At 36.0% G+C, this 72089-nt stretch overlaps 2 protein-coding genes across 2 annotated transcripts in view; one reads left to right on the forward strand and one right to left on the reverse strand.

Moving 5' to 3' along the window:
- Positions 1-11521: 11521 nt before the first annotated feature.
- Positions 11522-35695, reverse strand: LOC129253919 (eukaryotic translation initiation factor 2-alpha kinase 1-like). The gene is made up of 13 exons (XM_054892352.2): positions 35574-35695; positions 34414-34592; positions 32845-32940; positions 32071-32220; positions 29894-29968; positions 27751-27887; positions 24176-25173; positions 22049-22155; positions 21434-21569; positions 19917-20020; positions 18944-19081; positions 18027-18122; positions 11522-16718 (listed from the first exon to the last, which is right to left on the reverse strand). The coding sequence occupies exons 1-13, from the start codon at positions 35656-35658 to the stop codon at positions 16623-16625; spliced, it is 2397 nt and encodes a 798-aa protein (XP_054748327.2). The 5' UTR covers positions 35659-35695; the 3' UTR covers positions 11522-16622.
- Positions 35696-70985: 35290 nt separating this feature from the next.
- Positions 70986-72089, forward strand: part of LOC129270379 (N-acetyllactosaminide beta-1,3-N-acetylglucosaminyltransferase 4-like) — a 2972-nt gene continuing 1868 nt past the window's right edge. The window contains exon 1 of the mRNA XM_054907775.2: positions 70986-72089. This exon is cut by the window's right edge and continues 1868 nt beyond it. Coding sequence (XP_054763750.2) covers positions 71344-72089 — 746 coding nt within the window. The 5' untranslated portion in view covers positions 70986-71343.

The raw sequence follows: 72089 nt of genomic DNA on the forward strand, positions 1-72089 counted from the left end.
AGGTTCTATGTGGTTTTGTAGGGCTCACTTCGTGGGCATTTTTTCGCGACTTGTTAAGAAACATTATTTCAAGATAATCCCCCCCCCAAAAAAAAAAAAAAAAAAAAAAAAATATTAATCACTTCAATTTGATCCGGTTTGCTCATAGCATGTTGTAGTAGGTCCTTGCTCATAGTTATGAGAATGAGTAGGGAAACTCGTAAACTATTCTGTTTATACGTGTACATAAGTGTATATACATGATATAGGCTAGGGTATGGGAAATTCGGGGTCAATGATTAGACCATGTACCTCTAGTAGGTCCATAATTATACAAAATTGAAACTTTCGAACAGAATAGTCTAATCAATGTCATCTGACAAGATTAACATTGGTCATTCCCGTTTCCTGTTATGCAATAGATTTGACATCTTCAAATAAGTGTCATTGGCCGGAAAGGATCGAATGTGTGTAGGCCGACTTTCATTAATGTTGTTCTGTTTGAGTTGGGCAAAGAAACAAGTGTTTTAATTTAACAAAAAGATAAGGTCATTATACAGGGACTTCCTGCTTGAGTTCCGTTAGTTTGATGGGGGTAAATAAGGATTCAATTTGTATGAAACTGGTCATGCATACCATAAAAATGTATAGGATTCTCTTGGCTAACATGTATCACACTAATAGGTCTACAATCTACATGAGAATTTCACAAGATTTTGCATGAATTTTCTTCTAACTTTAATTGTGTCAGGAGATGTACGAAGTTTATTTCATCATAATGTCTATATTGGCCCAGAAATTATAAATTACAAAGGATAGATATATAGTAGTATATATAAAACATCAGGACAGTAAACTTTTATATTGCTTTTACATGCTTTATCCAAAATACATTGGTAACTCCATGCTCCAATGATGTATTAAAAAGAAAAGAAAATAAACCCACTAATATATATATACAAAGACAAACACTACAAGTAGAGCATATTGTTATAGTTATGAACTGTAAGTTAAACATCGCTCGATGCTTTGTTTGCCTCTGTAATCGGTAGGTGGTTGTAGGCTGATTGAAGTAAATTCAAACAAATTACAGTTAATTCCCTTTTAGCCTCTGTGCGCTCGTATAATATTAACTTTGCCTAGACCCCGCCAAAATTGGCCATCACAATGAAAGAGCTTAAACATTCTAAAGACTCCAATTGGGGGCATAATTCATTTCACAGTATGAATAATGGGTAAGTAAAAGTGAGAGAGAGTTGGCATTCTTTTATCCCGGCTTGGCCACAACTTGTTTTGTTCTATCTCAAAACTCAGCGACATGACCTTTCGAAATTAGACGGTATTTTGGTAAATTGGGTTTCGACTCGGGCTAGTTTTCCTTTGACGAGGGCATAGCACCAACTCGAGTAATGTTACCGAGGAATTTAATCACTGGTTTTACTTCATTGAAATAAATACCTGTAAACATGTTACTGCAGACTTTATGAAAAGAAACTATTAAATGAAAGCTGAATGCTATTTCACGTCTTCGAAAAATACATTTAATTAAAGGGGAAGTCCTCCCACCAAACTTGAATAAATAGAGGAAAACATATTAGTAAAAATGATGAACATTTCATCAAAATAAGATGAAAATAAGAAAGATTTAGTGTTTTAAGTTTTCACTTATTTTCACAAAATAAGTATATGTACAACAAGGTGATATATAAATGAGAGACCCGATGACGTCACCCACTATTAATTTTGTATTTCACATGAAATACAGAATATTTCAAGTTTTATAGCGTTGACAATATAAGGAAGCTTTTTATCGCACTTTCCAGAATCACATATCATGTTGCAATAATGACAATTTGGAGGAATCAACCTTGTTTGACACTATATGAGGATTTTTTCATATTTCATTTAAAAAATGTGAGTACGTGTGTTGGCTGTGACAAGTTGTTTGCGTAATCTTATTTCTTGATATTGCCTTTTTATTAACCATATAAAATGATTTCTTCCATTCAAATGATGCGCATTCTTTTGCGTTGTTAACAGATTGCAAGAAAGAATTTCTTTTGAAAGAATCATGAAACGGGATAAAACAAAGGAGAACATCCAGGTGGGACAAAACGACCAAAAAGCAAAGATGTGATGAGCCGGGCTTTATATTCTAACGGAGCGCAGATTAATCAAAACATTAACACTTTCCAAATAATCTGTCACAATGACACTGTTGACACACCTTGCAGCATTTTTCCCCCATCACGTGCAAAACCAAAATGCACGATTATAATTAGGACACACAACGTGGAGTGATTAATCTTATCATCTTATCTAAACATCATTTCTGGAACACTTTCTTAATGGAATGCGCTGGACTTGATCTTGTCCCATCTTATCTCTACAAGCTGCACACCTAAATCGCGATACCCGAATAACTTTGCAGGTGAACCAACAAAAACTCCTGCACGAAATTATTTGACTCTGTCGGTGCTTTTGAGCACCAAAGGATTGGCTTGAGAATGAACGAGTGGTGGGGTTTATTGGACCTACATCGCATTATGGCTCGATAATGGGGATACATTATTATGTATGGTTGTATGCTGGGGGGGGGGGGGGGGGGGACCAACCCCCGAATTTTTCAAAACGTACTTTTTCATTGCAAAGCTTTTCGAAGTGAAGTCCTAAGTGTCTTTGGTGTCAATTTAGAAATACTCAATTCGACTTGGTAGCTTCGTATCTTTGCTTGTATAATTATATTTTTTAAAATACTTTTTTAGACCCTTTAGTAAAAAAAAGAAGGTCCCATGGACGGTCAGGAACATAATTATGTCAATCGAGAAAGAACATTCGAAACTCTATAAAGCTTTATAAGAAATTACATTAAAAAAAACTGGAGATTAACTCACTGTTGCGACGTTTCTTGTATTGATCACTACTGGGTGAATGAGAAGAATCTATAAAGCTTTACTGCATTACTGGGGTTTTCGCATGCTAGACGCTAGCGAGATTTAATTTTAACTATAATATGCCTAATGTGGACATTTTTTAATGAAAGTTTTTCTGCGATAATGTGTAACTGAGAGGGGGGTGGTATAAACAAAAGTATGAGAGGAGGAGAACCGGGGAGAGAGTGGGGGTAAATAGAGAAAGATAGTACGAGGAAAAAAAATGAGAAAGAAGGAGAGAGAGAGAGGGGGGGGGGTAAAGGAAGTGTGAATATTGTTTCAAAATCATAGCTGTTTCGATAATTCGTCAAATCGTAGCACGGCACCCGTTTTACAGATTCATTCGATCGTGATAACAGGGGTTGGTGTCCGAGGGGGGGGGGGGGGGGCAAGGGCCAAACATTTTCCGGTCACATCATGAATTGAACCAGATTTTTCATGATTTTACGCGAGCGTTGGTGCAAAGCTCTCATGCAAGAGTAGCGTGATATATAGGTGGAAAAAAGAGGGGGCACGGCGCGTGGCGCGTGTGACAAAAGTTTCTCAATAAAAGTCCCGAGCGAGCGACTTTTTCCCCAACTTTTCATGACATGATATTCAGAGAAAAGGGGGAAAAAGATATCTTGCACTTTGCTGCCCTTTTCTTTATTTTCTCCTTTTCTTTTTTGTTCTTGGTCGTAGACATATTGGCCCAAACCTTTTGTACACCAGTGCCATGTGGGTGGGATCCCGGGAGGGGGTTCCCGGAACCTCTAGAGAATCAGCCATTTTAAAACGTAAAGTTTGCCGCTATTTTAATCAAATCACGGGAGGTTTTACACAACATATTACTCCAACGCAGTAGCATAATAAACCAAACATTTTGAAGGGGGCTCAACATATGGCGAATTTGGGAATATTTCTAAAACGTCATGAGCGAGCGAGAAACATTTTGGCCTTTTGGAAATGAAATTCTAATTATGTAATTAAAGGGGATGTTTAGCTCTTAGCTAGGGACATAGGCTGTGCGGTACCTCTGGAACCTCTCGAAATTCAGTAATTTTTCTTTGTCCTGATTGCGACCGTTATGGTATGAAATTTAGCAACCCTAGATAGACTTCATACATACGCCATCCCATTGTCTCTTTATTTTCATTCCTCGACAGCCTGGCCGTATTCTTAAATTCTTTTTTTCCTCTTTCCTCTGTTCTTTTCCTTTCCCTTTCTTTCTTCCACCCTTTCCCGTTCCCGTTTTTTTTTTTTTTTTCCAAGTGAGCCCCGACAGGGGGCGCCTGTTACGCCACTGGATTTTCCAAAAGCTCTTGAGATTCATCTATCGCTGATGATCAATAAATGCCCCAGGTAATTCCTCCAAACTAAATGTGCCTGAAAGGACATTCACACAAACCACACACAGGTGTGCTTAACGGGATGGATTAATAGGATAAAAAGTCTGTCGGCATGATTGCCAGAGATCTAGAGAACGGCAATAAATTGCCTCATCAAATCAATTTACATATCCACTAAAATAATAATGTTGGTCGCTGTTTAGTATCACATGATCGGTGTCAGGTGACAATAAAATCTACCCGGTTTTTCTTTAGTTATTCGCAGCATTATCATAAAAAAAGTGAGATTGAATGAATATCTCTTTCACTTGGTTAGAATGCAAGTCATGTAATCATATATTTAATTATTTATTCATTAGTCTATATTTACTTATTCGTTTATTTACTTACCCATATATTTATTTATTCAACTATTATTAATGAGTGCAAAGGACGGTCCAATCATATTATATAAAAATTTGTATTTATATGTTTCAAGACTACTACTACTACTATTTCTAGTAGGTGCCTGAAACATAGGCTAAAGAAGAGGAAGGGTTCTCGCGGAGCTCTTCATTTCCTTCCAATTTTTGGTGTTCATTATCAGAATTGCTATTTTTTCATCGAACCGCATCTTTTACGGATCTTTTCGGACCAATATTTGGATTTCTTCTGCAAAGAGAAAGCAAAGGTAAGCAGGATTTGTTGGCCCTCAACTAATTCCCATTCCGCACACACTAACGCATAGGCTAACACGTATTCTTTTGAATACCCCGCCCTGTAGCGGCGGACCAATCATGGCAGAGGGTCACGCGAAAACGGGACCGCCATTGCAAGATACCACTGACGATGAATTCCGGACTGTCACGTACGCACGATCACCTAAAATCAAATTTCGCGGCAAACGAAGACGTGAAGGAAGCTTGGACGTGGAAAATATCACGCCCAGGGCGGAATCTTCGTCAGATAGTACAAGCAACACAACTTTTACGATACACAGTACCCCATCCACAAACAGAAGGGTCAATTTTACTCTGTATATTAGCCCAATAGAAAAAAACAAGAATTTCAACAACGTTAATCCCATAGAAATAGCAAGAGCAATTAAATGCACTTGTCCCAATCCAATTGACAATATTATCTCTCTCCCTCATTGCATTATTGTCAAGTGCAAAAACCAAAAGCAAATGACCGCTCTTCAACAAATAACCCAAATTGGCAACATCCCAGTAAAAATAGAAGAAAAGCGAGCCGGAGTGAAGGGCGTTATTCATGGGGTCTCTACAGCTATCTCAGAAGAGGAAATCAAGCAAGAGCTAAAGACCCAAGGAGTTTCTTTTGCAAAGAGAATTACTAAGAAAACAAAACAAAATGAAAATGGCCCCATCGAAGAGGTACCCCTCAAAAGTGTGATTCTAACATTCAATAAAACAAATCTACCCCAACAAGTAAACTTATGTTTTCAAATTTTCCCAGTTAAGATCTTTGTACCCCGTGCTTCAAGATGCTTCAAATGTCAACGGTTTGGCCACGGCATAGCTCAATGCAGAGCAAAGATACGTTGTGTAAGGTGCGGAGAAGCACATACTTTTGAGGAATGTCAAAAGAAAGAAGATAGGAAATGTATCAATTGCGGGGGCAGACATTCTGCAGCATACAATGGCTGCGCTGTGGCTAAAAAGGCACAGAAAATACAACACATAAAAGTAACTAAGAACATAACTTATGCTAACGCCGCAAAAATGCTCGCTAATGAAGAAAAAACAGCAGAAAATAACTTGACCACGCCTCATAATGTAGACTCTACTAACAAGCACCAAATTGATCCCCTTGTAGCTCAAACTAAATCCGCCCCTCCGATGGTCCGTCCAAAAGAACCCCTCCCCCAAAAGGCTGCACCACAAACAGAAGTACCAATGGATCTTAATTATGAACATACAAAAGAAGAACATAGATACGAGCCTAAAACGGAAGGTAATTTTTTAACAACAGCAGACAATGAACAGATTATAAATTTTATTACCTATCTTATATTCATTTTTGTGGAAGGAAAAACAAAGAATGAAGTTTTAGCTCTGGTGGAATCGGTAACTGGACGATTGCTAAGAAGTGGATCTACCCCTACCCCACAGGCAGAAGGAGGTAGCTAGTTCTTTTCTTATCATGGCGTCCCTAGCAATATTGCAGTGGAACGCACAGGGCCTACACTGCCATGGCAGTGAACTTATTAGATACCTAAGCAATCCTCACAATTTATTCTATCACATTATTTGCATACAAGAAACTTGGTTCGGGGAAGATCATATTTTTAACATTCCCAATTATACATGTATACCCAGGAACCGTATGAATCAAAATAGAGGAGGGTGTGCATTTTACATCCACAACACGGTCGACTACCTAACCCCTCATTTTGATAAGGAACATGAAATCCAACATATTAAAGTGTATTTTGGCGAGTCCCATATTGGCATAGTCAATTTTTACAATCCATGTCAAAAATTAAATGAAAATATTTTAAATAAATTACTAACTGTAGCCTGTGGTACTGATAGGTTTCTCATACTAGGAGATTTTAATTCCCATAACAGCCTTTGGGGCAGTGTGAAAAATGATCATAACGGACTTATCATAGAAGATTTCATTAATAAACACCATTTAGTTATATTAAACGATCTTTCAGGAACAAGACTTGATCCTCTCTCTGGAAAAATGTCCAATTTGGATCTTAGTTTAACTTCCCCAGCTTTATCGAACCGATGCTCCTGGGAGGTCCTCAACAATTCTTTTGGCAGTGATCATTTCCCTATATCGATAGAGCTTTTTATGGATATCTCTAAAGACACCGCACCTCGAAAAGATAATTCTACTCATAGGAAATTTTGGTCTTTCAAAAATACAAAATGGGCTGATTTCGCAAAGAAGTGTGAAGAATTGATGGATGAATTCATAAATTTTGAAAGTCCTCAAGAATTTTATACTTTTTTCATAAAAAGTCTTACAGATGTTATTCTTAAGACAGTTCCTTCTAACACAAAAACACAGCATAACCCTATTCCTTGGTGGACTCCCGAATGTACCAAAAGCATAAAAGCGAGGAATAGAGCTAAAAATAAACTAACAAGACATATATCTGTACAAAATCTTGCCTCTTTCAAGGAAAAAAAGGCAGAAGCACAAAAAATTCTACGTAAAACGAAAAAGGAATATTGGGATTTATTCTGCAAAAAACTCAACCGTTTCGTTCCCGAAGGCAAAATATGGGCAACAATCAAACGGATGAACGGCATAACTAGCAAGAAATCTAACAGAATGTCGGCACTTATTGAAAATAACAAGGTAATAACAAAAGATCCAGACAAATCAGAATTATTAGGTAATCATTTTCAGGAAATAGGATCATCTACCTTTCCAACAAAAAAACAATTACCCAACCTTGAATTTGAGATTTTTCAGGCACAATCTGAAGGTTTAGATCATGTAATAAATGAATCTTTCACAATTTTGGAACTAGAAAAGGTTCTCAAAACCTGCAAAAATTCAGCCCCAGGTAAAGACAACATCCCTTATATCGTTTATCAAAATCTTCCTCTTAAATTTAAAAAAGTAATGTTGAAAATAATGAACAAAATTTGGGACTCAGGAGATATACCACATGAAATGAAACATTCTACTCTCGTTCCGATTCTTAAGGAAAAGAAAGATCCTAAACTTGTCTCTTCATATAGACCTATAGCTCTTTCTTCGTGCTTCTCCAAAATATTTGAACGCATGGTTAAAGGAAGACTTGAATGGTACATTGAAAAACATCATATTTTGCCTCCCATAATCAGCGGCTTCCGAAAAAACCACAACACCACTGATAGTATTGTTGATTTGGAAAACACTATTCAAAAAACTATTAACAATGGAGAACATACTTTGGCTCTATTTTTAGACGTCGAAAAGGCGTACGATAGATTGTGGATAAAAGGTCTAATTTACAAATTATTGCAGTGTGGTATAAAGGGTAAAATGCTAACTTTTCTCTACAACTACCTTTCAAATAGAACATTTCAAGTTACAATTGGAAAGAGTGAATCAAAAATATATGTAATGCAAAACGGACTCCCACAAGGAAGTACTCTTAGTCCCATATTATATAATATCATGATGAGGGACATCCCTATCATCAATCCAGTCACCACATCTATATATGCAGATGATATAGCAGTCTGGATGTCCGGGAATCAATTAGATGTAACCTCAAACAAAATTCAAGAATATCTTAATAAATTACACGAATGGTTTAATAAATGGGGTTTCCGTCTCTCCTCTCATAAAACCGCTCTGGTTTTATTTACAAAAGCTCCCCAAAATAATTGCCCTGAGATAAAACTAGGAGAGAATCGTCTAACTTTCAACTCTGTTAAAAAGTTTTTAGGTGTCACTTTTGATCACCGACTTACATGGCATGCCCATATCGAGGATATAGTGACAAGGTGTAAAAGGAAACTGAACATTCTCAGAAGCCTTACTGGAACATTATTTGGAAGCTCCTCCAAATCCCTCCTCATTGTTTATAGGGCAATAATAAGATCGCTAATGGATTATGGGTGCGAGGCTTATAATAGTGCATCCCAAACAATGAAAGCAAAATTAGATGCAATTCAATATCAAGCATTAAGGATTTGTGTTGGAGGGCTCCCTCTTACTTCACTAGAAGCCCTACAGGCTGAACTCGGGGAAATGCCCCTCGACCTGAGAAGAAGAGCACTCACAGATAAGTTCAGGACAAAGATTGAAACACATGAAGACCATCCAATTTTGCTTAATATAAAACCATGCTGGCAATTCGATTTATCCAAAACTCAAAAAAATAATAAACCTTTTGGAATCAGAGCAGAAAAAATAAACTATTCTGTAGAATCATATATATACGCTTTTCCTCCATGGCTTTTTCAACGCCCGAAGGTTTCAGTAGAACTGAACAAGGAATTAAATAAACATGACCATCCATTATACCAAAAACAAAAAAGCCTCAATCTTATTAACTCAAAATGGTCAAATCAACTCCATATTTACACAGATGGATCCAAAGAACCCGTTACGGGAGCCTGTGCTGCCTCCTTTTACGCTCCAGCTTTCCATTACTCCCAGTCTAAACGCCTCACTGATTATACTTCATCATATAGAGCTGAATTAGCAGCAATTATCTTAGCCCTCCACTGGTTAGAAAATCTTGATATATACGTAGGAGTAGTAATATTTAGTGACTCATTAAGCTCCCTCGTAGCAATATCAGAACAAAAAGAAGTACCTTTTGTCTCAGAAATTCTTACCCTACTAACAAATCTAACATATTTAGGCATAGATATAAACTTTGAATGGATCCCCAGCCACTGCGGTATTAGTGGGAACGAGATGGCGGACATGAAAGCAAAAAATGCATTGAAGAAAAAAATCGAAATCAACAACAAATTATCTTTAACAGAAATAAAACATCTCATTTTCAAAAGATACAATCTAGAATGGCAAAAAAGATGGAATGAATCCCACCGCCTACTCAAATTATACCATCCCACTGTTAATTCTCCATTTTTTTGTTCCCTAATTAGATTCCACGAAACCATTATCCACAGACTCCGTTTTGGCGTAATAGGATTGAACTACGATTTAAAAAGACTTAATATACACCCCACGGGACTTTGTGATACATGTCAGCCTAAAAAAATTGAAACAGTTGAGCATTTCTTAATCGAATGTTCCAAATATATAATAGAGAGAGCCATGCTACTTACAGAAACAAATCTATCAACCCCCCAAAAAATAATGGATCTCTTAAAGAGTACTAAGGTAGAATCCCAATCTGCACTAGTCCGTTTCGTGCTCAGAACGAAACGACTATATAAATCTGAATGAGGGGAAAAAAAAAAAAAGAAGAAAAAAAAAAAATATCCTCCTTTCTTTCCTTTTGCTAATTATCCGAGTTTTTTTTTTTTAAATTTGGCGTTTTGTCAGGGGGACAGAAGGGAGATAAGGATGAAGAGAGAAGTTTCGTTGTTTATTTGTTGGTTTGTTTAGTTCTTTTTTCAAATTTTTGGTTTTGTCTTCGTTTTGTTTTTGTTTGTTTTTTGCACTTTCATCTCATACTTTAGTTTCGGTTTCCCGAAACCTGAAGTTTTATCAGGCCACAAATCCAGTTTTCTTTTGTTTTCTCTGTTGCAGCTTACTGTAGCAGAAGAATATCAAACGTGCTGCAAGAATAAGAACGCATACAAAAGAAAAATAAATAAAGAAAGAAAAGGAAGGGAAAGAAAAAGAAATAAAAAGAAAAAAGAGAAAAGAAAAGAAAAGAAAAGAAAAAAAGAAAAAGAAATAAAAAGAAAAAAGAGAAAAGAAAAGAAAAGAAAAAAAAGAAAAAGAATACAAAAAAGAGACAAAAGAAGAAAAATAAGAAGAAAAGAAAAAGAAAAAAATAGAAAAAAAAAGAAAAGAAAAGAAAAGAAAAAAAGAAAAGAGAAGACAAAAAAGAAAAAAAACAAAAAAAAAAACATGAAAAGGAAAAAGAAGAAAAAAAAGAAGAAAATGACAGAAAAGAAAATGAAGGAAAAAGAAAAAAAAAATATTAAAAGAGAGAAGGAAAAAAAATTATAATAAGCTACTGAAAATGAACAAAAGCTGTGGCAAAAATAGTCAATCCTGACTGGTTGCCAACCAAGGAAAGAAGAAGAAGAAGAAGTCTACTAGTACCACTGCTTCTACTACTACTACTAATACTACTACTACTACTATTTCTACTAGTACCACTGCTTCTACTACTACTATTACTTCCACCACAACTACCACCACCACCACCACTACTTCTACTACTACTACTACTACTACTACTACTAATCCTACTACTACTGCTGCTGATACTACTACTACTACTACTACTACTACTACTACTACTTCTACAACAACTACTACTACCTCTTATTCACCCAGGGTTGCCACTTATACAATTTGCTGATTTTCTAGCTGGCCATGCTCAACATAGTATGCTATTATTATCATTCTCTTTACTGAAAAGCCAAGTACCTGACAAGCAGGCAGCAGGTCCTATGTTTCAGGTCTTTGAGATAACTCAGCCAGGGATTGAACCGTGGGCCTCCCGTTCATGAGGCAGGTACCCTACCATGTGCAACAATTCTAGTTCATTCCACTCTCTCATATGATCACCAATCATACAAGTACAGGTAAGCACAGTTCAAAGTGTCACCCTAATAAAAATAATTTTTGTCACCATCCTAAACAAAATGATAACTCAAAGAAAGTAATGAATACTGATATATTCTTGTTTATTTCAGTTATTTTCCATAAACCTCCAACAAGAGCTAGACCATTCTGGCAAGCCTTCCACATTTATATCAAACTTAACAAGATTTGCTCTATCTAATATGAGTAATGGCAGATGTGAATATAATCATACATTCTTGTGTATTTCAACTGATCATTTATAAACCTCATTATAAATATATTGCCACACAATTTCATCTTCAATAAATTATATTTAGGGAAAAATACAGGTTTCACATGAACTTGCATCGTAGAACCTTTGGTAAACCTGATGATTGCATTACTTGAAAATCAAAGTATGAATACTTTCTCAAATTAATGATATCTCAAATAAATAACACACAGATTAGATCAAAAACATGTCAAATAATGACAGAAATCTTAAAATAAAATATAAACTATAAATACATAGCATTTAAAGAGTCTTGGTTGCTAGAATGAAATAAACAAGTTAAAATTAATTAGTGCAGAATGAAACTCAAAACAGCAATGTTTCAAAGCTAAAATAAAAGGCTGGTCGTCAAACTAACAAGATTGCTCGAAATAAACAATAGGGCAGTTTGAATGGTGGGGTATTTACAAATGCTCGACACCTAATAAAAAAACAAACAGATTTTATCATAAGCACACATGTACAAGTGGCATATCTAGGATGGTGAGGGGGGGGGGGCATCATGTTCAGGTGCACAAAAGGGGTACAATATGGGGGGGGGCAAGAAGAAAGCAGAAAAAAAAACAATCAAGGAAAAGAAATGGTGCCTGAATCTAATGAAAGACCAAATAAAGAAAGTAGCATAATACATAGGAGGCCTCTTATCTCAAAAAGTCTCTGACGTTATACATTGGCAAAGGTACAAGGGTACTAGCCTAGCGCACTCTTTTTTTATCTGGATATGCCATTGACATACAGTTATTGCACCCAAAGTGATCTAGACAAAGATAATTTTGTGCCCCATAACACAAAGAAATGCAATTAATAACAAAGTTCACACAACGTTTATAATTGGTGGAAAGTGGGTATTTTGAACACTATTCCATAAAACATTCAACCCCCATTATTCTCAGGTTTTACTTCACTTCATAAACTGACCAATTCATAGTCATTTGACAGCATTACAGACTGTCATAAGAACCAGAAATCATAGACAGAAAATGTCACGAAGGTCCCACATACATGGGGTTGGACATACTAGTACATATTTTATGGAATTGCCCCACTACATCCATACAAAAAGATCATAATTGGTCACTGCCATTTTACAATATTTGCAAATATTTGTATCACAGGACTATGAATATTTACACTTCATGGTCTTGACAAATCAATAATGAATAAGTCACCTGCTAGCACCATATAACACAGTAGGACTATAGTCTGTATAATTTCAGTTTGTCCATCATTAAAGTCAGCATCTTCACCTGAACGATATACTACAACATTAAGAAGTTCTCAAAATATGACTAAATTACCACATGATTTTTGCAGTAGGTTGGAATGATTCCCGTTTCATCATGAAAAGCAGAGGTTAACATTGATTTGACTTTGAATAATCTGAGCTGCAAGGTCCTGTTTGTCACCCGTGTTATAAAAATAAATTGCCCTTCCCCCCAACAACAAAAAAAGAGCCAGAAAATACGTATCAAGTTTCTCAAAAGAGTGAAATCTAAAGTGACCTGAAACACCTTCTGTATTTCATCCCATACACTAACACGTGTTACATTCATTTCCCCAGTAGATTTAGGAAATAATGATTTATCTGTCACATATATCTTTTAAGTGTCTGCAAAAAAAAATTTCTGGGTGTTTTTCATCCATGTGAACAATATAAACTACAACATGATTCAAAGTTCAGTATTTTTGAAATAATTACAAATAACCTAGTTTATAATGTTATGAAGACAAAACATGATACTGTACATGAGAAAGAATTGTAATTACCCATTAAACAATTCATCTGAATTTTTTTAAATTACTAATCACAAACTCATTTTGATAAAAGAAATGGAGGCCAGAAAAAAAAAGAGGAAACCAACAACACAGAAATGCTGAGTTTATTTCTAAGCCCTACAGTGTAATAGGTGCACTCAACTATTTCTGGCCTCATTTTTTCTACCTCTTTTCTCATTAAAAAAAAATTGTGTTTGCAAAATGCCATGCTTGTTCTGCTTTTTAACCAGGATAAGAGCCCTTATAACATGTCTTGGCACTTCTCACCTTACATTTCTTACCAGAGCCATAATAGTAGCTATTTTGACCAAAGTTGCACATGACAGCAGCTCAGTGTAGATTACATCTTGCTTATCAATTTAAAAAGGAGGTTATGCTCGTTTTATATGAGTATTACTTTTCTATTTCTGCTCAGCATTCCACGGATGTATACCAGTAGTTGATTTGGTTTCAGATTATTTCTTTTTTATATTGTAGAATAACCTCCTGAAGACATCAATAATGGTATCTTCTTTCGAGTCTTCAAGATCTTTTCAAAAGCTTTATATTTAATTATAGCCCTTTATTCAGCTTGAGCACTCTACAAAGTGGAATGGCCCTTTATGAGTCACATGTATTATCATTATTACCATTTACACAAGTCATCGTTTGTTATTTCAATAAAACCACATGAAGTACAATCAAGGTGAAAAAATATTAAACCTCTAGCACCAAATATCTCGTACTACTTTACTGTTAAAATCAGTCTCAAGCTGCACCAGCACAATGGAATTCTCTCCCATCGATTTTACGAAATATTACCCAGCTTAAGAAATTCAAGGTACAATTAAAAACCCACCTCTTTCAGAATGTTTAACTAAGTTAGGTTCAACTATGTTTTAATATTATTTGATGTTCTTAATGCATATATGATGTCTAATCTTTAAATCCACAATTCTAACCATATTTCCTGCTTTCCTCATGCATAGTAGCCTCTTGTCGAGGCCCTGGCAACTGCTTCCCGAGCGAAGCGAGGGATTCCCTAATTCGCGAAGCGAATTAGGCCTGGCGCGAGCCAGGGCCTCTTGACATCTGAACTGAATTATATATTCATGAGGAACGTCTTCCTACATGATTCATGATATTACCGGTCACCGAGTAAACCAATGAAATGTCAGAGCTGTTTCGTTTTGGGTTCGGAATACTATATAGTATAGACTAGTAGTCCATTATTCTGCAGGGGATTCATTTAATTGCGGGACACTAAAGGGGAAATAACCAGCAAAATGCTACAAGTAGTGGTACTACTACTACTACTACTACTGGCCGTAACAGACCCATCACCGCCCCGAAACTTCCTGGGAGATACTGCTCAGCCGCTGGTCAGACTCGAGTCAACTCCCAGCAACTCCACCCCAGCTTCCCTCACTGCACTGCAAAGCAGAGATCGATAATTGACGCCCCGGTTCGACCGGTGGAATCGCATGAAATATTACATTTTTTCCATATCCTGTGGGTAGATTTAAAAAGACATCTCGTCCTTTCAGTGCAGAGTTGATTTCATCGACTTGCAAATCCTTAAATCGGTCAATATTCAGCATTTTAGAGTCATATTCAGCGCTCTTTGATATTTCGTCGTCACTCTTCGCCAAGAATCCAAGGGTCGCCATTCCAGATGAGCTCATGAATATTTAATATGACGTCATAGCAGCTCGCGCTCTCATTGGATGATTTTCACCGACCAGTTTTTGGTCGGTGAATTGGTAAAAACAATAAAAAACAAAAGAAAGTCGGTGAAATTCGGGTCAGATGTCAAGAGGCCCTGTCTCGCGGCGCTCTGCTTCACTCTCTCCCTTGCTTTGCCATGTTCGCTCGGAAAGCAGCCAACAGGGCCTCGCCAAGAGGCTACATGCATAGAGACCTGGGGGCCGTTTCATAAAGATGTTCGTAAGTTAAGAGCAACTTTAAGAACGACTGGTGATCCTTTCTTACGCGCTTAACCATCGCCAATGAATATTAACTTACAAACAGCTTTATGAAACACCCAACTGTAGGTGTTATGCAACTCTACTATCATTATTATTATGTGATATCAATTGTTTTCATTGAATGTAAGATGAAGCCCGACTTATACCAAGAGCAGCAATTAAATTATTAAATTGCAATTAATGTTGGGTTTGGAATAAGCGTTGGCGAAGGCAAATGATTCAAGGAAAATGTGGCGGCTAGAAAAGAGATGAAAGAAGCCAGTGGTAGAGGTGAGGAGGCTTGGTATGAGGATGGAGGATGCGCTGAAAAGTGTCAAGTGGAGAGCGGAGGCCAGGGCGGTCCCCACAAACGTGAGGTGAATCTGACCACCCTTGTTCCACAGGAAACAATATACAAATAATGCACGTAAGCGAGTGCAGGCAGGGCCAAATAATGAACGATATGCGAGAAGAGCCAATGGATATACCGCTAAGAGGTCCGCATGACCGAGTGCGGTATATCCATTTGGCGAGTCGAGCAGATTTCATTATTTATGTCCTCTATGCACAAGAATGCGTGCATTGCTTGTTTTATACAAACTCCCCCATGTTACTGAGTTGCCCTGAATGCCATATTTGATATAAATTCTAGATAATTCCAGACCTCGCACTATCTTACACTCTGATGTCAGAGTGCAGGATAGTACATTTGGTATGACTTTAGAGTGCAGGATAGTGCATTTTGGATGAAATAGTGCAATTCGCTGAATATCATGTGATCCAATTTGGACCCATCATATTACAGAACATTCTTGGGAGTTGTATAAAACAGAATATAAGACTTTGGACTACTACTTCTATTACTATTAGCTAAAGGGAAAGCAACCATCTCATGAGTAAAATACAGCATTTGAAATATGATTATGATTAATATCAAGATTTTTACTTGAGGGTAGAGGTAAGGGGGAATCCCACAATCATGAGGTGAATCCGGCCGTCCCCGTTCAACAGGAACAAAACAAGATTTATTACATAGAAAGTCCTTTTCTCATGAACAAAATCTACCAATTGATATTTGATTATGAATGACATCAAGGTTTTTTATCAACAGTACTATTCGTTGTACCTTGTACTGCCATCAAACGCTGTCCGATGACATGGTTTCTCTTGTATCTCAGGCAGGCAGACATCATGAATACTTTTCTTTTATTTGACTGATCTCTGCATCTCTCTCAGCAAGCAGTTTCTTTAATCTCTCGATCTCATCCGCTTGGCTTTCTATTATCTGCAAATGTGAAAATCAAATGAATTCCAAGATAATTAATGCAATTATTTAACTCTGCAGGTGCATTCATAAGAGAAAAAATTTCAATTTTTTTATATTGATAAGGTCCGTACTCTCAAAATAGGTTTTAATTGTACCATGGTACAACCATTTGTCTATGCAGATTTTTCTATTAAAGTGCTTCCTGTTTAGCGTGCATTTAATTGGATTTTTCTTAGTGTACGCAATGGAATAAGCGTTATTATATACAAAAATCTGCATAGTCCATGATTTTGTACCATGGTACAATTGAAACCTCTTTCCAGAATACCGGCCAATGAGTCTGTTTGTCAGATTTAAATTAATCGAAGGTCATCCAAGGCTACTGTCCCATTGATTGTGGCCTCAATACCCATATTACTGGATCATTTTTTGTGCCTTTATTAATTTGACCATTTGTGTTGTAAAATAAATATGATCCCTTTTGAAAAAGAAATCTAAGGGATGCCACATAGTGAATGTTAAGTTGTTTCTTGGTGTTTGCAAAGTTGGCTCTTGATTAGTATTTCTAAGGCTATAGGCTTACAAGATCCATCCAGATGTTTGTGCACAATAATTGCTTTGATTAAATGTTTGTGCACAATAATTGCTTTGATTAAAATTATAAACATGATCACAATTATTGCCTCGTTAAAATATTTATCTGAATAATTCTCATGTTTAATGTATTTATAGAATTCATTTTGTATCTTATATGGGATATTCATGCCCTTACGTAGTTTCAATCATAATTGACAATATTTTGTCTTCTATGTTTTTCATGTCACTCTCTTCACCACTTTGTCTTTTTCTTTCTACCTCACTCAAATTTCTCTTATTTTAATTCATATCCCCCCTCTCTCTTGTTTCTTTCTCTCCATCTCTCCTTCTCTCCTTCTCTTCCCTCTTCCTCAATCTTCCATTTATGAGATAATTATATCTTTTATGTAGACTTAAGTTTTGATATAGAATACTGTAATTATGTTTTTGTTTGTTTGCTTTGTTATATTGTACTTCATGAATTTTTGTAAATGGACCCTTTCAGCATATGTATTATACACACTAATAAATATATAAATAAAATAAATAAATTCAGTGAATCCTATCAGAATAATAGAAACCCAAATATCTCTTATATTTTCTCTATTCATGAAAACCAGACTGAATTCACAGCAATAATGATGGGAATATATTGTAATTTCATCTTTGATATATAAGCATTTCATAGCGTTTGTTAAAGCTGCAACTAGAGAATTTCTCTAATGGTCTAGCATAGATGTAGTATCCTACCTTATCTTTAGAAGGGAACATATCACCAGATAAAAGATCCGCAGCGCTGGGCCTTTCCTTGCTATCATCTTTTGTTAGACACTGGATCGCAGAGTACTACACAAAACAAATGAGATGAGGAATGTTACACATTTTAACATTAAGTCTTATACTGTTATCACCAAATGTTCTCAGTTAACACTATTATTGTTCCTGCGTTCGTGCATACGGTCCTGGGGCTTGGTATAGACTACGTTATCAGATAATTTTTGTCACTTGATAAAGAGTTGCAGCGGCACTCAAAAGCTCATGAACTTGTAAGCTAGTGAGCACTTTTTGCGAGAGTGATCACAAATTTCCTAGAAAGCTAGTGAATACTTTTTGCGAGAGTGATCACGAATTTCCTTGTTGACCATAGTAGATTGCGAGACAAATGAATACCCTCTAGCGATTATTTCAGTCCGCAATAATGAACCTATTTAGTATTAATACCTGAACTGTTTGACAAAATGGAAGTCATTAACTATCTAAAAAAATAATAATCAAGGTTTGCCATACACTATATTATACATTTCCTCCAAGAATCATTTGGCATTTATTTTTATTCATACCTATAAGCACTTTGACCCGTATTCTCAAAAGAGGTTTCAATTGTACCATGGTACTAAACCATGAACGATGCAGATGTAACATAATTACGCTTATTTCATTGCGTACACAAAGTTAAATTTTAAAAAATGCACGCTTTCGGCAAAGTGCGCTTAAAATAAAGCGCGTTAATGAAATAAATCTGCATAGTCCATGGTTTAGGACCCTGGTACAATTGAAACCTCTTTTGAGAATACGGGCCTTTGGGCATCATTTCATTAGATTCTGTTCGAACTAATTATTTAAAATGTTTCTGTTTAATCTTGAGCAATTCTGATCTATATCATTACCTGCACAGGCCATCTTTTCTGAACTTCTTCCGAAATGATTCCTTTTCGTAGTCTTTCCAAACATTTGTGTCTTTCCATGCCAGTAAGAAACGGGTGGTATAACTCATAGAGGATCAGTCCCATGCTGTACATATCAGACTAGGAGATAAAACATCATAATAATTAATATGAGATATCAATCAATAAAGCAAATTTGAACCAGTTGCCTTAGTAGCATCACCTCAAGTCCTTGACTACTCAATTCTGCCCGGGCTCCAAATGAATAATAAAAAAGTTACTGGGCATTTTAATGCTAAGATTATAAATAATGTCAAGAGTCTCTAATTGACAATGCTACCAACATAGGTGATGTCACAGTTGTACAACTCCCCATTTACTTTACTACCTATTTTACTTCATTTGTCACTTTTATCAAGTCTATCCATAGATCAAGGGCCCGTTTCATAAAGAGTTGCATGGCAACTACCATGGTAACCTTGATTCTGATTGGCTGCTGAGCCCTGTTGCCATGGTAGTTACAACAGTTGTAACCCTTTATGAAATGGGCCCCTTGTGTTTTCTTTTTTTTTTTCATGGGAGGACATATAATAAAGGTTTGATAACATATCATGGACAAAAAGCTTGTACTATCATTAGAATGAGCAAAAATAGATGTTTTGGTGTATATTTTCAGTGTACAAAGGAGAGAGTTGTACTTGTGAGACATCACATATCTTGGTTGCATTGCCAATTGAAGGATCTCCATATCATTAGTGATTTGGATATTCAAATGCTCATAACATGTATGATGACAGAAAAATCAATGAATAAGATAAATGAGAGTTTTGTAACATACCAACAGACTAACAGGAAAAATAATCACTAGGTCTCTGCCAAACTTCGTTCAGGCGAGACAAAAATGAGACTAGTGTCTCTTTTCTGTTATGCAGGCTAGCAGCAATAAAAGATTATATAGTCCAATATAACGCTTTACCTTGTTGTCATATGTAGTCCCATCCAGCTGTTCTGGTGCTGCATAGGTTTCTGTTCCAACGCCAGATGTATAAGTTTGGGAGACACCGGGGTCAATGCAACACTCTATAAGACACAAGGAAACAAAAAAGGAGCTAAATAACTCAAAAGTTTTAGCAGTTTTATGTTTTATCATGGCGCTTAAACAATGCGTATTTCAAATGCTTCAGGTAATACTCGACCCGAGAGCCAGGTTACAACTTTGGGTAAAAAAGCCCAAATACAAAACTAGAACTATCACCAAAGGTGACTAATACCCCCGCTGTACACCGTTACCATGGCAACAGTTCCCAACACATGGAAAAATATGTCTTGCCTAGTTTTACCTCAAGACCAATGTGTGAACCAAATTTCATGAGAATTGGTTGATAATTGATAAAAGTACGAACCTCAGAATTTTTACCTAATTTTGGGCATATTATGATATATGTTATCATGGCAACTTGATTTCCGACACACACATAAAATGTGTCTTGCACATCTTTACCTCAAAACCAATGCGTAAGCCAAATTTCATGAAAATTGGTTGAAAATTGATGAAATAATTCAAACCACAAGGTTTTCACCCAATTTCATCATATTATATGTTGTAACCATGGCAACATGATTTCTGACACACACACTCACACAAAATATGTCTTGCACATCTTTACCTCAAGACCAACGTGTGTGCCAAATTTCATGAGAATTGGTTAAAACCTGACAAAGTCGTCTGAACTGCAAGATTTTCACCCTATTTTTGCCATAATACACTGTTACTATGGTAACACAATTTCAGACACATACCCCGACACCCACACGTGTGCCAAATTTCATGAGAATTGGTTAAAAACTGAGATAGTAGTTCAAGGCGCAAGATTTGAAATGGATCGGCCGACCAAAAGACCAATACTGATTCCTATATACCCCTTCGAACTTTGTTTGGCGGGGGCATAATAAAGCCATCACAACGCTCACAAATTTTCTGTCACATTCACATGCACACAAAACTACACAAAACCATGGTAAAATCTCGAAATCGCTTGCAACCCTTTATATAACACACAATCAAAATCTCACACAAACCAAAAATAATTCAGTCACAACAATTTTTTTAAATTAAATTTCATTCAATTTATAATTGTGAAAAGAATTTTGATCATTGGGAGAAAGAAAAATAAATATAAATCCTAATAAAATCTGAAGAATGTCATGCCTGGTAATTGAACACAAATACATTTTCATGAGTTTACAAAATATATCTCACCTAAGGGGAGATATCAACATTTTCGTCAGTTACAAAACAAATTTCACCATCGGGGAGATATAAAATTTTACCCCTTTACAAAATTTATCTCCCCATCTAGGAAATATCAAAATTTTCAACAGTTAAAAATTCATGTCTCCATTGGCGAGATATCAAAATTTTTCTTCAGTTATAATACGTATCTCACGATCGCGGAGTAATCAAAATTTTCACCAGTTAAAAATTTTTCTCACCATCAACTTCTTGGTTCCTCTGAAATCTCATCGGAGTCTTCGGCTCAGTGATGACATCTACCCGAGCTAATCCAAAATCTCCTATCTTGACTAGCGGATGGTCATCAGCATTGTGGCTCAAGAATATATTCTTAGGCTGAAGACAAGAACAATTAAAAATAGAAATAAATACTGAATAATCCGATTTGATCCAGGAATCTGTAAGCATGATAAGGACCCATCATCTCTAATGATTTAAATTCAATAGTTCTTCAATGCAATGCCACCAAATATACAGAATTTGTCATAAGCATTGACTAGAGGATGGTCATCAGCGTTGTGGCTCAAGAATATATTCTTAGGCTGAAGACAAGAACAATTAACAATAGAAATAAATACTGAATAATCCGATTTGATCCAGGAATCTGTAAGCATTATAAGGACCCATTAATGATTTAAATTCAAAAGTTCTTCAATGCAACGCCACCAAATATACAGAATTTGTCATAACATTGTAGATTACAGCATCTCTCTGTTTTGATTACTTTTTTGCATGAACAGCAAACTATTTTAGAGGTATTTACTTTAAAAAAAAAATCAGATGAAATCAACAGATACTTAGGAATTAATACTTACAGTCACATCTCTGTGTAGTATATTTTGTGTGTGGATGTAATCTATTCCTTCAAGTAGCTGCTTGTAGATATTTTGATTATCTCTCTCATTCACAACATCAAATTGATCTATTATAGAACAGTTAATAAGAATACATTACATATATGTCAAAATGGCAAAACCCAACAGCTAAAAAAAAAGAGAGAATTCTTTTATATAACAACTTCTGGTTACCTTGTAATAATAATAATATACAGTTCTTGTATAGCGCATATTATATATGACAATTATGAATAATGTCTCTATGTGCTTCCAAAGGACTTGGATATTATTACCCCAGCTGTAGCTTAGCAGCCGTAATTACTCAGATTTCAGCGCACACGCATTACAAGGAATAAATTCCTGCCAGGTACCCATTCACCTCACCTGGGTTGAGTGCAATAGTGTTGATAAATTTCTTGCCGAAGGAAATTACGCCATGGCTGGGATTCGAACCCACGACCCTCTGTTTTAAAGTCCAGAGACTAATCCACTGGGCCACAACGCTCCATTGTAATTCCAATAGTTTCAAAAACTTTGGGGGAGACCTTTTGCTCATGAATCTTTGTCAAGTCTCTTAAAAATCTTCTCATTCTGAGCTATTTATGTACCTTGAGTACTCTACAGAGTGGATTTGGCGCTGAACAAGTCACACTATTATTATTATCATTCTTATTATACAGTGGCTGATCTTGTGTCTGTATACCCATCTATTGGACTTCACTTTTCAATGTGACCAGCTGCCAAATCATCTTAAAATTTCACCCATCCTTATTTTCAAAATCCGTAAATTGGTATGGGGAGGTCATTTTGCCCATTGCCTACTGGGAAATTTGATGATCCCTACACAAAGTCTGTATAGATTTCAGTAGTTAATGAATTAACAAAAATTGTCCACTTGATTTTCAAAATTGAAGCCCTAGCTTTGCTAAATCAAAGCAAAAGGAAAGTCTGTGGTCAAGATAAATGGCAAAATTAAACTGGCTGATCCCCAAATGCGCTTATAAGGTACAGAGATTTCAATTACTTTTCAGATTTTGGCATCATCAAACTGTTAGCTACTGTACTTCTCATGAGAGCTCAAGACATGCAGTTAAAAATCGCATATAAGCCTTTTAGATGAACTGGATGATAAATCGAACAGAGATATTGGTTGGGAGATACATGCAAGTCTTGTTAATAGAATAGTAGGCATATTTATACCAACTCAATCACCAAAATTTCACGAGAATACCCATTGTGGAAAAATCCCTGCGAAAGTTTTTTGTTATTTTGAGTAACTACTATTCCGGCGTTTATTTTCTTTCAGCAATGTTAGGAGAATTTTGCTTTTATATCGGCAAAAATACCTGGACGCCGTTGCATATAAGTTACTATTATGGTAACTTAGCCATCCAATGGTAACTTACATGAAATCCTTGATTCTGATTGGCTGTTATGCACTGATCCCATGGCAGTTACCATTGGATGGCAAAGTTATTATTATGGTATACAAATAATGAATGTTCATGAGTGCAATGGACAGCATACTTCATGAGGTGAAAGATGAAATGATCCATTCAACGAGGCATACCCGAGCTGAAAGGATCATTCATTTCAACTTTCACCGAATGAAGTATTCTGTCCATTCCATGAATGAAAAGAAAATTCATTATTTGGTTTATATGACACCTAAAAATAGATTCTTTTTCATATTATCAATTTCGATGAAAAATATGATCATGCAGTGCGAGCTCGATCTTTTTATTGTTGCGTACATACAAAGTATGCGCTGCATGCAAACATGAGTGATTTTACTTGTGGTGCCCGTAGTCTCGGTGCACGCGTGCATTGGACAAAATCGTATGGATCCAAACTTGCACGATGAATGGATCCAAAATTGGACGGTTAATGACGCAATTGTAAAATGGGCTGAATGATCGATATCAAACAACCAATCAACTGACAAGGATCTTTCTAGATGTCATATAATAACCTTTATGCAATACGCCTAGTATGGATAAATGGTGGCTGAATGGGCAAGGAAGGATTTTGCTTATATACATGTCAACATGAAAACATACTTGATCTACAAAAGGAATTTCCTACACCAGTATACGAGGTACTCACTCTTAGTTGCTACTCTACCATTGCGCTCACTCAACCACACTCTAAGTGTACTTTTACACAGCTCCATTTGGATGTAGAGATAATAACGTATCTTGTAAAACTGCCTCAGCCTTGACCAACATCCAGCATCTACTTCGGGACTGGACTCTTGACCATCCCAACTTATTGACCGACGGAATGCACCATTTTGTACTGCTCTGTATGGGCGGGACGATGCACCATGGATCCTTTTGTGAATCTGGGTTGAAGAACTAAGCGACGTTGTTATGGTACTCAGCAATGTAGCAGTGGCTTTTGTAACCGGAATGATTGCACTTTTCACAATGTTTTTGGAGGTCGTGGCAGTAGTTTTGATTTCTTCATAGTCGTCAGACTGCACCATTGTTTCAACATGCCTTTCGAACTTGCGTGACTGCCGCAAGACTTTGTGTCGGGGAGAATTTTGTTCTTTCTGGGACGGTAATTTGAAATCATCACAGTCTGTTCCATCTGACTCCGCATTTCGAAAAATAACTGTGCTGCTGGATGTTCCCGAAGATTCCAGAGAATCAGTTACTCCCTCAGTGAATGTTTGATCAAATTCTCTGGCAATGGGCCTGATGTTCTCGACATTCTCGCTTGTTTGTGAAAAGAATTCATTTACTAACTCACCACTGTCAAATCTCTCTTCTTCATATGAAACTTTGAAGTCTGTATCAAACGGATCAATATCTGGTTGATTATTAAACACCACCGTACTGGAATGCTTAGAATGATGCTGTGTCCTTGATTCTACATATTCTGTTATGATTGGAGACGTTGACCCACGTTTGCTGATGTTTTCCTTCTCCTGGCAAGAATACATAAACCTTGATTTATCAGCAAAAGAATCATCTTCATCTTTATTTATGATCACCATCTCCTCCTCTCTATCCCTGTCTTCTTCTTCGTCCTCCTCATCTTCTTCCTCCTCCTCATCTCCCCTTTCATCATCACTGATTTCCAAGTCGTTGAATGACCTGTAATTAAAAAAAAAAGTGTTATTCAATATAGGACAATTGCAGTAACATGTACTACACATAGTTCTGAGAATTAATTCTAATATTCAGGTGAAACACGTATGCAACATATACTTGACAGATTTATATTTTCTTTATATAGGGTCATTCCATGCCAATTCACCCAATGAATGTGCAATTTTGCACCCGACCCTCTCGGAATTTGTTGTAAATTGATACACATAAAATTTAGCTTATGTTGCAACACCTTTGTATGTTCATTATTTACTTGTGTTTTCATATATTCATACATTATCTGTGTATTCTTTTACATTGTATATTGTGAACATGCATGAATAAATAAATAAATAAATAAATAAATAAATAAAATATAAATTGATTATACATGTATAACATACATGCCAAGTGTCCTTTTTTATTTATCTTTTCTTCAGAAACTGAAAATGATGGTTTCAATGGTCATTTCCTAGATCAGGTTGTATTTTCTTTTTTATTGGAACTTGTATAGGGTCATTCCATCTGGATTCACCCAGTGGTTGCACCCGACCGTCTCAGAATTCGTTGTAAATTGGTACACATAAAATTCACCATGGCCCACGGACAAATTTAAAAAAAAAAAGTCCAATTGGTTCGTCGGTTCTCGCGCTACGGCCCGCCCTTTTCTCCTTGTTTTGACAAAAATGGGCGTGACCTTCAACTTTCAATGGCCACTGCGTCGTAACGTGTTGTTAGTAAATAGGCATATACTCAACAATTTGATGATAAAAGTAAACACTTAAAAATATATATATATATATATATATATGATATATATTGCTGAACATCAAAATGCCTAAACAGATTCCTTTTCATGAGCATAAATGTTTAATGTTTCATTTGTGAACTAATGAGCTTAATTTCTTTTCATGTGTTTGCATACGTAACTTAAGATTGGAAGAAATCATGTAACTGGTCAACACTTTTACTAACATGAATATTAGTATGTGGGACTAGAGTAAAATTTCATGGTATCTTTGGAAGAGTTTTTAAAGGTGAAGAAATAAAATATCATCATTGGTTTTAACATATTTTGTCAATATCATACTAATAATTAACATACACGAAAATCAAGTTAAAAAATTATTTGTCCGGGGGTCAAATTCAAGGTCAAAGTAAAGGTCACGACCTTATAAATCGCTCCAATACATTTTTTGATGCATGTTTTGGATTCCTCTCTGAATTTCCTAATAAATGGTACCAGTTTCATGAAAATTGGTCAACACATTACGACGCAGTGGCCATTGAAAGTTGAAGGTCACGCCCATTTTTGTCAAAACAAGGAGAAAAGGGCGGGCCGTAGCGCGAGAACCGACGAACCAATTGGACTTTTTTTTTTTTTATTTGTCCGTGGGCCATGGTGAATTTTATGTGTACCAATTTACAACGAATTCTGAGACGGTCGGGTGCAACCACTGGGTGAATCCAGATGGAATGACCCTATACAAGTTCCAATAAAAAAGAAAATACAACCTGATCTAGGAAATGACCATTGAAACCATCATTTTCAGTTTCTGAAGAAAAGATAAATAAAAAAGGACACTTGGCATGTATGTTATACATGTATAATCAATTTATATTTTATTTATTTATTTATTTATTTATTTATTTATTTATTTATTCATGCATGTTCACAATATACAATGTAAAAGAATACACAGATAATGTATGAATATATGAAAACACAAGTAAATAATGAACATACAAAGGTGTTGCAACATAAGCTAAAAGCTTGATTGGTTTAAGCACCTTTAAACTGGTTTTGCATCCAAGAAAATAAAATAAAAATGTAAGAATAAGGAAGAGAGGAAAGAAAGAGAAGAATGTAAAAGTGATAGACTGCCGAGATATAACAATTAAGTTTCAAATTGTTATGAATATATGGTAGAGTAATTCAACAAAGTTAAATTCTTAATCTTCAGTTACGAATAAGAGAAAGAAAGAAGATTTAATTACTTACATGTATACGTTACTAGCAGTTTACACATTCTGTAATTTTGAAAGGAGATTGTGCTTTACAGCCAATTTAAAAGAATGTGAGGTTTTCAAATTTCGAATATTATGTGGAAGAGAATTCCAAACATCTGAACCACGGTGTCTGATTGATTTATGAGCTAATGCGGTGCGGGGATTAACCAAATGTATGTTCGATGACTGTCTTGTGCTATATGAATGGACAGTGCCGTTAGGCTGAAACATTGAAGAAAATGAGTCAGGCAGCATATTGGCATTAAAACGGAACATAAATAAGGCAGTTTGCAAAAAATGTATATCTTCTACCTTCAAACACTTCAGCTTTACAAATAAGGGATTTGTATGGTCTCTGTAACCAGACCCAGTACATATGCGAACTGCTTTCTTTTGCAGGAGAAATATATTGGTAGTTGACACTTTTGATGTAGCCCAAAGAACATTGCAATATGAAATATGTGGCAGTACAAGAGTATTGTATATCATATCACCGCCCCCCCCACCCCCCAACAAAAAACACCAATCAGATCAAGACACGGTATATAATGGCAATAATATACATGCATGTACCTGAATTCCAGCATCGGTCGATGTTTGTTTGCATGTTTAGTAACGGCTTGTATTTCCTCTCCAAACCAAGATTGGTGATACCGAACGACGTTAGGATGGCTCAGACAGGCCAGCATTTGTATTTCCCTCTGTATAGACTAGACAGAGAGAAAAAAAGAAGGCCAAATTCAACTTTCTGATACCTATGTTATTCTCTTTTATTTTTATTTTTTTACCTTCTTCTTCCTTCCTTCCCTTCCCTTCCCTTCCCACCCCTCTCCCTTCTCCTCCTTCTTCTCTCTCCAACCCTTTGGCCCAAGTCAGGTTTAACTGAGACCACGGTCTAACTCTGTGCTAAAATTATGGGGAGCCAAAACTCAAAAATTCTGTTTATATTGTATATTTCTTATGTTTACTATTTTGTTTCCTCTTGCTTTCATAATGAAGAAAAATACTTCAGTTATCATTCCCAGACAATTATGAACAATTTGGGTGTCATATGAGTTAATATATTGAATGTGTACTGTTAGGGATTGGTGCTCCAATTGGCTCTCCATAGTTAAACCACACCTTTAAACCAGGGTTTAATTTAAACCCGAGTTCAGAATACGGGCCTTTGTCTTCTTTTCCTCCCCTTTCGTTTTCATCTTATTCTTTCTGTTCTTCCTATTTTTACTACTTCTGCAGCTGATTCTGTAAATCCAGAAATATTTGCAGGTACATTAATTTTTCACGGATTTCGCGGCAATATCTGCGAGCGCCCATTTAAAAACATACATAATTTATGAGAATCTTTTGAACAGGGGTTCAATTGCGTGTATCCTCTCGTCAAGGAGACTGTATAATTTGACCTTCAGAGGGCGACAATTAACCCTTATTAAACTGGGGGGGGGGGGTCAATTTGACCCCCCTCGACAAATTTCGCTGCTACGCCGCCGTGCAAATTTTTTTACCGCGCAGCTCGCTGACTTTTTACTTTCAAGTCTTGCGCATCTCTTGACAAATTTACGACACCCGGGTACTCGGTTCCGAAATACACAATACACAAGCGCATGTCGGTCCCAAATTTGCCTAAAAACGTTATTTCGTGTACAAAGTCAATGCAAATTGTTTTTTTCAGCCAAAAATCATAAATGTATGATTATTTTTACTTTTGTTGGTTGAGATGGATTCATTTTATGTTATTTATGATGACAAAAGTGTCCCCAACAAAGTTAATCGAAAAAACAATATAAAAGAAATGTTTGAAAAAACAAAGAAATACATACAAATTAAAAAACAATAAGATACATAAGAAATTAATTATTTTTTTGGCAATTTTTTAGTAGGTTTTTGTTATGCATCGCAAGATTTTTTTCTTCAATACGAACATTTTTTTCTTGCACTTGCATATTGGTATTTTAATTATGATGTTGCTTGAAAATGAAGTTGTTTTTGCTGTTTGATTTGTGAGTGTTTAGGTCTGTCTGATGCTTTCTTGAGAGGCACTGATGTTTGTATAATCTAGCCTTAATTTTCAAGAAGGCATCTTATCGAATGCCCACGTGGGTCGATTGATCCCATGCACTTTAAAATGCTGTAATACCCCCGGTCTCTACCCTATACCATACCAGGCCAGCAGCGCCTCCATTTTGCCATCCCCATTGTATGCACCGCCCTAAAAAAGTTGCGCTAAATGTCACTGAAGCTCTTGACTGGATCAAAACAATGCTGAATTATGCTGCTGTAGAGCTAGATTATGAGCAGAAAATGCAATTTTGTTGTCTGAAATGTTAATTAGAATCAGCCACAAATGGGGGAGAAGAAAGTGACTTTGTGATTGTGGAGTGTGCAGTGCGAATTCAAGAACCCACGAATATGTTTTGAAGCCACCCAGCGCTTAAAATTAATCCAGCAAAAATAACAGCATTTATAGTAGTACATGCAATACACATGCTATCAGTTCTACTACAATTTTTAACAAAACTACTGAGCTATTACTACATCTAATACTTCTAATATTGAAGTAGCTATTTATGTTCTAATTAGTGTTTGTGAACCAACAACAGGTACAAAGTTTCACCATATTATTTCTAACATTCAACAAATGATCCTTCTTCTTCTCTCATTAACTTTTAAAGTGAAGAACAAATCTGAATTCTGTTAAATTTTTTACAAAACTTACCTCAAGGAAGCACGACTTCTTTGTCACTTTAATTTTTTTGATAGCATAATGTTCTTTATCCAGCTTATGCTGAACCTGTTTTAAGAAGAAAGATATGAATTGATACACAATCAAGTGAAGGTACATAAAGAAACCTGTGTATGGAGATCACCAAAAGGAGACAAGAGACAAGCAGGTGTTTTTTAGAAAGGTGCATATTTGGCAGTCTCTAAATGTTTTGTATCATCATCATCATCATCATAACTATTATTATTATTATCATTATATTATCATTATTATCATTAATATTATTATTATCATTATCATTATTATTATTACTTTTATTATTATTGTTATTAGTACAATATTATTACTATTATTGTTATTATTATTACTATCATCATCATTATTATTATTATCATTATTATTATTATCAGTCGTAGTAGTATTATTATATTATTATTAGTAGTAGTATTAGTACTATAGTTAATGTTATTATTACTGTTGTTCTAATAAATTTTTTTATTTTTCATATTATTACAACTTTTTCCTTTCTTTTAAAACATTGTATTAAAAATGTTTTTAAAATAATTATTAATAAAATTGGGAATGCAATATCTGTTGTTCATGTGGAGTGTTGACCAATACTGGCCGCACAGAAATATTGTCAGCACTTACAATGCGCTAACAGAGGCCTTTGTTACAACTGATTATTTTGTAGCGATGCCTAATGTCACAACGACACATTATTTACATCTTGGATCAACGAGATGTGACTGTGCCTACTGTCAGTGCTCTGTTCAATACTGCCAAACTCAGTCAGACCGCAGGTCCCTATGCTAATGAGCAAAAAGGCCAGATTCATCCAAATCATCTCGTGGCTGAACCCTCCTCCTTGCAAAATCTCGTGATTCGTGAGATTTTCTTTCTCTAAGAATTTACCTGTTTTAACCTCAAGTTAAATGAAATAGTATTGCACCATCAGATAGAGTAAATGTTACTCTTTCATATTGGTCATTTATTTTGTATACAATATTTTGTTAAATAAGTAAATTTCTGGCCTGAAAATGTGCCTCAAAACTGAATTTTCTTCCTCTGTTTTCTTTTGCAAATTGTGCAAAACTTTTTTATTTTGAGCCTCAATGATATCTATATCACCATAAAGCTGAACTTCTGTACTTTCTCACAATGCCACTCTTGATATGCGGCACCTTTTAATCTGGTCAAGATCACACTTTTCCCACCAAGGTACAAGACGAGATTTCTGAAATTTTGTACTTGCATGAAATCCAGAGTTCTGATTGGCTGGATAAGGTTCACAGAACAACAGGCGCGGGGTATTTGAGGAGATTACCACATGGGAAGTGTAACCTTCCCATGAACCCAGGCACTGGAACCGTTGGAATTTGCCAATGTGTGGTCTCTTTGACCAATCAGAGTGCAGTATTCTTGTTTTCAAGCTGCTTTATGTACTTGGCAAATGAAAAGTGTTATCTTGACCCGATTAAACCAATTCTTATTTTGAAACCTATATCATTTTAAAGCATACATATTCAGCTTTATCATGATCTAAAAATCATTTGGGCTCAAACAAAAATAAAGTGTGAAAATAGCAGCTTTTGTCAGGTGAAAATAATTATTTTGTAGCATATTTTAGATCAAAGTTTTAACCTATATTACAAAATCTTTGAATAAATTCAAACACATGACCTGAAAAAATTATTCTTCTTCTTTACAATAATACAAAATTCATGAAATTCGATGAACAATTAGAGCAGCAATGACCGAATGAAAAGAGGTTTTTTGGGCCGCATCAAGCTCATTAAATATGCAAAACATCTCAAGTCATGAATATCACTTGGATGAAAGAAGCCACTTTCTTGGGACCTGCCGTCTGACTGAACTCTGGCAAAAGGAAGCAAGTGACACATCAGTCAAATTTGAGTTGTTGTTTCTGAAACACCCTTTGTATGTTGCACGTTCAGGCAAAATTCGGGGAAGAAACGATCGTTGAAGAAAATATGCAGTTAAATTACATTGACGCTTATGTAAATGACAAACACACATTACTCATTTACAAGAAATGATACTTTTGTAACTTGCTTCCTTTTGTCAATGTATGGCAGAATAGCGCTAACGGTAACAATGTTTCTGTGCAGTCGGTATAAGTCAACGGAAATGAATAATATTAAATTTACCTTATACACTTTGCCAAATCCTCCCTCACCAATAGACTCAATTTGAATGAAATCTGTCTCATAGCGCTGACGGAAGAAAGTCGACTGATCGTGGTCTGGTAGTGGTAAACGATGTGCAAAGGGTAACAAAGCTCCGCCCCCAGGAGAATCCTATAATCAATTCATGGTAGAACATCATCCATATTTTAAGCAGGGGACACTTGTGTCTGTCTGAACCCTCGTTCTCCATATAAAAATAAATCTTGGAGCTCTTTCATATCATACATTAAAAAATACTGACCTGACCCAACTTTTCTTAGACATAAAAGGAAGGTCAACTTATGACTTAATACTAACAATCTTCTGTCAGATATTGAAGCTATAACACACAGGAAATGAGATGTACAAAAAACATAAAACTTTGCTCAACAAATGTGAACAAATTACATTTTGTTTATGAAAGTTCCAAGAAGTAAAATTACATTAATCAAAGTTTGGCATAATGCCAAGAATACTAAAATCAGAATTCTGCTTTGCTGCAAGCCTTGTGGTCAGAGAAAACTTTAATTCGGATTTAACTCGCAGTCGATGATGACGTCATTGTGATTTGGATTTAATTTCTTCCTATTTCTACAGAGAAGCTCAGCATAGACATACCACTATTTGGATAGATCTTTGATTGATATAGATTGGAATATTCATATCAAATGCTACTAAAATTTCTTTGAAAATCAAATCACAACGGATCGTACAGTGTGTGCTGGGTTTATTAGAAACTGAGGAATGTTATCTTACATCACTGGAGGAAGAGAGAGACCAGGAGACAAGTGTCTTCAAAAGGATGTCATAATTACACTGCTTGAGGGCATCAACATGAGCAGGTGATATAAACTATAAAAAAAAGAGAGATGGAATGAACAATAACAATAAATTTCATTACAGAATACTCATTAGGCACACAATCAATAAGAATTGTTTCTGATTATATACAAACTGGTAGACAATGTTATGAAAAAATAAAAAAACATATTATTTTACTTTTCATTGATTCAACCCATTTTATAAAAAATCCAATATTCAAAGGTATAATACAACATAATACACATTTAAATGGGCTATAGGCATAGTTTACTAACTTTACTTCAGCAAGAAAATGTATCCACATTGTGATGCACTCAACCAGGGTGAGGTAAATGGGTACCTGGTAGGAATTAATTCCTTAAAATGCATGTGCACTGTAAGTAATTATGATCGCCAAGCTAAAGCCGGTATAATAATATCTAAGTCCTATGGAAGCGCAAAGAGAAATTATGATCACAATGTGATATATGTTATAAAAGAACTGTTTATAATTATTATTCTTAGGGAGCTCTGAAGGATCATGGGCTTATAGGTAGTGATCCCTATGAATAAAAAATAGGAAATTATTCAACATAATGATATATATATATATATATATCTGCAAATATAATCATGCAAAACCGCACATCAATAGCACAAAAGTCAATTTTCTTTAATGGTCCAATGCTTTGGAACAATCTCCCATTTCATTAAAAAAATAGTAAGACTGAAAAAAATTCAAACATATGTATAAAAGACACCTCCTATTTACTTGACCTGATTGATTCAGAATTCACATACCGAATGTTTCCTTTCTATCTTCTTTCTTTTGTTCTTGCCCTCCTTTATTGTATATTATACATTGTTGTCATTTGTGTTATTTTATCTTTGAATGTTTACTTGTACTGTAAGGGGTCATTTTTGATAAGCCATCATTTGTGTTTTTTATGATCCCCACTATACTAGCATTGAGATGTATTCAACATTGTATTGATTTGTATAAATTGTTGCTTTTTAAAGTGGAAATAAATTGAATTGAATTGACTTTGAGGAAAATCAGTGTGATTTTAACACTAAAGCCTAGTATCCCAGGAGCTCTTATTTCAAGAGATAGTGCAATTCCATCCCAAACAATTCACAATAATTAGCCATTTTATGGCACATTGTCTCATGAAAATGCATCTGATGCTGTAATGCTATGAATTAAGTCTTGGAAGTTGTGCGATTATCTCTATTTATTTCACAATAATATCATAGACAGGTGGTTCATTACCGGTGGTAGATTGTTAGTACGCTGTACGCAGCATTTAGAAACAATGTATTAAGCACTATATAAATGTTGCATAGTAGGCCTATTATCATTATAATCATTATTATCATTATCATTATTAAATCATATTTCATTCACTGCTTTTTAAAGGAAAGTTTAAAACCTTCTCTTGATTAGAATAAGCACCATCTCTCAGGAACATTTTCATTTTTCAAATAAAGGCCTCTTGGTCATCTCCTTTCAGTTCATCTCACCTTATTATCCTGTAGTTTGCGAAACATCTTCTTGTAGAGTCTCTGACTCTTGTTGACGCTCTTCCCATTCGCCTCGCACCATCCTTTCAGGAGAGAGAGGAGGATGACATCTTTATGCAAGCCAGCTGGCTGGATCTGCATCATTGCCTCAGCGTTGGCAGCAGGCACTGCATCAGAATCTTACAAAAAATAACAAAGATAGTATTTGTAATACAGTTAAAACTATATATACATGGAGGTTTAAAAAAAGATGGAGTACTATCCCACATTCCCACTCATTTCCTTCAAGCCATGTTTGATGCCGCATGGATAAATTATGTAAGGCATTATGTTTCATTGGATTATCTTGCAGATTGTAGACAAAAGATTCCTAACTACAGACTTAGTGGCCAGATACAAACTCACAAAATGAAATATGCTTTTGTAATGGTAATTAATTTTCGCTGGCTCTGGTCAGATATCATGAGCAGACACATTGCTAACTTTTACTGGGGAAAGCAAAAATATACACTGTATGTTGCAATATTTGTTGAAATATGATTTGAAATTACTCGAATGGCTGCATGTGGCTACACATGTGACAGATAACATTACGAACAGATATATCCCTAAAACTAATCTTAATTTTATTGTAACGTGGAAGTGTGTGAAAATTTGTACAATGTTGATTTAAAAATTGTCAAATTCTGAGGATTTTTCAGATTTTGTAACTGTTATACAAAATTTTGGCAAATTTCAGGACATTATAAGGCTTTGAGATATACTTCGTCATATTTGATATCAACATTTTGTGATCAAATATTCCCAACAAAACTGGAGGGCAATTTAGCGTCTCTCTCCCCCCCCCCAAAAAAAAAAAAAATTCTAAACAGCCCTGAGATATTGCAATATAGCCCAGCTGCAATTGGTTTCAATATAAAATGCAATTTTGAATGATTGATAATAATGTGCTAGAAGTAGCTTGTTCCCCTTTGCCCCCCTACAGAAAACCGTTATGTTATTAAAATTGGAATCATTTCATGTCTTTCAAAGGCAGATTATCACTTAATTAACTTTATCAATTATTCCAACTATAACCATAAAAACTATTACTTGTGAGAGAGAATCCTTCTTTTCTCCAATTGCCAGGACTCCCCTCATCAAAATATCAAAGTACTTACTATCAAACCCTGTGAGGGGTTCAGGCACCACTCTCTGATTTAGACGATCTTGCATCCCTTTGCTCATACTCCCAGAGCCAGCCATCTTTTCTGTAAATTTCTTCTGACCAGCTTGAAAATCTCCCCTATTAATAAAAACAAAGAATATCAGAATATGAGAATGCAACTCTAGTATTAATATGTATTAAAAAAAAAACGATCATTTGATACCAATGTCAGCTCTGAATCTTAATCTAGCAAGAGTGAAATTTCAGTTCTGCATCCCAGTTGTTATTTATAGATCTATAAATAGCTATAGAGCTAGCAGCTGCATGACTTGGTAGCAAATCAGCATGCAAGTTGAATTGTCCAACTCATCATCACTGGCGTAATTCCCCTAATTTACCTCCATCCACGTCACTTTGTTGTTCACTAGAGCTATAAACTTCATCATCATTCTCTTTATCTTCAAAATCATTAATTTGAAAATCCAAATCTTGATAAACTTTTGGGTTTTCTTTCATTTCGTGATCAAAGTATTCAGTGACAGTGTGGAGAAAACGTACCCTCGCAACAGGTTTTGCATGCAAGTAGAGCTTGACGTGGGAGAGCCAATCACGTCTCTCGTACACGTCATCAAATTCGAGTCAATTCAGAGACCGATGCGAGGCATTACAGCTGAACAACCAACATAACAGAGACCGAAGCTTTTGGTCTATGGCACACCATAGTCCTACCTGTAGATTCCCCACAGGCAGGATATGGTAGCAGTGAGCCAGTGGGGTGGCAATGCGTGTGAGCTAGCCTAGAATTTTGGAGAGGCATTATACTAGCGCTCTTTAATTGGTGATTTCCACCTTATGTATCATTTTCGTTATTTTTGAATGACCAAATGATAATCCCCACATCATTACCTTTCCACTGATATATAATAAGGCTATATTCATAATCAATATATTTCTCCTTTAACTTAACTTGTGCCCACCCATGGGTTCATATCGTCTCACGTGCGAAGGAATGTCAGTCATATTCACACGACACACACGACACATTGAAAATAGATTGGGCTTTTGCCCACATAAAATATCACGCATAATCTGGTATTTCACATTCTGCTATGACACTTACCGAATCATTTAGATCCTTCAGTGACTTCTCCTTGAAGTTTCTTTTTAAAAATATGTATATTTTCTTGATCTTTAGTGAAGATTTCACGGAGATAAAAATTGGTTGGCGTGGATATCAATTTTCTCCTAAAGAGGGCGCGCGATTTACATTCATATCAAAGACACGACAAGGGAAAGACTAGGCACCTACACTATTTTACACGCAAATCCACACAAGGCCTTTACGCGAAGTCCGTGAAGTGTCCAATCTTTTCATTGTATAGACTTTGGTATACCGTATCATTGATGTTCGTTAAAGCTTGTACTGCTGGTTTCGTTCCAGGCATGTGTATTTTTTTCAATTTTATTTTATTAGTCATCGTTTTAAATTAATTGCAAAAAAGTGTTATCATCGCCAATAGTAATCTTGAATTATATTTTTTAAGGTATTTCATTTATTGGTGCCCATAATTAGTAAATTAATCATAAGAATTGCACATTCAAAGAATTTAGACACAGTTATAAAATTACAGAGGAGCTGAATCAAGGTTGTGAAATTTATTAGCGCCACCAACGGGCTTCCTTGTATTTCCGTAGAAGAGACAAACGAAGTCACTTGCTAGGCCGAGGTTAGACAGCTGGCAGCCGTCTGTTTCGAGGAGTTTTTTTAACTTTTTTATTTTTTGAATTTCTCCTCGTACACAGACGGCTCGCTATTGTGCAGCCACCATTAGGGGACTTGCAATGAAAAAATCCCCCCGTCGGGGCTCTTCAATTTTTGTCTTTAATGAAGAAAAATTTTGAAAATTAATGCGACCAAAATGCAAATTAATATTCCCTCTTGGCATTAAATGCCAAAAAACGGAGAAAAATCAAGTTAAAAGGAACAAAAACAGTGACTTACCTCGGCTGTCGCGCAAATTCACTTCCCCGTTTTATCCGATCTTAAGTACATAAACATATGGCCATTGAGTCCCCTGTACAGATCGCGCTAGAACTTCGGTCTCTGTATTTGGTGAGTGAAGCCAACGGAGTTCAGCTGAACAACCAACATAACAGAGACCGAAGCTTTTGGTCAAGGCCGAGGTAAGCGAAATTTGCTCTTTTTATCATGAAATCATTTCAAAATCATATGTAGGCCTACCGGTATATTATAATTTTTTTATGTAGGCCTATCGCTACTTACCGGAAAGAGCCCCGGTGCGTAGCGAGAAGGAGTTTCGGCAAATATTAATTCAGCAATGAAGCGATATTTGCCAACTACTTCAATCCAGGGTCAAACACGGTCCCTTGTACGCACGTATGTTCACGGCCTCAACTCAGTGGAGCGCGCCATTGAAAGGCCTTTTCGCCTAGCAATATTGTTAGCGACGTTTGTTAGCATCACTTTGCTCACTCTCCAAAATGTCTGCGACATTAAAATTCTAAAAACAATGGATTTGTTGAATTTTAGTGAGGCTATGAATGTTTATCATTTACATTGACTATCAGTGTACCAACATATACCGAATTTACAAGCAAGTGTGGGTAAGACTTTGAATTATCAGTCATTTCGATGCAATCCCAAAATTGATGAAAATATAACAGAAATTTGATAGAGCATTGTAAAATCCTTATTTTCATATCCCCTTAAATTTTAATTATTTGCAAAAGCATCTTAGTACGTTTCCTAGAATTTTTCACAACTGATAACGGTGGTGGCTTATTGATTCTAGTTTTTTTAAAGAAATGGCAGGCATTTGAAATCAGGTAAATTGTTGTTATATTTTTAAAAGAAATCGTTAGATTCGAACAACTTACTAATAGTTCTCCAAAAGAAGGGTTATATTCTATTATATGTGTGTAAATGATGCATGTTGGATAACCTTTTCCACGATGAGTTTCGTAATTGAGAGAAAAATCAAGTTCATTCCTAGCACGCGAGCCGCAGAATGATAAATTTTAGCGTGCGCACACGGGCTGATCGCCGTGTCTGCGGGGACGGATATCTAGTCCCATACTGGTGTAAGGTGGTATTTTCCACGTACCTTTTCCCCTTGTAATGACCACTTCGCACTTTAATACTTAATTTTGACACTTAATCTGTGAAATTAATGGTTTAACGATTTTGGAAAATGTTCGGCATATACCTAACACATAAATGATTTCATTTTCTAGAATTATTATTTCTTTCCTGAATTACCAAAAGGCAAATTTAGGTCAAGATTGCATATACTCACATTGACTGTTTAGCATAGCGCATATCTATTACAATTTCTATTATGTGTGTCTATATTATATAAATTGTCCTGATGTAAATATATGTTATAGAATCATATTGGATACAAAAATCATGACGGGTGTCATGGTCTGAGTTTTCTTTGTGTATAACAAACAAAATACTGCATGATTCCAATTTTATTTGAACATGTCATCGTATGCAACGGCAATTTCAATCAATCAGTTTATAATTTTCTTTTGCTTAGTCAGCGTTTATTTTTCAATGTGCAGAATTGGTTCGCAAGCGGTTTTTACACCAAAGAGCTTGCCAAAGAGCTCATTCCTGGCACTTCGACTAAAGATGGATATGATTATTTTGTTTCTCATGGTTATCCATTTTTAAAAACAATATTTATTTACTGCAGCCAACGAGTTCCTGACACAATTTATTTTTTGACTAAAAACTACATTATGAATGTCCCCCGAGCGGTCTTAAAATAAAAAAGAAATACCCTTTTTCGCAAATGAATCATAGTTGTAGCTGTAAAATTACTTTGTCTTAATTCCTTTCCTCTTAATTTAATATTTTAGTATTTCATTTACATAACCTAAATGAAGGAGGATTCGGAACGATTATTGTCTGATGATTATGGGTGTGAAAGGACCCCTCCCCAAAAATAATCGAGTAAAAATAAATAAATAAAGTAATAAATAAATGAAATCAAATCAAATTAAAATAAAAGTCAGTAATCTTTAACAGGATAGTTCGAAAGCTTATTTTCAGTGGGGTCATCAACACGTATAGAATTGTAATTATAAAAGGTAAAATATGTTTACACTATAAATATGAATATGAATTACTATTAAAAATAAATAAGATCTTGAGATGGTATGTACAAGAAATATATAAAAAAAGAGAACGAAGAAGAAAGTTGAAGGTATAATGTTGTCTCAAGCGGATCGGTAGAAGGGGGTGCTCCTTTCCCTCTCTTTTTCAATACACCGGGTGAGTTATGTATATCTCAATATTGATTTTTATAACAAACTACTTAAAATCTCCATTTCATGACAGATTATAACAAAATTCGGCTTACGATTTGTGCTCGCATTGATTGTTGAAAATATATTAAATCGCGCATCATAATTATATACAAAAGTGCTTTAAATGTCCATTTTCAAGCCATAATATTAACAGATTTCGCGCTCTAATTAGGCTTATTAGACTAATAAATAAGATATTAATTTAGTAATCACTATGTCCTTGTTTTCAGAATGGAATATCGACAAGTTCTATTTCGTGCTTAGGAAGAGAAATAGGAAGACAGTCATCATTTTCATTTGATGACATAATGTTCTTAGGATGTCCCGGTTCTAGGTCAAAACTCAAAGGAATAATATTGAAACATATCGGCTTTTTTTAAAACTGTGATCCAAATCCACCTCACAATTGTCCTACAAAGTGCTTGAAATACAGAAATTAAATTGTCCCTTTTTCAGATCGGAATATCAAATACTTTAAGCTCGCGCTTTTTGCGCTCGCTTTATTGATTTTCATGATGTAAAAGGTATTTAGAATGCCCAGATTCTAGGTCGCGCATGTTTATTCAGATACGCAGCTTGTTCACTATTTAAATCATCCAAATATCAAACATTTTCTGCTCGCGCTTTGTGCTCGCATTATAAGATTTCCAATTATCATTTTCATGATTTACACAAAATGATCAGAGTGTCCCATTTCTGGGTGTAAATCTTGATTTTTTCCGCACGCGCTTCGCGCTCACATCAATTGTTTAGTCATTTACTTATTATTATCACGATTACAAAAAGTGCTTAGAATTTCCATACTTCGTCTAGAAATGTCAAAATTTTCAGCCCACGCTTTTCGCTCGCATTATTTGATTGTTGAAAAATGTAAGGTCTTCATGGCTAACTGCAAGCAGCCATTTTTGATCAGATCAAAACATATATTAAAATGTTCTGTTCCCGCTTCGCGCTCGCAGTAATTATTATGTAGTTGCGGTGGATACACATCTGTCTTAGGATCACAAACATTGCCCAGAATATTTAGATTTTAGGACAAAATACTTTGCACTCGCACTAATCAAATAAGGCTTATGAGATTATTATATATTTATGTTGATTTATAAGAATAAAGCTTAGACTATTATAATAAAAGACTACCCCTTCAAAAATACAAACAAAAATCAACTTCGAGTGGCCGATTGGGAAAATGTGGCTAAAAAATTCGGCTCCCCCCCCCCCCATATTGGCAAAGGCTGGATCCGCCCCTGTCTACTGATAGCTCTTGAAGGGGGGGGGATGAGTTACCCTTGAATATTATTGTTGAATATTCAGCTCAATATATTGCTTTGACCCCCATCCCTTCACACACGTTTTGTATATCCCCGTCTACTAACAGCTCTGGGGGGACCATTTTTTTTAACTCAACATAATTATTGCTCTCACACCCCCCCCCCCCGATCAGATGAATTACGCCACTTGACGTGCGTGATTCCAATTGCAATATAGCCCCAAGATCCACTGACTATTTATTTAGCTTACACATTAAAAAAAACTGGAGAGTTGTCAAACTCAACACAAATATACAATAAAATAACAACAAAATAACATACTATAGAAAGAAAGTATTAAAAAAATTGAGAACTTAGTACAATAAAGATAATAAAATGTTGACATTTTTTACCCCCGTCTCCCACACTCGATCTATTACGTATTAGACAATGATATGAAATTATGCTGATCTGCCTTTATTTGCGCACGATATTCTTAACTAAAGTCATGACATGACCATTGATATAATGGATTATACATTTTCATAGTTTGATCACACCATATCCACTTTAAATTCCTGGAAATTCCAGCAACAATACATGTTGTCATGGTACGACACACATTTTCTTTATTGAAAAGTATCACGACACCAACGTTGAAACTGTGCAAAGGCCTTTAATGGCGAACTCCGCTGGTACATAGCCCAGGGAAGTGTTATAGAAGGAAATGAAACTCGAAAAGTTCCCTTTGTAGCATGCGCGGAGCCGTTGTTATTCTCCATAATTGGCTTAATCCCACTCTATCAGGCAAGCTCGTAAAATGATCCCCTGCGGTCGGTCGTAAAGTCCGCTCACGGTCGCGACAGTGCGGAAGTACAGGACTCGCGCAGTGCAATATGGGATAGGCTTATCTGCTAAGATGGACGCCGATTGTAAACACAGTGACATTGACGATATTCTTCGAAACACAATTCTTGGTTTCAAGATAAATAATTGAATTCAAATATCTTTAAAACTTAACAAGTTAGTCTCCTGCATTGTCATTGCAACGAGACTTCCTCTTCGGGGACTGTATACACCTCGTAAGCCTGCGCTCCGGGCCTACGGCTATCCCGGTAGCTGTGCAGCCTGAGCCGCACGCAAAATCGTTCCCATCGAAACTGAACTTAAAATTAAACTTCCCAAAGCCCACCAAACACAGCATTTAATGATTTAATAATGGAACATAAACTGAAATAAATAAATCATGGTCATTGCCATGCAATCTTATACCATTATTCAGCTGCACGAAAGTCGCTTTCCATGCACGCGTGGCGCTCGAATCGAGTCGATCAACGGCCAAACTGGAGATTTCGGTGAAAATCAACCAACTTTGAAGTACCATAACTTTTAGGCACGCGAGAACACGCCAATGAGACAACTACCATCATAAAGATATTTTATTCCTCTTCACTTACATATAACAGAAGAATAGCCAAGATTAGCGGGTCATACAATGAAATCTATATATCATATCATATACAAAAATGTAAACAAATAGATAACAAACCTTGTTACTCCGGTTTACGAAAAGTGAATTTGATGAATGAGATATCGGCTGAATCGTTAGACTACACTGGGTGCGAATGTGATAACTACGCATGTCTCCAGCAATCAACAGAGTAGTGCGCAGCCAAAACGTGTACATATAACTTTTCACTCTGGCCAAATTCGCTATTGTGCCCAAGCGCCATTAAAACTGCTCAGCCGAGTGAAAATTCTTATCGCTAGACGTGCGTAAGAGCATGTGCGACCGGTGTCACACATGACCGCACAATAACAAAGCTCAGTCAGCGGGATATCGGCGTTCAGTGAAGTGGCATGTTAATGGGTATTTCAGCTGTGCGAGAGAGGGGCGGGGATTAGGGATTGGGGGGGGGGGGGTGAAGGGGCACTAAAATATATGAAATCGGCGGGTTTTCAATAAAATACTATGTGCATCGTATTTTCGTTTTCTTTTTGTGTTTTCTGTATGATACATGGTGGGTGGATTTATTCCTCATTCATTCATTCCATCCAACTTATTCATCATACTGTACATTTCATTTCATATTATATTACATAACACTGTTTTACTAACCTTATTTTTTCTGTCCTTGATGGGAATCGAACTCGAACCTTTTGATCTGCAGTCCAGCATCGTAGTCAGCACGCCACATGAGATGAGCTGACAGCCGAAACTGGTTTAGCGCTCAAGACGTACGGAGGTTTCCCCGGCGGCAGTTAGCAGGCCAGCGCCAGGGAATCAACGATCAGTGATTTAATTAATTAGAAAATATATATATTTCAGGATCCAGGGGCTATAGATAATGGTACCAATAATTCCAAACAGGATTTTGTTATTTTTTTCACTTCGTTTATATTATCGCTATGTATTTTAACACGATGTGCGTTTACTATTGAGTATATTGAGTCACCTGAAATAACACCCGGAACATTTCTCTGTATAGGCAACAGGGGGCCTAAACATGGAACAAAAAAGTCACGCAACTAGTTTGCACTTGATGTTCGTAGTCGGCGTGTAGGCCTAAAACTTTATTTTAACATATATATAGCTTCCTTTTTTTTCATTCTAAACTCCCAAGTTATCCCCTCTACAGCAAACATCATGTCGCTATCGGTCCGCCAATATACGATCTTCTCGGATATTTTCAAATAAATGTGGCATTTTGGTAGGCACGGCAAAATTGAAAAAAAAAGTATGCACAAGAAATTGTAAATAATTTCATATACTCACTTTTGCGTTATCCTTTTTGGTTATATATAAATGCCCCGTTATATTGAATTTTAACCTCCTTCACTCCTTCCGCCAAAATATTCCAAGTCAACAAATTTCCTCATTTTTTTTTCGCCCGGCAAGCTCATCAATCATCTCTCTCACTAAACCTTCCTTTCTTCACTCTAATCCTCTCAAACAATCCTCACTCTAATCCTCTGCGAAAAGTTGCGCCCTCCATGTCAATCGTGCCCCACTGACATCAAGATGTGTCTTGCCGCATCTCGCACATAATGCATAAACTTTTATGCATGATTTTATATATTCATGAACTTTCACTTTATGCTGTATTTTTATGTTGTTTCTCAATTTTCCTCCTTCGCGTTATTGCTTTATTCCGTAATTGTTAAACTCTATATAGGGCATTTTATTATGTCCAACATTTTTGCGTATCTTTTCTACTCTTCCATCGTCACCCTATCATAAATGGATTTTGTCAATGTTAGCTTATTTTTATTTTCCTCAAGAAAGAGCAAGACGGACTTTTAATGGTACAGATGTATATTCCAAAGGTGATTAGCTACAAATACGGAATAAAGGAAAAACATATGTTAAAACGCAATTTGATTTTTTTGATGGGCAAATTGATTAAGGTGTTAGTATAGTGACAAACTTCACTAAATACGGGATAAAGCTTATAGAGAAAACGGAAAACTTGGTGAGCATAGGGACGAATCAACCGAGATTCTAATAATTACTATTGACCGGAGGGCGGGAAAAGTGGTGTTCTGGGTTTGAAATGTCTGTCTGGGCGGGGGGTAGAGCGAAGGAAAAGTATATAAGGCAACAAAAATGGGAGGCATATTCGGGTGAGAGTATAAAATCTTCAACAAAATACGTAAAAACCGATATAGTAAAGTTGAAACGCAATAATAGATTTTTTTTTTTTGGGGGGGAGGGGGCATAATTATTTAGGTGCTAATAAAGAGTGACAATTAAGCTTCACCAAAATACGGAATAAAGTAATAAAGAAAGTTTGTGGGCATAAAGTACTAAGTGATGATCGAGCCAAGATTCTTAATTCTCTATTGCTTTAGTCCGTATTAATTTGATGCAGTATATAGTGACTGCATACAAAATATACAGAATAAAGCAATACAGAAATGTTGGCATATTAAGGTGCTGGTATAAAGTGACAAACTTATCAAAATACAGAATAAAGCGATATAGAAAATTTTGAACACAATTTAATATTCTGTGGGTATATTAAGGTGCTAGTATAGAGTGACAAACTTCATAAATACACGAAATAAAGCAATATATAAAAGTTGTTGGGCATATTAAGGTGCTAGTATAGAGTGACAAGCTTCATGAAAATACGGAATAAAGCAATATTGAAAAGTTGTTGAGCATATTAAGGTGCTAGTATAGAGTGATGAACAAGCCAAAATTCTAATAATTCGTGTTGGCCCGGAGAGCGAGAAAAGGGGTTTTCTTTTGGGGGTATATAAGCAGCGGACAGGGGGATAGAAATGTCTGAGGGGGGATAGAGCGAAAGAGAAAAGTAGGAAAAGCAAATTTTATTCAAAATTCTTTTGGGCATATTAAGGTGCTAGTATAGAGTGACAAGCTTCATGAAAATACGGAATAAAGCAATATTGAAAAGTTATTGGGCATATTAAGGTGCTAGTATAGAGTGATGAACAAGCCAAGATTCTCATAATTCGTGTTGGCCCGGAGGGCGAGAAAAGGGGTTTTCTTTTGGGGGTATATAAGCAGCGGACAGGGGGATTGAAATGTCTGAGGGGGGATAGAGCGAAAAGAGAAAAGTAGGAAAGGCATATTTTATTCAAAATTCTTTTGGGCATATTAAGGTGCTAGTATAGAGTGACAAATTTCATGAAAATACGAAATAAAGCAATATATAAAAGTTGTTGGGCATATTAAGGTGCTAGTATAGAGTGACAAGCTTCATGAAAATACGGAATAAAGCAATATTGAAAAGTTGTTGGGCATATTAAGGTGCTAGTATAGAGTGATGAACAAGCCAAGATTCTCATAATTCGTGTTGGCCCGGAGGGCGAGAAAAGGGGTTTTCTTTTGGGGGTATATAAGCAGCGGACAGGGGGATTGAAATGTCTGAGGGGGGATAGAGCGAAAGAGAAAAGTAGGAAAAGCAAATTTTATTCAAAATTCTTTTGGGCATATTAAGGTGCTAGTATAGAGTGACAAGCTTCATGAAAATACAGAATAAAGCAATATTGAAAAGTTATTGGGCATATTAAGGTGCTAGTATAGAGTGATGAACAAGCCAAGATTCTCATAATTCGTGTTGGCCCGGAGGGCAAGAAAAGGGGTTTTCTTTTGGGGGTATATAAGCAGCGGACAGGGGGATTGAAATGTCTGAGGGGGGATAGAGCGAAAAGAGAAAAGTAGGAAAGGCATATTTTATTCAAAATTCTTTTGGGCATATTAAGGTGCTAGTATAGAGTGACAAATTTCATGAAAATACGGAATAAAGCAATATATAAAAGTTGTTGGGCATATTAAGGTGCTAGTATAGAGTGATGAACAAGCCAAGATTCTAATAATTCGTGTTGGCCCGGAGGGCGAGAAAAGGGGTTTTCTTTTGGGGGTATATAAGCAGCGGACAGGGGGATTGAAATGTCTGAGGGGGGATAGAGCGAAAGAGAAAAGTAGGAAAGGCATATTTTATTCAAAATTCTTTTGGGCATATTAAGGTGCTAGTATAGAGTGACAAATTTCATGAAAATACGGAATAAAGCAATATATAAAAGTTGTTGGGCATATTAAGGTGCTAGTATAGAGTGACAAGCTTCATGAAAATACGGAATAAAGCAATATTGAAAAGTTGTTGGGCATATTAAGGTGCTAGTATAGAGTGATGAACAAGCCAAGATTCTAATAATTTGTGTTGGCCTGGAGGGCGAGAAAAGGGGTTTTCTTTTGGGGGTATATAAGCAGCGGACAGGGGGATTGAAATGTCTGAGGGGGGATAGAGCGAAAAGAGAAAAGTAAGAAAGGCATATTTTATTCAAAATTCTTTTGGGCATATTAAGGTGCTAGTATAGAGTGACAAATTTCATGAAAATACGGAATAAAGCAATATATAAAAGTTGTTGGGCATATTAAGGTGCTAGTATAGAGTGACAAGCTTCATGAAAATACGGAATAAAGCAATATTGAAAAGTTGTTGGGCATATTAAGGTGCTAGTATAGAGTGATGAACAAGCCAAGATTCTAATAATTCGTGTTGGCCCGGAGGGCGAGAAAAGGGGTTTTCTTTTGGGGGTATATAAGCAGCGGACAGGGGGATTGAAATGTCTGAGGGGGGATAGAGCGAAAGAGAAAAGTAGGAAAGGCATATTTTATTCAAAATTCTTTTGGGCATATTAAGGTGCTAGTATAGAGTGACAAATTTCATGAAAATACGGAATAAAGCAATATATAAAAGTTGTTGGGCATATTAAGGTGCTAGTATAGAGTGACAAGCTTCATGAAAATACGGAATAAAGCAATATTGAAAAGTTGTTGGGCATATTAAGGTGCTAGTATAGAGTGATGAACAAGCCAAAATTCTAATAATTCGTGTTGGCCCGGAGGGCGAGAAAAGGGGTTTTCTTTTGGGGGTATATAAGCAGCGGACAGGGGGATTGAAATGTCTGAGGGGGGATAGAGCGAAAAGAGAAAAGTAGGAAAGGCATATTTTATTCAAAATTCTTTTGGGCATATTAAGGTGCTAGTATAGAGTGACAAATTTCCTGAAAATACGGATTCAAGCAATATAGAAAAGTTGTTGAAGTTCATGAAATACGCAATAAAAACGATCGAATGTCGACCTTTAGAAATAGCACCGAAATACTTCACATCCCCAATCCCCTAAAAAAAAAGAACCATGTTGAGGTTTGAACCACGAAGGCTTGGATGCCAGAGTACTATGCACTGCGCCACGCTCACCTATTCACTCGTCGCAGTGAAATTAGGATTTATATATACCGCGTAAAGCTTTACCAACAAAAAAAAATCCGGGACGGGCGCAAAACGCACACATATGAACACACACAGTGCTTCGCTTCGCGAAGCACTGTACCCGTGTGTTCATATGTGTGCGTTTTGCGCCCGTCCCGGATTTTTTACTTAGATGAGCGGTATTAATGGCGGCTGGGCATATTAGCTAATATGGCCTTCACTCTGAACTCAGCTATTGAGAAATCATGTAAATGACGTCATGTTATCGGCTCCGAGGTAGTGAGATCAAAAGACGAAGTCGTTTGGCTAGGAGAGCGGAGATTAGGAGCGAGGCAGGGAAAGCGATAAAAGTAAGCCTTGGTTGCGTAATCATTGCGGCCTGCAGGGGTATTTTGGGGGCTGGTGAGAGACTTATCAGCAGTTATCAGCAGGGTGTCCCCTCTCAATTTCACTTCGGATTTGCCTAAAGGGGGCAATAAAATCTTACTTTTCGAGTTTCATTTCCTTCTATAACACTTCCCTGCATAGCCTATGGGTGATGAACATACGTGTACGAGGTTAGTATATATACTAACCTCGTATTAGTGTGAGTGACTAGTGCCAGGCACCGGATCCGCCGCTACACGGCAATACGGCGCCGGCGGTAGACCAACCGCCGGGCCGGGTTCTTCGGCGGACTGCATGATGCAATTTACGTTGAACCGCCGTTTTCCCTTTTCCCGCAGCTGTTTTCGTCAAGCTTCAAAATTCAACATAATGACCAATTCTGGTATGCCCAAATTCTAATTCAGTGGACAATCCCGAGCTTTATAAAATATTCTACGATTTACATACCTAGGTCAAGACTAAACTCTGAAGAATAGGTCTAACAAGTTAGAAGTTTCTTGTTCTTTCGATCCGTAACTCGACTCTCTCGATCGGTTAAAAATTACCCTCTCGATCAATATCAGATTCAGAAAATCCCCAACAGTTGATGGTATCGCACCTGACGCAAATAACTTTAAAATTTCATTGAATATTAGATTAAGGATACAAACTTATCTAGATGTATTATGTACCTGGTTTAAAGACTGGGGCTTCAATTTTTCTATTGAGAAGACTGTTCCGGTATTTTTCACTAAGCTCACAAACGTTACTCCTCCAACAGTCAAGTTTGAAGGGAATATACTCACTTATAAAAATAATCACCGTTTCTTAGGAATGATATTTGATAGTAAATTGTCTTGGCATCCCCATATAGAGAACGTAGTTTCAAGAAGTAAAAGGAAATTAAATATATTGCGAAGTTTAACAGGAACTAAATGGGGAAGTTCATCTAAGTCCTTACTTATGGTTTACAGGGCAATTATTAGATCAATTTTTGATTATGGTTGCCAAGCTTATGATAGTGCTCCAGTATCTACAAAAAAATTGTTAGACTCGGTGCAATATCAAGCACTCAGAATATGTGCTGGTGGGCTGCCATTAACATCGCTAGTTTCACTGCAGGTGGAAATGGGAGAACCCCCTTTAGATTTAAGAAGGCAAATGTTATCAAGCAAGTATAGACAAAATATAGAAAGACATAATAATCACCCATTAATAACACGTATCAAACCATGCTGGCAGTTCGATTATCTTAAAGGTAAGAATGTTAGTAAACCGTTTGGTTATAGGCTCCAACCCAAGATAGGAAAAGAAATTAGTATCGAAAATGTTATTTCTCCATCCTTTCCCCCTTGGTTATTTTGTCCACCAGTTGTATCTACTGAATTGAGTTCACAAATCAAGAAATCGGATCATCCAATACAATTACAACAATTGAGTTTGGAATTGATACATACAAAATGGTCACACCAACTCCATATATACACTGATGGATCCAAAGCCCCTGAAAAGGGGATTAGCTCAGCTGCTTTTTATGTACCTTATTTTTCCTTCTACCAAGGCAAAAGACTATCGAATTTCACCTCCTCCTATAGGGCGGAATTAATTGCGATTGTTCTTGCACTGGAATGGATAGAAGATTTAGATATATATACAGGTGTTGTTATTTTCAGTGATGCATTAAGTGCACTTTTATCTTTACAGAATCGGAAAGACGATCCTATTATCACAGAAATTCTAACTATTAGTACAACTCTCAAATATAAAGGTATAGAGATATACCTGGAGTGGATCCCTGGTCACTGTGGAATAAAAGGAAATGAAATAGCAGACTCCTGCGCAAAAAAAGCTTTATCAAATAAAATAGAAATTCATAATCAAATAACATTATCAGAAATTATGCAACTTATTTCAAAAAGTTGTAAGATAATTTGGCAAGAAAGATGGAATAAAACTAACTCAGCACTGAAAGAACTGCAACCATCAGTGCTATCCACATATAAATGTAATCTAGGGAGACAGGAAACTGTACTCCATCGTCTCCGTTTTGGAGTCGCTGGTCTTAACCAAGATCTACTAAGATTAGGGATCCATCCAACAGGGTTTTGTGATAGATGTCCTGAGGTAGAAACTGTCAGACATTATCTTTTACATTGTCCAAAATATATAATTGAAAGATCAATGCTCCTTGTAGAATTGAATGAATCACAGCCAGGACAAATAATGGAGTATTTAAAAAAAGATGACCCAGGGATACAGAAAGCATTTTTACGTTTCGTTTCAAGAACGAAACGTTTTAGTAAGGAGTGATATGTGCTATTATTATATTGTATTGTTTATAAGAAATATGAAAGGATATGCTTGTACAAGTCTAATGTGAAAAGAATATATATATATATATATATATATATATACATAATAATGTATGATATAATATATACAAAAGGATATTTTCTGCACATATAACTAACAAAGCCCACAAGTGTTTTCGCCTTGTTGTTGTTGTTGTTGTTTAAAAAAAAAAAAAAAAAATTATTTTAATGTTTAACCCATCTGTAAGCACAGGTACACTAGCGCCCCCTCGTCTATGCATGGGTGACCTAGGCATTTTTATGTCCGAAAAATCGGCACAATGTACCGTGCTGACCGGTATGATTGCATCTTAGAAAGGGCAGGGCAAGCGCAACTAGTTGGAACTGGGCTGAAGATAGCGGTTTGTTTTTGGTGAAGATTTGTTTATATGCCATTTTGACAAGAGTTAAGACAAACTTTTATACTATATTCATCATTTTTATAATAGAAGGATGCACAAGAAAAACATTTCATATATGTATACATCATATTGGTAATAATATGAGAAGTGAGATTTTATAGATAAAGTCAATGGCGACAATAGTCAAATATGACTAATTGCCACTCAAACCAACATAAGAAGAAGAAGAAGAAGAACTACTAGTAGTTGATTTCCGATACGGCAACCAGTGAGAATTTATTCTTTCTTTCTTTCTTTCTTTCTTTCTTTCTTTCGTTCTCTCTCAATTCCTTGCTTTTCTTTTATTTTATTTTCTCCTTTTGTCTACTCTCCTCTTTTCATTTCTTTTCGTTTCTCCTTTTCTCTTCTCTCCTTTTATCATTACTTTTCACTTCTTTTCTCTTTTCTTTTCATTTCATTTCTTGTCTCGTTTAATTCTTAACCAAGGTAAAATGGCATTTGATCAGCCGGGTGTTTTTTTATAATTATTATTATCTTATATATCTTAAGAATGAATACAATGAAAAAAAATTATGTATGAAATCAAAAGAAAGAAAAGAAAGAAGAACGAGAAAAAGGAGGGGAAACGAAAATTAAGATTCAGATTAGTCATTGGGAGAATGGTTTTCTGCCAATGAATTTATCACAAGGATATGTACAGATATTGAGAGATAAATAAAAGATACTACTGATCCTAAACTATACTTCAACCATCCTTTGTAATCCCGAACAGGAAACATATCTAATCAAACAAAATAATGCGTGAGCACAAAGCGCCAGATGGAATTTGGCGGGATATAGACTGGAAATTGATAATTTGAATCATTTTAATCTTATCATGATTATAAGTATGAATACGATTAATATTTTTTTTAAGTACCCCTCCCCCACATCGACGCCTCCATAACATAAAGATTATTTATCATGTCAATTATTGGGTTTTAATGATTTATTTATTTTACAACAATGGATAATTAAACGCAGGGGGTAGCGTAGCCCCGGAGCGTATAGCAAAACTGAAATTGGGGACACGTCCAGGAAAAAGGGGCAATTCCTCTTTTGAAAAGGCCAAAAGGGCACTATCTTAAGACAATTAAAATTAGAAAAAATAGCACATCTACCCTACTGACAGACTACGCATATGATAGAACTGGCGTACAGATGACCGGAGGGAGCTTGTTACAGCACATTTTTGTAAATTACCAAAATGTGCAATATGCCAAAGTGTGCCGCCTATGTCACGGCACATTTTGGTAACTGCATATTTCCGTAATAGAAATTTGTTACCAAAATGTGCCGATAGTACACCTATGCCTGACAGGATTTTTTGTTACCAAAATGTCGTTATATTTTGGACAATATGCACATTTTGGTAACATCTTAAAAACCAGATTTGACGGTTATAAAGGAGTTAAGATTGATAATTATATATGTTATCGGCTTCGAGACAAACGTCAGGGGTATTATTTGTCTTGTGGGGGGGGGGGGAGATAATTTGCCTATACGTCCAATGACATGTCGTCCAATTACCATTTCTTATAATGCCGTTTGGTCCATAGCCAGTATGTATAAGAGCCACTTCGTCTAAACGTCACTTCGTCCAAGAGCCATTTCGTCCAATAGCCACTTCGTCTAAGAGCGAATACGTGCAAATTAAGCCACTTCGTCTAAGAGCAATTTCGTCCATAACCATTTTCTTTTAATAAGAGCCATCTGGTCTAAATGCCACGTAATTCGTTTAAAACACTTCTTCCAATAGCCATTTCGTGTCCAATACCCAGCTTGGTCGAATTGACAGTTCATCCAATACCCACTTGGTCCATACCCAGTTTGGTCCAATTCGCACTTGGTCTAATAACCGTTACTGGGAGCAGGCGCTGACCTAGGGAGAGAATGGACCCCCCCAGTAAAAAAATGTGGAAGAAAAAGAAACCCACCACATTATATTATTTAGACATAAATAGCGATTTATTAGCCTGATTTTAATAACCATCTCTGCGACGCATTCAGCTTATGAGTCTTCTCAAATTTAATCACTCAGTGTGTTGCAATTTCATTCTCCTAATGTATATCAAATCGTGTGAAATATTTCCATCAATAATGTGAAAACAAACCTCATTTGCATTTGGACCAAATGGGTATTGGACCAAATAAATATCAGTTAGATCAAGTGGCTATTATTATTAGATCAACTATCAATTGGACCAAATGGGTGTTGGACCGATTGGAACAAAGGACATTAGACTATAATGGCTATTGGACGAAGTGGCTTTTAGCCCAACTGACTATTGGATGAAATTGCTATTGGACAAATTGTTTATCAAACGAAGTGGTATTTAAATAAAGTAGCTCTTAAACGAAGTGACTATTGGACGAAGTGGCTCTTAGACAATTTGGCTTCGTTTGGACGAAATGAATTTAGACAAAGTGGCTTTTGGACAAAGCGACTCTTAGACAAAGTGTTTTTTTGGAAAAGGAGAATCTTAGACGAAGTGGCTTTTCAACAAAGTGACCCTATAGACAAGGTGGATATAGGACAAAATGGCTCTTAGACGAAATGGCTATATTGAACGAAATGATATTGGACTAAACACCATTAGACGACATTACCATTTGGGCGAAATGGCATTGGACGTAGTGGGTATTGTGTTAGACCAACTCGAAATTAAACAAAATAAATGGTAAATAAAATGGGTTTAATCAATGTGGATTTAGAAACAGAGACCAACTGATAGCCCTCTTTGTGCAGTTACAAGGTGTTTTATATTTTTTAATGCCAATGGGAACAGACAACTGAGCGATTAATTCCAGAAGTTACCAAAATGTGCCGTTAATGTCCTGCACATTTTGGTAAATTTACCAAAATGTGCAGTTACCAAAATGTGCCGTAACAGGGCTTTGGTGGCCATGGACCTCCCCCCCCCCCCCCAAAAAAAAAAAAAAAAAAAAAAATCACAGCCGAGAATAAGTAGAGAATAGAAAGAAAAGGACAGGAAAAGGAGTGAAATGTGATATAATTTTCTGAATATTATGTCAAAAATTTATCATAAATTTAGATATTTAAATCAAATTGGTAAATGCTTTTTTACTCGCTCGTTTTGCTAGTTTGTAGCTTTTTAAAGAAAGTTTGTCACATAAGCATCGACTGGCCCCCCTCAAATATTTTGCCTCACTGGGGCTCCTGACTTATAGCATATGGGATCAGGGGCGGAGGAATGTGTTTTAGTTGTGGTAGGGGGAGGGTAAAGCCAAAGAAGTACGTCAAAAAGGGAATAGGGTGCAAACAAATATTTTAATGTCAGATAATCTTTCTGCCAAGTAGCTTTGTGTTTGGTGATAATGTAAATTGAGCAAAACCTTTATGAAGGAAATTTCTGATAATACGTCTGTAAGCCCTATGTTCTGCGAGCGATGCATGGTTGCGAGCCTAAGGTAAATTGGAAGTACTGTATGTAAGCTCTATGTTGGATAAAAGCACTGGTGTAAATTCGGTCTGAAAAGCGAGGGGGGATGATAGCAATATATTGACATGAAATTTCCAATTATTAAGGACACCTATAACACGGGGGTATATAGAACCGTGTACATAATACTACCATCTTTCAGTCAAAGGCCTATCGCGGTTGTTGTTGTTTTTTCGATAGAAATGTTAAACTACTGAATGCAGTTCATAGTAATATGCGAGCAAAGCGAGAGAGCAAATTTCAGTAGATGGTGTCCAAAAACGTCTTTTAAGTGTGTAGTTAAGGACTATGTATACGGGGGTACATACTGTGTACATAATGCTACCATCTATCACTTATGGTGATAACAGTTACAGGTCTAACGGAGGTCTAATACGATTTTTATTGTAATGATTTTGTTGTGATGTAAACTACTGAGCGAGCAAAGCGAGCGAGAAAAAATCCATTAGTTGGAAGAAAGAGTGATGTCCAAAAACGTGACAAAAGTGTTTCAAGGGGTGTGGAATTCGGGGAGAAATGCGGCAAGTGAGGATGAGAGAGCTAGCCTGGAAAAAAGTTTCTTCAGTCGTTTTGAATAATGTGCATATAATACAGAGGAATAAGGGCAACTTATCAATAACAAAAACTTTAGAAGAAAAGGGGAAAAGAAATATAAAGTATAAAAAGGAGCTCATGAGGATTAAGCATACGTTGTTCAATGAAAGTTCAATGCTCATGTTTAGAGTGATCGAGATGAAAATGAAAAAGAATGGGATCATGACTATCGATAATAAAAGTAGGGTGCCTTATGAAATGATTTAAGGCCATCACATCCCATAATTTAAACTTCCAAAATGCGGAAATGGCACAATGATGCACATGAAAAGGAAAAGGTCCCCGATTTTATATATATATATAATTAAGATTATATTGGGAGATGATGCAACTTTCAAACTTTTTAGCAAAATTCATATTTGAAATATTCATTACATTATTGCGTTAATGTGATTGAAAGTATTCTATGAAAATAAATAAAATTGTAAAGATATGTGGGAAATATTGCTGTCCTATAAATAATATACATGCCTAAGTGTTACAGTAACGGCATTAATTCTGATCAATGCCACCAGTAACTCTTTGCACACCAAACTTAATGTATAGGGCCATGGGTGTCGATCACGGGGGGATGGGGGGATATATCCCCCCAATATTTCAAGTGGGGGGGATGGCCTGTATTATCATCCCCCCCAATAATTTAGGGTAGAAAAATTGTAATAATGATGATGAAAAAATGAAGTTTGATAATGATGATAGTGATGATTATAGTATGCCATCAATCAGTTTGTTTCCCTCGCAATTTGTGTGTATAGTTATTAAATAAAAACATTCTTTTCCAGGACTTTTAAACAGATGGGTGGAGGTTCAAGATGGAAAACAGTGAAATGCTTATGTACCGGTATATTATATTTTTTTAACACATGACATAAAAGGACCCCGACGAAAAACAACTTTTGTTGATAGGGTGTTCCATCCCACCAGTGGTGAATAAATTAATTTTAAGAAATCAATTAATTCAAAAGGGTGGAAAAGGGTGGCAAGATAAACAGGGAAACCCCCATGGACGTAAATCCTAGAGGGGTAGATCTTGAAAAAGTAAAAATAACTTTTCTCAGATTTACCCCTCCCCACATCCAAGTGCATGATGTTTGTCCCATTTAATCTACAACCCTTTTGAATATTAAACATTTTATAATGTGACCCCATCAGATACCTCTCGTGAAAATATTGAGGTTCAGTGAGCTCAATATAATATCATATTTTTACAATTTTTTTATTAGTGAAATCAATTAATTGTTTCAAAAGAATAATCATTCATTTCTCTCTAAAGCGTATCTTCGGGTATGAACATCGGAGGTTTTTTTCATGTTATTCTTGTTATTGTTACGGACTTGAATAACTAAACTTGGTTGATTTTTTTCTTATTTTGGCAAAAATAGATCTTTTTTTAGTTTGGAAAGGGATGACAGTTTTGCATTCTATATGAGCACACTCATGCGGTATGTTACTTTCATTTTAACACATATCTTAGCTGATATTACACACTGATGATTCAAGAAGATGTTGGAGAAATATTATAACATGACAGTTGAGTTTTGATTGTTTTTATGTTTGTTTTTGTTTCATGCACTTATAACGCATTTAAAACATGTTAAAAATCCAGGGTTAAAATCGTCTAAGGAATGCAGGTAAGCCAGTTGGCGCACGAGAAGCCACACAGTTTGTAATTTGTGCTAGTCTTAATTTGTCCGAATCTGCATTTTATCATCATGCATTAAGAAGAAAAAAGATATTGCCAGTCGGGTTAGATTTAAAAGAGAAGTTGCATACATCATGCTCAATAAACAGATCACTTTGTACATGGTCCAGACAATTTTTGTCATTTTTTCTTTCGTATGAGTTTAGAATAGGCTCACTCAGTGGGGGTAACTACGGGGGGCATGGGGGGCACATGCCCCCCCCCCCCATCGGCTGACAAAAAAACGAGGAAAAGGAGAAAAAGAGGGAGAGAGGAAGGGAAATGTAATGGAAAAGAAGAAATTATTGTTCATATGATGTTATATTATACTATAATTCTGTTATATTACATAAGACACATTTTTTCATAACTTTATGAAACATAATTTGATTAGGGCCCATGTCTTCATTGTTCCTGGTGCTCACATTGTCTGTTTAACTTTAACGAGATATATAATCCTGTGGTACTAAAACCTCCTGTTTTCAATATACTTCATCGCACTTCGAATTATTATTTTATGTGCAATAGTATGCTTCTTTTCATGACTACTTGAAGTGATTGCCACATTTTAAGGTATTAATATAAAACATTTCTTGTCCGTGCTTATGTTCGCATTAGTGGATTGGTGAGATATGTCTGCTCTCCATGAATTCCTAGAATCAGTCCTTAAAATGTCCCTTTTCTGATCTCAATATCAAAAATTTTCAGGTCGCGCTTCGCGCTCGCATCATTTGGTTAATGAAATACGTATGGTCTTAGTGAATTCCTACAAACAAGCTTTAGAATGCCCCTTTACAGGTCTGAGTTTCCTAAATTTTCAACTCGCGCTTCGCGCTCGCAATATTTGATTATTGAGATGCGTATGTTAATAATCATGATTACAATGACTTCAAGTGTTTCATGTGTAATTCTAACGAAATCAACAAGCGCTTAGCACTCGCATTAGATGACTGTGGTGAGATAGTCCTTAAAATCTCCCTGTTTGGGGTCAATATATACAAAAATTTCAGCTCGCGCTTCGCGCTCGCATTGTTTAGCGAGACAGGTACGTATCATGATTACAAATAGTTGATTATAATGTCCCTTTTACGTCCGAGTATCAAAAATTTTAAGCTCGCACTTCGCGCTCGCATTATTTTATCAGTGAGATACATATCTGTCTAATATATGCCACTGTCCTTAAAATGTGTCTATTAGGTCAGTATACCTGGCAACTGAGTGACTCAAAATTTTTGCTGGTGCCCCCCCCCCCCAATGCCATGACCCACGGTACGCCACTGGGCTTAATTATAACACAAATTGATTTTTTTTTTTAAATATATAAATACAGTACACTGCACCAATGAAGGAATTTCCAAGAACACCATTCATATCAAGCACTCCCAAATGTCCTAACTTGTGATTTTAGTGAGGGTAATATTGAAAGATCCCCATCCACAAGAAAATTTGTGTCAATCATCCCCCCCAACCAAGAATACCGATCGACACCCATGTATAGGGCATAATACTAGGCCTATATTTTGTACAGAATTATCCAAGCTTTCACAATGATGCCAGGATATACCCCCCGCCGGTGAATTTAACGAATTTTTTTATTGGTTTATGATCAAAGTTATATCTAAAATTCATTTGAAATATTTAATTCATAAATTAGAGAAGTTACCTTTGGTGAACGGTGAACAGCGCAATGTTTGGTGCTCCGGCAAAAGTCACTTTTTTGGATCATTTATACCATCTTATTTGTTAGATTTGCTGATCTTATTTGATTTATACCTTCAAATACACAATTTTATATACTTTGGATGATTTGATTGATACTGGAACCTAAGATTTTTGAGGATTTTAACTTATATACGTTCTTTTGGAACTCTACGACTACGTACAGATGTGTATACGGACAACCGTTACGCGTAACCATCGTCAACTTTCACTTATACGGTATGTACTCTGAATTGATCCAGAATTGTGCATCTTGATTATGATGTGATAAACTGACTTTTACAGCTAGGAATGCACCTATTGATTAATATCTTGGGTGAACAATATATTTGTTACTTCATATTTCTCGATAATCACCCTCCTAATGTATTGCTACATCGTTCGTAACAGCTCTTCATTCGTCGAATTGAATTTGAACTTTCTATGTTATTACTACCACGCTGGCTAAATATACTTCGCCCTATCCGTTGTCTATGCAATTAATAAATATCCACTACATATACTGATATTTTGCTCTTCATTTTCCATCGATTTTACGACCTAGAAAAGGTATTGCTTTTGCCGCCATCATGTCTTCAGATTCGTCACGTGATACTGTGGAATCCGTCGCTAGTGACGCCATCCAGCGTTACATAAAGGGTGACGTGTTTCTTAACTCATTTCGGCAAACCGTGCGTGAAGCTCTTCACGAAGAGATTAACGTACTTCTCAAAAGAGTGGATGTTAATGAAGGGAAAATTATTGACCTTGAATGTCGCATCAATGACAAGGAGAATGAAATAGCCAATCTGAGAAAGTTGATTGAAAGTCAACAATCATCGCTGGACAGGGTCCAGAGATCAGCCAACAACCAAGAACAATATTCGCGACGCAATTGCTTACGTTTTTATGTTGTCGCAGACAAAGAGGGAAAGGATACGGATGATCTCATTTGTGAACTTGCTAGAGAAAGATTGAAAGTGACCTTGAAGAAAGAGGACATTGAACGCTCGCATCGCCTGCCTTCAAAGCCTATGGATTCTGGGAAACCCCCTGCTCATTCAACCAGAAGCAACAAACGAAATGTTCCGAAACAAACTAACGAAGCAAAACCTGACGTCATCATTGCTAAATTCGTGTCGTATATCGTACGCGGAGACTGATTTTGTCTAAGCGGCGTGAATTAAAAGGAACTCGCATGGGGATAGAAGAAGATCTCACAAAGTCAAATGCTAGCCTACTGTCAAAAGCAAAACAATGTGAAAAGACAGTTACCGCATGGTCTTCAGATGGCAGAATACTTGGCCTCTTCCCGACGAGTGGAGGCAGACAAATCAAACGGTTAATCACATGTGAAAATGACTTAAAGTAACTTTGTCAACTTTCTTTGCTTAACTTTTTAATGAGGTCTAGCATGGACTGCAGATTAGACTGATTACCCAATATGCTATTTCTAAACGATATGCTATAATGGTGCGTTCCAAATTTCCTGTATTCTTGTATTTCAATTATTGTTTATATTATTATTTTTATGCGTTTGTAAATGTTTGTTTTCTTGTAATATGGGTTTTTCTTGTGTAAGTTGTTGTAAACCTGTTAAAACAAATCAAAAAGGGATAAAATGTACAAAATGTCATGAATGGGTACACATTGGTTGTGTGGGTATCAATAAGAAGGACTATGATAATCCTTTGTATGAATTCTTAAACTGGGAATGCCCAAAATGTTTATTTTTATACTTGCCTCAATATATATCTGAAAACAATGAAAATAGAGAAATCAACGATGACATTACATGTCAGGTACCATTGATTGATAACCGTAACTTGGAATTTAATGCTGATTTACAGTTTGCAAAATTACAGCAAAAGGGTCTAAAATGTTTACACTTGAATGTTAGGAGCCTACTTAGAAACATAGATGAAATTAATTTGTTACTGAATAAAAATGAAGTACATATATTTTCCATAAATGAATCATGGTTGGATGCATCAGTGCATGATAATGAAATACATATTAACGGTTATCGTATAGTTCGTAAAGACAGAAATCGTAATGGAGGTGGTGTTTTATTGTATATCAGGAATGATTTAAGCTTCAAAATCCTGAAACACCATTGTTTGAATAACATCGAAGCACTTCCAATCTTGGTAGATAGCAACCATGCCAGACCGTTTATTTTTATGTCTTGGTATCGTCCTCCAAACAGTACAATTGGTATTTTTTATTACTATGAGGAATTGCTTACATTTCTCGATAGTTTTCATCTCAATATTATTATCACAGGGGACTTAAATTGTGATATCAAAAGATCACCGTTAACTAACACTACACAACGACTTAATCAAATTCATAATCTCTTCTCATTAAAACAGATTAATACAACTATATGTACGAGAATATCCGGTGATTCCCTTAGTTTGATAGATCATATGCTATCAAATTCAATGGAAAATGTTAAATCATATGGTATAATACATACTGGGATCAGTGATCATTCCCTCTGCTTTTTGATCTGGAATTTACATGTCAAAAGATATATTCCACGAACAATAAGCTACAGAAGAACCAAAGACTTTAACTCTAGTTTGTTCATTGATCACTTAAAATCTCAACCCTGGCACAGAGTATACGATGCCAACGAAATAGATGACAAAGTTAAAATCTGGGAGGAATTGATTTTAGATATTATGAATAATCACTTGCCTATCTGTCACAAACGTGTTAAGTCTAGACACTCTCCTTGGATGTGTTCTGAGATAAGTAATTTGATCAAAGATAGAGATAAATTGAAGAACAAGATGTACAAATTGAAATTCGATATACTTGAAGAAAAGAATGTATCTTTAATGAATTCAAAAGAAAAATCATATGATCAATTACGGACCCGTTACAAAAAACTTCGAAATATGATTACGTCTAAAGTGAGAAAGTGTAAACGTAAATATTACTCTGATAAACTATCTTCTGCGAACTCATCCTCTGATGTATGGGATGTTATTAAATCTGTTATGCCTAAAAACAAATCTATGCTGACAGAATGTTCTGAAACATCTCAAGACAAATTAAAGGCTGAAAATTTTAATAACCATTTTGCAAAGACAGGTGAAGAATTAGCAGCTAGTATACCTCATGTTCCTCCTTCTTGTGCTCATGGAAACATAAACTTTGAATCATTTTCTCTCAAGCCAGTCTCTGAAAATGAAGTTCTTAAAGTATTATTTAGTATGAAAAATAAGAAATCCATCGGCACGGATGGAATTCCTATGTATATCTTAAAATTGTCTGCTCCAGTAATATTACCGTCTCTGACTCATATTATAAATAATTCATTATCAAGTGGGATAATGCCCTCACGTTGGAAACAGGCCAAAGTTGTGCCGATTTATAAATCAGGTGAAAAAACAGATCCCTCTAACTATCGGCCAATTGCGATTCTTTCATCGGCTTCCAAAATAATTGAAAAATTTGTTCAAATTCAACTTGCTAATCACTTAAAAGTGAACAATTTACTTTCTTCACATCAATCTGGCTTCAGAGAAAAGCACTCAACCATCACTTCTCTTATAAGAGTCACTGATGAATGGCTTCACGCTCTTGACAATGGTTTATACACTGGAGTGGTTTTCATAGACCTCCGTAAGGCCTTTGACACCGTTAACCATTATATTCTGTTTGATAAACTCAAATCTCTTGGAGTGTCAGAGTCTAGTCTTACATGGTTTAAAAGTTATATGAACAACCGTAAAATATGTACTTGTATAAATTCTACTGTCTCTGACTTAATAGATATACAATACGGTGTGCCTCAGGGCTCAATCTTAGGGCCACTGCTCTTTACTATATATATTAACGACATCATAGAAAATGTCGATCGATGTACTATCCATCTTTACGCAGATGATACTGTCCTTTATTTTTCCCATAAAAATGTAAGAAATATCGAAGATATACTGAACACACAGTTAAACCATATTTATAAATGGATGTGTTCTAATAAGTTGAGTTTAAACTTTGATAAAACAGAATGTTTGTTGATTGGATCCCGCACTATGTTAAATAAGTGTTCCCCACTTCAAATAAGTATACAGGGAAAGTTAATTCAATCGAAAGAAAGTGCTAAATATCTTGGAGTTGTTATTGATCAGCAGTTAAAATGGGACAAACATATTGAATACTTGACTGAAAAGGTAAGCAAACTCGTAAGTTTTTTGGGCCGTCTTCGACACAGTTTTAATAAGGATAGCTTGAAATGTATCTACCAATCAATTATTCTTCCTATTTTTGACTATGCTGATGTAGTGTACGATTCTAGTAACAAAAAATGTGTTACACAATTGCAAAAGTTGCAAAACAGAGCTGGAAGAATAATACTTGGGATAAGTCCATTCAAACATATATCGAACTGTAATATTCACCAAATATTATATTGGGAATCTTTGGAATGTCGTCGACAAAAACATATAAACTCCATGGTTTTCAAAATAATTCATGATCTCAGTGCCCCTTACTTAAAAGATTATTTTAATACTATTTATTACAACTATTCCTTACGCTCAAGTGGAAACTTATCTTTACCAAAGCCACGTACTGAATCGTGTCGTCGAATGTTTTCATACCGTGGGGCCTCGCAATTTAATTCTTTACCTCCTTCTATAAAATTATCTCCCAATTATAATACATTCAATAGGACACTTAATGACCAAATCCTGAAAACTATTTCCCTTTAAACCAAAGTTCAAACATATAACTTTGGGCACTTTTGGGTGGGTGGTGGGAGGGGTTAGGTACTCGATTTTTACTGTAGGGTGGGATGGGGTGGGGTCGCTGTTCTTTCTCCCTTTAGCTGATATTGCCTTTATGTTACACAAATTTGTTAATGAATTTATTTTTGTAATATGAATTTCATGTTTATTTAATATATCTGGACCCCTCGGCAGAACAGTTGTGCTGTAATGGCTCAGCTGAGTAGGGCGATCCATCCAATGTTATTTTTATCATGTATTATATTTTGTTGTAATTTTATATGTATTGTTTTTATATTGGTAAATAAATTCAAATCAAATCAAATCAAATGGATAACCATATGATTGATTGATTGATTGATTGAATTTATTTTTTTCTTCATTTCAAACAAATTGACAAAGTAAGTAGGAACAAAATACAATATGAATAACAGAAATGAAAAAAAGGGAACTCACTGGAAAGCTTCGCTTGTTTATGTGAGTCCCCTGAAATAAATAACTGATTAAAATTTATCAATTACAAATATAAATTAACAATGTTCAATAAAATATTTGAAGACTACTAATGGGGTCAAGCTTCGTATGTTTATGCAATATACAAAAATTAATACAATCAAGACAATATATTCATACCCATGAATGCTCTCATGCTCTCATGATGCGGCCGAAAAAAACATTTACAATAAGTTAAACATAAGGATTTGTCACGACCAAATTTTAGTAAGAATATAGATTGAACGCGGGAGCGGAGCGACCGCGTGAGAAATTTTGTGTTTTTAGAATGCAGAATTAGGCAAACTGTTAAGCACTTTTACAAGATGAATCCGCGCATTAACAGATATTATGACAGAAGTATTAATAATTTGATGATTAAAAATATTGTTTCTGTCTTGAAAATGTTGGAAGGGGATGATTGTACATGCCACCCCCTCACCGAAAAGTGTGGGGGATATATCGCCCACCCCCCGGATTCACGTCCGTGGATATAAGTATGTAATTACAGTCGCTCTGTGGTATATTCTGGCGCCAGTTCCAACAATGAATTTTGTGTAGTGTGGCAGAAAAAGGTATAGAAAATTCTTCCACTTGATATTGTTTTTTTGTTGTTGAAGAAAAAGTGATCGTCAGAAAATATCCTTATTATAATTATGTTGAAGAGAACATATGGTCATGACTGTGTAGTCTTTGTTATCACTGAAAAAAGATGAAGGCCGGGGGGGGGGGGCACTCGACAAAAAAAGTGGTAAGGGTGTGCCGCGGGCGAGACAAAAAACGGGGGCCTTGGAGCGGACTTATTGTAAAAGGAGGGTCCTCGGAACGGGCTTCGGAACTACAAATGTTTGTGAAAACGGGGGTTCTTGGAACGGATCGCCAGTGTGTGAGTGCGTATACATCCCTATGGAACGGGCATGCGTGCATGATGTTGCAGCTAGCGCGGCCTCCGCCGGGTACGCTCGCGCAGAGGCGATGGTCGGACAGCGCTCTGCTGCCGCTTTTCACCAAAATTGCAGCTCATTGTAGCTGATCAATGCGACCGGAACGGCGTAACGAAAAATATGCGAAGCTTTGGAGCGGATTTCTTTCTTCTTTTTTCTCGATAAGAAGAAAATGCTATGCTTTGGAGCGGCTTTCTTTGTTCTTTTTCTCAACAAGACATAAATGCTATGCCTTGGAACGGAAATTTGAGTGTAAAAATGGGGGTCCCCTCCGCGGCACATACCCACTATGCATTATATACAGAGTGCCCCCCCCCCCCCCGGGATGAAGGGTATATTTTACCTCCGCGGGGTCACTGTAATGTAAAAGGCCAAAAGCCATTTTTAGGCATAAAATGCTCGTTGAATAATTACGTCTTCTCTGTACTGTATACACATACGTGCCCTTTCATGAATGAAAATAAAGAACGAAATAATTCACAATATGAAATACATGAAAAAATAGATTCACTGGGATTCACTTCAGTTGCATGAGGGATGAAATGCGCAGATTAAAAATAATATTTCCTCATAAAAGGCACATGTAATTAAAAAAAAGAGCATGATTATTTTCTAATGGGATATTTTGGGGGGAGGCGCACGTGCCTGTCCCTCCCCCGGTTGCTCTGCTCTTGTATAAATGAAAATGCGCTTATTACAGTTACCTAATTAACAAACTGAACATTTTGAACAAACTAGAAAACAAACTTAGGGGCATTTATTGGAAGTAAATAAGCATGATGAGCCATATTCTACATAGTCATGATCAAAGATGTAAAGGAGCACACAGCTAAAGAGGAATTCCACTATAAGGAAAAAGCCCGGGCAATGAAAGGATTTGAAAGGGATTTATATTGAATTAACAGAAGCACATACCGTATAGGGAACAGAACGCTAAATTAAAAACAGGTGCCGATTGGGCATGACAAGAGCTTCTTATATAAAGAAGGACGACTTATAGTCCAGTCAATATAGGGTTTGACCCACCACTAATTGCAACACGAGATTTTCCACTGCAATGCTTTTCAGGAAGGTCCCCTAAACAACATACTAAAAGTCCCAAGAAATCCAGGCAGTGGAAATTTATGAAATTTGCATATTATGCAAATTAGCCATAAAAAGTTAGAAAAATAAGCAAAATAGCCCAAAGATTACAAATTGAGTGTACAAAACAATTTAACTTGAGCGAAAATTCATGATAAATAACTGTATTCAATGTTTTTTTTGTCAAAAGTGCAAACAAATCTACCTCATTTGCATATTATGCAAATAAGCATCCTTATATCGAAAAATGTCAAGCTATTGTGATTTTTCTCTCGTTAACTGCTTGAAAATTTCATTAAAGGAGAATGAAACCCTTGAAACCAGCTAAATCCATATCAAAGAGAAAAATCAAAGAAACATATTGTTGAAAGTTTGAGGAAGATTGAATGAATAATAAGAAAGTTATGAGCATTTGAATAATGAGATCACTAATGCCATGTAGATCCTCCCATTGGCAATGCGACCAAGATCTGTGATGTCACACACTTACAACTCCCTCATTACTTAAGTACTTATTTCACTTATATTCTCACTTTTATAGAGTCTATCACAAGGTGAGGTGTTCTTTTTATGAGAGGACAAGTACAGAGGTTTCACAACATTATATCATTGATGAATCGTTTGTCATATGATTAGAATGAGCAAAAAGAGATGTTTTTTGGTATATTTTCAGTGTCCAAAAGGGGAGAGTTGTTCATCTGTGACATCATAGATCTTGGTCGCATTGCCAGTGGGAGGATCTCCATAGCATTAGTGATCTCGACATTCAAATGCTCATAACTCTTCTATTGTTAATCCTATTTTACTCAAACTTTTGTTGATCTTATTCTTTGATTTTTCTGCTTTCACAAAAGCTAACTTGCTCCAAGAGTTTCATTCTCCTTTAATGTTGAAATTTACATGCTGCTATCACTAAGGACGTTGAATACATTTGTATTCGGCTTAGTGTCTGTAGTGTAATTTGCATATTATGCAAATAAAAGTATCTAACATGTTATAAATATTCAAGAAAACACACTGGTGATACATCCCTCAAAAATTGCAAGTAGATTATGTATTGAAATTGGAATATGGCAATACCTTACAAGAAGGTTTCCTAAACACCATATTAAAAGTCCTTAAATATACGGCAAGCATATATGAAAATCACAAAATTTGCATTTTATGCAAATTAGTCATAATAAATTACACATAAGGAAAATAATACAAATATTGGAAATCAAGTGCAGAAAACAATATGAATTGAACTGAAGCCCATGATAAATTTTACAAATTTATTCATTTTTTTAATTAAAAATCGTAAATAAATCTACCTCATTTGCATATAATTATATGAGCATCCTTGTATGGAAAAAAAATCCAGAAATTTTGATTTTTCTCACACAAACAGTTATGAAAACATTTAGTCTAGATCAATATGATGTGATAACTAAGAATGGCCAATACATTAATAATCAGCTTAATATCTGAAGTGTAATCTACATATTATGCAAATAAGCATTTGACATATTATAAATATTCAAGGAAACACACACGTGATACTTTCCTCTAAAGTTCCATGTAGATTATGTGTATTAACCATGATGACCTTCCCTACACTTCTTGCTTGGTTGATATTGACTTTTGTCACGAGCAGTTACCCCACTCATATTGTACAATGATGAGTCCATTCTACATGGATCCCACTGCTTGAATGCTTCATTATTCCCATCCAAGTCTTGCTCTCTTCTTGACTTTGTAGAGACTTTGCGTTTATTGCGAGTATAGTCCATGCTAGCAAGCTCCTGGATTGCCAAGTGATCAGCACAAGATTTCACACCAAGTATAAATAAAAGCCCATTAGCTTTTAATGTTTGGTCCTTGTAGCACACCACTTGTCTTGGTGGTGAATATGAGTACTTGCTTGGAACACAAGATCTCTGGGCAAGAGTAACAATGGGCTTTTGCCTATACGAGCGATATGAAAGCCATCCATAAATTTCTGATGAAGGCTTAAAGTGCATTATAGACATCTTTCTCAGATACAGGAATCGTGATTAGACGTTCTTGCTGAATCCAGTTGCTGCTTCAGGATGAAGCATCCATTTTCTGTTCTTTCCTCTTTGATAAATCTTCTAAGGATGGCAACCATCTCCAAATACTATAGCTATAGTTTCTAAGCAAATCGTATGCAAATAATAATATTAATTTCCTGATATTTATGGCAAACAGAAATTCCTCAGTGAGACAATGAACAAATCAGATGGATGACTAAGCCAGATTATTGCCTTTCCAACAAGAGGACACAACATAATGGAACACCCTTAACATCACCATCAAATACCATCCAACATTGATTAGACAGTGTGTACCACTTCCATGATTTATTTGCCACAATGTGTTACTCATGTGTATACTGTGAGGGTATACAGAGGAATAAACCTTTCAGTAATTATGGTACGACTGAGGATATTCTTCTGGAGGAATGCTGGCTTTAATAGTGTCATACAGATGTACTTTGGACAATCATACAACTCTCTGTACTGAAATCCGACAAGTTGAGCATAGGCGATTGAATGCCAATCAAGAGGACTTTAAGAAGAACACACCGTTACCCATGTCTTCTTCTGACACAAGTTGCCTCAATGAGACAATGGACATAAGTTGTGTCGGAAGACAAGAGTTTTAGAGAAAGGCTAGGAAGGCTTGCGCATATTAGAGCTCCAAAAGCATCAGTAAGGTAAAGCTCAGAATTGCTACAATGCATTAAAGAGTACCATAAGAGGGTTTGTAGACAAGCCTATAATACATAATTTGTTGACCGGATTGACAGTGATCCAGGCTGTAACAATTAGCATGTTGGGAGCCCTTAATATCAATTGCTATGACTACATTGGAATAGCATTATTGAAGAAAGGCAAATATTTTTAGTCTTAGTATTCACCACTGATCATGATGATGATGACGCTGATCTACAAATCATGGGACCCAGTCCTGACTAAGATATGGCCAGATAACATATTGTTTAGTCAAGCAGGTGTAGCCAGACTACTGAAGAAATTGTTAAAGAAAACAACATGCATGGAGCTACTAGGCCAGACGGAATCTCTGCTACACTTTCTAATGAGACTACTCATCAGATCTTACCTGCCATAAGTTTGCTTTTCCTGGCCTCCCTTTATACGGTGAAATTTCAAGAAAGTCTAAGTCGTTCCCATCCATATAAGAAAGGCTCTAACAAACTACACACCAATTCAAATACTGTGCTTTGTTCTTGCCAATCCCACCATCTTGTTAGACTAACAACGCGGCTTAGGAAGCGAAGAACATATTTCCAGTCTTTTTCCTTGAATATAAATCATATTAGGATAGATTTGCATGCTTAGTAATAGCAGCATATTAATTTGAAAAACTGAAATGTTTTCACTGCAGTCAATGTGATAAAAATCAAAATTTCTTTACACTTTCCATATAAGGATACTTATTTGCATAATATGCAAATGAGGCAGATTTGCTAGCTTTTTTAAATAAAGACATTGAACTTATTTATTCATCATGAACTTTTGTTCAAATTATTTGCTGTGGACATTTAATTTGTAATCTTTGGATTATTTTCCTTATTTTCTATTTTTTTTAATGGCTAATTTGCATAATATGCAAATTAATTTTCAGGCATTGGATGAATTCTCATGCTTAGTGATATGGTAGCATATTAATGTCAACATTAATGAAAGGTTTTCAAGTAGTCTATATGAGAAAAATCACAATATCTTGACATGTTTTCCATCTTAGGATGCTTATTTGCATAATATGCAAATGAGGTAGAATTTTTTGGCACTTTTGATTAAAAACATTGAATTCAGCTATTTATCATGAATTTCCATTCAAATTAAATTGTTTTGGGCATTTAATTTGTAATCTTTGGATTATTTCCCTTCTTTTTCTAATTTTTCACGGCTAATTTGCATAATATGCAAATTTAATAAATTTCCTCTGCTTGGATTTCTTGGGACTTTTAGTATGTTGTTTAGGGGACCTTCCTCAAAAGAATTTCAGTGAAATATCTCGTGTTGCAATTAGTGGTGGGTTACCCCCCTATTCTGGCTAGATTGACTGGACTATTATTTGATACGAGAGTGGCCACTTATAAGAAGGTAAAACGGGTCTTTCTAAGATGAAAGGAGCACAGATCGCAATGTGTAAGGGTAAGGGGGCATTATTTCTTTGGTAAAAAAATGGCAATTTATTAGTGCTTCAAAAAGTGGGGATCTGCACGTGCCTCTCTCTTCTTACAGCTTGTCGCTACATTATGATCCTGCTGGCCTTGGATAAAGTTGTCAAAGATATATTTGAAAGTGATTTGGACCAAATATTATCTAGATAATACTCTATTTTGTTTAGTTTACTGTGTTATGCAGGGTGGCCGATCCCGGGGTCATTCTACTATCGAATTGACGAGTCAAGGGCTGCGGAACGGTTTTCAAAGTGTGGGGGGGGGGGGCTGACCATGCAAAAAAATCACAATCATATGGTCATTTTTACGTTTTTGTACACGGTTTTGGAAAAAAAGACCCCAGCAGCCCCCCCCCCCCCCGCTTCCGCGGCCCCTGTGAGTGTCCCATTCAGGTATAATTGAAAAAAAAATTAAGCATAAAACATTTGTAAAATGAGCAAGGTCCATGCAATGAGTGAGATAGATGTTCACAATAATATTTGGAAGCCTGGAAGGGGTAACAACACGAGTCCCTTCCCGATGGCTAATCTTGACCCCCTGCAAACATTAAAGAACCGCGCCTGTTGCCCATTTGTTTCTGCAACTTAACATGATGGTTTATTTTATGACATTGTATAGGCATAATAAACATGATAATCATTTAATGTACGTCAAAATGTTTAGTGTTTTTTTTTTGTCTTACTTAACGCCATTTATTTCCTTATTGGTTTCTTTTTAAAAGCTCTTTTCTCTCTCTCTTCTGTAACTTTCCCCTCACTATCCTGTAAAGCTCAGTCTTTTGATAAAGGTGTAGGTCTATATATTTTCATGAATATAATTGTGAATATCATGTTAAGCTATGCATGACGTACCCATTATTATATACGAACATTCTTTCATCTAAACATATTATTCAGAAAAGTTTTAGAAGGGCGGATATTATCATTTTGGTAATCGTCGAAACCTTGTTCCAATATGTTCACGTTTTCAGATCGTGGATTTCACTTTGTGGCGTGACGTCATAAAGAGAAGATGGCTACTTGTTAAGTGCAGATGAGGTAGGTAAACATTGAGTGTCATACGTGGCATGTCTTATGAGGGTGCTGAATAAATAAGCATAGCTCTGTCTGGAATCTGCAAATATGACAAATTGACTGACTTCAATCGCAAAACGCCGACAACTGCAGTCATTTTGTGCTTTCACATCGAAAGGATGCTGTCGATGGTCATGATTGTGGAGAAGGAAAAACGTCATTTTAAACCTTTGGGCTATTCATGCAGTAGTTCGAAGAACTCATGTTTGACTTTTGACATGTTTGGTTTAAGTTATTAACCAACGAAAGAGAGGTTCAACTCACGATCGACAGGAAAGTTCAAGAAAAAGTGCTGAAAATATCGATCGGATTTTATTGTTTGACAATCAACTTGGTGAAGGAATCATGATGAAAAGAGTGCGTTTGACTCAAGCGATTTTCCCTTTCTTCCTTGGCGCCATATTTATGTACAGCGTACAAATTCTTTACAGTTATCCATCACTTGATAAATATTCCAGCTCTCGGGTGCGAGCCATCGAGGAAGGGTATGCGGACCGTATCCCGCGAGGATATGGATGGAAAAACCATGGAAGGTACAGACCATGGAATGATCATCCAAGGGACAAGGTGGTGGATTTTGGAGGAGCAAGACGGAAACGAAGTAAGTTTGAGCTGATGATAGACGAGGCGGAGCAACTCATGGCTCAAGTCACGGAGAAGAAAATGATTAGTGGCCAAAATATAGAAGAGAGCAAGGAAAACATGCAACATAATCTGAGAGACGATCATGCAGAGCGTCTCTTGGCTCAGGATGTCAACAAGGACAATGAGTTGGTCAGAGACCCAGAAACAAAAAGGAGCGAAAACCAACCTGGACTACGGAAGAACGAAGAGGAGCACCAGAAGATCCAGGTCGTCAAGGAGAAAAACATTATTTCAGTAAAATACACAGAAACAAACGATAGCAAAAATAAATTAAATAATAGTCAACATATATTGAAAGATAAAAGGAATATTCAACATATACCACTGCAGAGAAACAAGACGAAACATCTTCCAGATGAGAGTGTCAAGGAGTTAGTTAGACACCCAGAAACGGCAGATAGTGAGAAGGATACCCATTCTTCCCATAAAGATAAAAATATTGTTAT

The sequence above is a fragment of the Lytechinus pictus genome, chromosome 2 (genome assembly GCF_037042905.1).
Source record: "Lytechinus pictus isolate F3 Inbred chromosome 2, Lp3.0, whole genome shotgun sequence".
In the NCBI taxonomy this organism is placed as follows: Eukaryota; Metazoa; Echinodermata; class Echinoidea; order Temnopleuroida; family Toxopneustidae; genus Lytechinus; species Lytechinus pictus.

What these genes read in the sequence shown, in the direction of transcription:
- LOC129253919 (XM_054892352.2), bottom strand. Translation starts at nt 35,658, where the DNA reads ATGGCTGGCTCTGGGAGTATGAGCAAAGGGATGCAAGATCGTCTAAAT. An exon ending in GATTTGGCAAAGTGTATAAG is followed by an intron (nt 29,969 to 32,070) that starts GTAAATTTAATA and finishes TTCTTAAAACAG; the next exon opens with GTTCAGCATAAGCTGGATAA. An exon ending in TACTACACAGAGATGTGACT is followed by an intron (nt 21,570 to 22,048) that starts GTAAGTATTAAT and finishes TCTTGTCTTCAG; the next exon opens with CCTAAGAATATATTCTTGAG.